This window comes from Pseudochaenichthys georgianus, chromosome 15 (assembly GCF_902827115.2).
Source record: "Pseudochaenichthys georgianus chromosome 15, fPseGeo1.2, whole genome shotgun sequence".
Lineage (NCBI taxonomy): Eukaryota > Metazoa > Chordata > Actinopteri > Perciformes > Channichthyidae > Pseudochaenichthys > Pseudochaenichthys georgianus.
The window spans coordinates 4,705,934-4,778,022 of record NC_047517.1 but is presented as its reverse complement, the minus strand read 5'-3'; positions in this window follow the sequence as shown (position 1 = coordinate 4,778,022).

The following is a 72,089-nucleotide window of genomic DNA, read 5'->3' as shown; positions in this document are numbered from 1 at the left end:
CATCCATCTTCTCCCGCTTATCCGTGGTCGGGTCGCGGGGGTAACAGTTCCAGCAGAGAGCCCCAAACTTTCTTTTCCCTGGCGACATCAACCAGCTCTGACTGGGGAATCCCAAGGCGCTCCCAGGCCAGTGAAGAGATATAATCCCTCCACCTGGTCCTAGGTCTACCCCTTGGTCTCTTCCCAGCTGGACGTGCCTGGAACACCTCCCTAGGGAGGCGGCCAGGTGGCATCCTAACTAGGTGCCCGAACCACCTCAACTGGCTCCTTTCGACGCAAAGGAGGAGCGGCTCAACTCCAAGTCCCTCCCTGATGACCGAACCTTATCCCTAAGGGAGACACCAGCCACCCTGCAGAGAAAACCCATCTCGGCCGCTTGTATCCGCGATCTCGTTCTTTCGGTCATGACATGACTTGTAGTTGCACTGTATGGCAAATTGCTGTTTGTCCAAAATTAGCAGCCTTTGAACTGTGAATAGTTCTGTGAGAGGATACAAAGTAGTAGAGGCTACTGTGAGAGTAAACATACTTTGGTTACTATTGTGATATTGCTTTTTATTCAAAATGAATCTCGGTGAAGCAGATCAAGTGTTAGAACGGGGTACAAAAATACTGGACTCAAATGCGACGGCTCAGATTTTAATGAAAAAATAAAACAAAGTTTTAACAAAAAATCACTCAAGCGAGGGCAAAACAAAACTTCTCGATTTCAAACAAACAAAACTCTTCTCTCTGGTTTTAACGCTGGGTCTCTGGACATGGAAGCACACTGAAACAAGACGAACTGGCACAAGACAAAGGGAGACAAGGACTATTTATACATGAGGGAATAGGGACCAGGTGGAAACAATCAGGGGCGGGGCAGACGCTGACGATGACGGAAAATCACCCAAAGTGAGGAATTAACAGGACCTGAAAGGAAAGACAAGAGGTAAGTACAAAATAAAACAGGAAATGGGAAAACGAGACATGACATGAAATAGACAGACAAGACATGAAGCAACAAGAAAACGTGACTCTACATAGAAACCTTACTAGACTTGGAATTACATACCTGACTAAACATGAAGTGACAGACATAAAACAAACACGACTAACACAATTGACGAGACACCACAGTACCCCCCCCTCTAGGGACTGCTCCGGAAGTCCCAGACCCTCCTGGATGATCCTGATAAAAGTCAGTGATCAAACTCCGATCTACAATGAAGCTTGCAGGGACCCATTGTCTTTATTCGGGACCGTAACCAACCCAGTCCACGAGGAATTGTTTCCCTCGACCACGGTTACGGACTCCAAGCAGTTTCTTAACAGTGTAGACAGGACCACCATCAACCATCCGGGGAGGCGGTGGGGGCTTAGAGGCGGGCACCAGAGGACTGTCTCTTACAGGCTTGACCTTCCCCATATGAAACGTCGGATGGACCTTGAGCGACCTGGGTAGACGTAAGCGCACAGACACTGGGTTAATCACCTTAGACACCTGGAAAGGACCCACGAACCTTGGGGCTAGCTTTCTGGACATGACATGAAGGGGTAAGTCTTTGGTAGCCAGCCAAACGCTTTGTACAGGCCTATAAGATGGAGCAGGTCTGCTATGCCGATCCACCACCTTCTTCATCTGGCTGGCACTGCGCAGGAGAGCACGACGAGCACCTGCCCAGATCCGGCGGCACCGACGGACCATGGCGTGTGCCGACGGGACCGTGACCTCACCTTCATTGGCAGGGAACAAGGGTGGCTGATAACCATAAACACACTGGAAAGGAGTAAGTCTAGTAGCTGCGGTGGGCAGTGTGTTGTGAGCATACTCGACCCACACCAGGTGCTTGCTCCACGATGCCTGGTTCTGGGAAACGAGACACCGCAAACAGGTCTCCAGCTCCTGGTTGATCCGCTCTGATTGGCCATTGGACTGCGGGTGGTAACCCGAAGACAAGCTGACGGTGGCACCCAGGAGATGGCAGAACTCCTTCCAAAAACCTGAGATGAACTGGGGGCCTCGGTCCGATACGATATCCCTGGGAAAACCATGAATGCGGAAAACTTCACGTAACATGACCTCTGCCATTTCTTTGGCAGAGGGGAGCTTGGGTAATGCAATGAAATGTGCCATCTTACTGAATCTGTCCACCACCGTCAGGACGGTGGTGTTTCCCTCGGAAACGGGTAATCCAGTGACGAAGTCCATGTAGAGGTGTGACCATGGACGATGTGGAACAGGAAGAGGCTGCAGCAGACCCATCTGAGCTTGTTTGGAGGTCTTGTTTCTGGCACAAACGGTGCAGGCTGCCACATACTCTGCCACCTGTTTCTCCATAGCCGGCCACCAGAAACGTTGCTTTATCATAAAGATTGTGCGTTTAACCCCCGGATGACAGGTGAGCAAAGACGTGTGAGCCCAGTGAATTACCTGTGAGCGAACTGAAACAGGTACAAACAACCTATTTTGCGGGCAACCACTAGGAGCCGGGCTCTCACCATGTGCTTGCTTCACCACAGATTCTATTTGCCATGAAACTGCCCCAACCACACAATGAAGTGAAAGGATGCTTTCAGGTTTTTTGGCAGCAGGTTCAGGCTCGTACATGCGTGACAAAGCATCTGGTTTCACATTTTGAGAGCCTGGTCTGTATGACAAGGTGAAGTTAAAGCGACTAAAAAACAATGACCATCTAGCCTGGCGTGGGTTTAGTCTTTTGGATTTTCTAATGAATTCCAGGTTCTTGTGATCAGTCCATACTATAAATGGTTGTTCCGCCCCCTCTAACCAATGACGCCAGTCTTCTAAGGCTATCTTTACTGCCAAAAGTTCCTTGTTCCCCACATCGTAATTCCTCTCTGCGTCTGTCAACTTCCGTGACAAGAAAGCACAAGGATGGAGCTTGTTGTCCTGAGCAGACCTTTGGGAGAGCACCGCTCCGACGCCTTCGTTCGAGGCATCCACCTCCACAATGAATTGTCTCTGCGGGTCAGGCACTGTGAGGATTGGAGCGGTTGTGAACAACGTCTTAAGTCTTTGAAAGGCTTTCTCCGCCTCAGTGTTCCACTTAAAAACAACATGAGAAGAGGTTAGTGCATGTAATGGCGCCGCAATGGTGCTAAAGTTTCTTATGAACATTCTGTAGAAATTGGCAAAGCCTAAGAATTGTTGGATCTGTTTCCTGTTTGTGGGAGTTGGCCAATCTTCCACAGCACTAACCTTTACTGGATCCATCTGAACATGGTTAGCGGTGACGATATAACCCAGGAAGGAAACCGTCTTGACATGAAACTCACATTTCTCAGCTTTGCAGTACAGTTGATTCTCCAACAGTTTCTGGAGTACTTGGCGGACATGTTGAATGTGAGTTTCCTCATCCGGTGAGAAAATTAAGATGTCATCAAGGTAGACGAAGACAAACTTGTTGAGAAAGTTCCTCAACACATCATTGATCATACCCTGAATAACACCTGGAGCATTGCATAAACCAAAAGGCATAACAAGATATTCGTAGTGGCCACTCGGAGTGTTGAACCACTCATCCCCCTCCCGAATTCTGACGAGATGATAGGCGTTTCTGAGGTCCAGTTTGGTGAATACTTGGGCATCCTGCAACAGTTCAAACGCTGTAGACATTAGTGGAAGGGGGTATCTATTCTTGACAGTTATTCCATTGAGTGGACTATAGTCTATGCATGGACGGAGGGAACCATCTTTCTTGCCCACAAAGAAAAAGCCTGCAGCCGCAGGTGATGACGACGGTCTAATGAGTCCAGACTTAAGGGAAGAGTCAATATACGTCTTCATGGCCCCTCTTTCTGGTGCAGAGATGGAGTAAAGCCGACCTCTAGGGATCGGAGCTCCAGGCAAAAGGTCAATAGGGCAGTCATAAGGTCGATGAGGTGGTAGCGAAGTAGCCTTAGTCTTGTCAAAAACCTCTTTTAAGTCCAGATAACATGCAGGCACTCTGGACAGGTCAGCATACTCTGACTTGATGTCAGTGGTAACTCTATTGGGGATGTCTGTCTGATTAACAGGCTGTCTGGAGTTGCCAGGGGAGGCTAAGCAGGTTACTTTACAATCAGAGCCCCAGTTCATAATGTTTCCCGACCGCCAGTCAATATTCGGATTGTGCCTGAGGAGCCATGGAAGTCCCAAAACTATAGGGTGAAGTGCAGAGTCAAAAAAGTGGAATCTTAATGTTTCTGTGTGAATGTCATCTATGGTTACTTGAACGGGTACAGTTATATGGGTTACTCTGAATAACAGCTTGCCATCTAAGGCACTGGCATCTACAGGAGAAGTCAAAGGAACAGTAGTAATACCCAGTCTTTTAACAAGACCCCAGTCCATCAGACTTTCGTCCGCGTCTGAATCCACTAGTACCCCCTGAGTCATGGTGTGGTCACGTAACTGTAATTTTACCTTGGTCAATGAACGTGGAGGAAAGTCAGCTGCAGAAAATCGGCTCACCAGCGCCCTCCGTCGCGCCGATGAGCCTGTCCTTTTAACGGGCAGGAAGATGCAGCATGGCCATGTTGTCCACAGTAGAAGCAGCATCCTTCACGGAAACGGCGCTGTCGCTCTTCTGCCGTGATCCTGGCTCCGCCCAGCTGCATTGGTTCCTCGGATGATGTTGTCAGAGGTGTATTGTTTATCCATGGGCGTTGTGGGGCAGATGGGCGCACGCTGGTCCTTAACCTTTCACTGTTCCTTTCATTAAGTCTAATATCAATGCGGGTAGACATTGCAATGATAGAGTTAAGATCTGTTGGTAGCTCCAGGGGTGCTAATTGATCCTTAATAGAATCCTTTAATCCATTCATAAAGGCATCAATAAGGGCTGGGGTGTTCCACCCGCTATCTGCTGCTAAAGTGCGAAATTGTATCGCATAATCTGCCACTCTTCTGGGTCCCTGTTTAATCTGCATTAACACTCGGCTGGCCTCTCTGGCTGGTGAAGAGTGATCAAAAACATGCCTTAGAGTCTCTGAGAACATGTTCACTGACTGGCTCACTGGAGAATTAGAGGACCATTCGGCCGTAGCCCAGGCAGCAGCTCGCCCGGTTAAATGGGACAGCATAAAGGCTACTCTAGCTTGGTCTGAGATAAAGGCTGAGGGGTTATGGGTGAAATGCAGTTCACACTGTACCAGAAAGGGGCGACAGTCCCCAGAGGCCCCGGAAAACTTTTCTGGAGATGCAAGGCGAAGCGACGTTCCAGAAGAGGGAATGTGGTCTGCAGCAGCACCAGCGGATGCAACGGATGGGCTTGGCATAGTAGGAGACCGTGTAGATGATCCAGCCTCGAGCTGGGCAAGAGCTCTGTGCACTTGAACCGCCAGGTGATTAACTTGATTCGTTACAGCCTCCTGGAATTCTGCTTGGCGATCAGTGAGGTTACCAACTCCTCTGTTAATGGAGACCAGCTGTGCAGCATGGTGAGCAAGCTCTGCTCTCTGTTCTTCGACATCCACTTAAATTTTTTCTGAGTCGGCTGAGTCCATGTTGGCCAGTTCGTTCTGTTAGAACGGGGTACAAAAATACTGGACTCAAATGCGACGGCTCAGATTTTAATGAAAAAATAAAACAAAGTTTTAACAAAAAATCACTCAAGCGAGGGCAAAACAAAACTTCTCGATTTCAAACAAACAAAACTCTTCTCTCTGGTTTTAACGCTGGGTCTCTGGACATGGAAGCACACTGAAACAAGACGAACTGGCACAAGACAAAGGGAGACAAGGACTATTTATACATGACGGAATAGGGACCAGGTGGAAACAATCAGGGGTGGGGCAGACGCTGACGAAAAATCACCCAAAGTGAGGAATTAACAGGACCTGAAAGGAAAGACAAGAGGTAAGTACAAAATAAAACAGGAAATGGGAAAACGAGACATGACATGAAATAGACAGACAAGACATGAAGTAACAAGAAAACGTGACTCTACATAGAAACCTTACTAGACTTGGAATTACATACCTGACTAAACATGAAGTGACAGACATAAAACAAACACGACTAACACAATTGACGAGACACCACATCAAGGACATGCTTCTTGAGGTAGGATCGTTATTTAGAGTTGTCATTGAAATGCAAGTTGTTGGCAGTCACCCATTCAGAATATATTCATTTAGGTCATTTCTCTTTTTTTCCTTTTTCAAAAATAGCACAATACAATTGAAGTACGCAGAGAACTATAGCCATCCGCTGCCTTGTCGTGTACCTTGGAGAAGGAAGAGGACATTTTCAAGGAGTTTAGCGACGTAATTCAAAATCTTGAAATTAAATAAAATCCATGGGCCCAGTACACAGGACAAAAGCACTGCTCTGTCAAATCAAATTTTATTTCTAGAGCACATTTAAAAACGATTTTCGGTCGAGCCAAAGTGCTGCACATGCAGATAATAAATAACACATTACTACCGATGTAAACAGAAGACAATAAATTACAACAGCAAATGTAAAAATCAAACACAGGGAAGTGTCATGACTCGTGCTCTGCTATGATTAGAAGGCCAGGGTGAAGAAGTGAGTTTTTAGTTTTCATTTAAAAACCCCTAGGGTCTGGGCCGACCTCACATGGAGGGGCAGAGTGTTCCAGAGCCTGGGGCCAGCCGCCGCGAAGGCTCGGTGCCCTCTGGTTTTTAGCCTGGTTTTAGGCACTACCAGTAGCAGCTGGTCAGCAGACCTTAACGCTCTGGCTGGGGTGTAGCGCTGGAGGAGTTCAGCTATATAGGCCGGAGCCAGCCCATTTAGTGCTTTAAAAACAAATAAAAGGATTTTAAAATCAATTCGGAACCTAATTGGAAGCCAGTGCAATGAGGCCAGAATTGGGGTGATGTGGTCACGCTTTTTGTGGCCAGTGAGGAGACGTGCCGCTGCGTTCTGCACTAGCTGCAGGCGTTTAATTGAAGCCTGGTCCATACCCACGTATAGAGCGTTGCAATAATCGAGTCTCGAGGTCAGAAAGGCGTTGATAACTCTCTCCAGGTCTTTGAAAGATAAAGAAGACTTGGTTTTGGCCAATACTCTTAATTTAAAAAAGCAGGATTTCACTACGCTGCTGACCTGCTTGTCGAATTTAAAAGTGTTAGTAAAAGTCAATCCAAGATTCATGACCGAGGGGAGGATGTTTTTTGAAGCATATTGCACTTTTGGCCACACCTGTTAAGAATGTCACGAGGCTCAGGACCCAAATGCACAACACCAGAAACAGATCAGAATTAACAAGGTCTTTTAATTAAGGTCAAACACAAAACGCTCACTTGGAGGATCAAAAACTCTAAACGAAAAAACATCTACATGACTATCAAAAATATACTTCACACGATCAAGGGATGACTGGCAGGCTTGACGAGACAAGACGAACTGACACAAGACAAAGGGAGACGCAGACTATATATACACACACTAGGTAAGGGGACACAGGTGGCAACAATTAAGGGAGGTGCTGACAATCACACTGGTGGGAAAAACACACCAGGACAGGAATGCTCTGAAACGAGAGGGAAAGGTTACTACAAAATAAAACAGGAAATCACAAGACAAGGCAAAAGACAAAAGGACTGAACTAAATAAATTAACTTAACACAACTGTCTAGACACCACAGTACCCCCTCCTTTACGGACGGCTCCGGACGGCCCAGCGAGTTCAGGATGGCTTTTGTAAAAATCCTTTATCAGGTTCTGGTCCACGATGAAGCTAGACGGGATCCATTCCCGCTCTTCCGGTCCATAACCCTCCCAGTCCACTAAAAACTGCTGACCCCTTCCTCGTTTTCTGACCTTCAGCAGACGCTTGACAGTGTAGACTAGACCTCCATCAATGAGCCTGGGAGGAGGGGGGGGCTTGGAAGCGGGAACCATTTTGCTTTCCTTGACCGGCTTGAGTTTGCTTACGTGGAATGTTGGATGGACTCTGAGTGATCTAGGCAGGCGCAAACGAACAGACACAGGGTTAATACACTTTTCCACAGTGAATGGGCCTACAAATCTTGGTGCCAGCTTCCTAGAGACTACGTTCAGGGGCAAGTCTCTGGTGGATAGCCACACTTTCTGACCCGGTCTGTACACAGGTGCAGGACGGCGATGCCGATCAGCCGCTTTTTTCATGCGGGCCGAAGTCCTAAGGAGGACCCGACGTGCTGAAGCCCAAATGCCATGACAGCGCCTGACCAGTGCGTGTGCCGAGGGAACCATGACTTCTTTCTCTGTCTCTGAGAACATGGGAGGTTGGTAACCGTAGACGCACTGGAACGGGGTCAATCCGGTGGCAGAGGTAGGCAATGAGTTGTGGGCGTATTCTACCCACGTGAGGTGTTTACTCCAAGAAGCTGGGTTTTGGGACACCAGGCACCGGAGGCAGGTTTCCAGTTCTTGATTCAGTCTCTCCGTTTGTCCATTTGATTGGGGATGGTAACCAGAAGAGAGGCTGACAGAGGCCCCGATGAGGCTGCAAAACTCCCTCCAGAAACGGGAGACAAACTGAGGACCCCGGTCTGACACGATGTCCCTGGGAAAACCGTGGAGACAACAAACATGGTGCAACAACACTTCAGCAGTTTCTTTGGCCGATGGCAGTTTAGGCAAAGCAATAAAATGTGTCATTTTAGAGAATCTATCCACCACCGTGAGGACGGTGGTGTTACCTTTGGATTCTGGCAGTCCGGTGACAAAATCCACTGAGATGTCGGACCAGGGCCGACTGGGGATAGGCAGCGGCCTGAGCAGACCCATCTGGGGCCTGGAAGAGGTCTTATTCCTGGCGCAGATGGTGCAGGCGGCCACATACTCCTTGACATCCTTCTCCATAGATGTCCACCAGAACCGTTGCTTGATGACGTACATGTTTTTTTTTACCCCAGGATGGCAGGTGAGCAGCGAGGTGTGAGCCCATTGAATGACCTTAGGACGCACAGTTTGAGGAACAAACAACCTATTTGGGGGGCAACCCCTAGGTGTCGGGCTCTCACCGTTAGCTCGTTTCACCTCTGTTTCTATTGGCCAAGTTACCGCTCCAACCACACAGTTTAGTGGAAGGATGAGCTTTGGTTCCTTTGCCGAGGGTTCAGGATCAAAAACACGAGAGAGTGCATCTGGCTTGACATTTTGTGAACCTGGTCTAAATGACAAGGAAAAGTTAAAACGAGTGAAGAACAAAGCCCATCTTGCCTGACGTGAGTTCAGTCTCTTAGCTTTTCGGATGTACTCAAGATTTTTATGATCCGTCCAGACTATGAATGGTTGCTCTGACCCCTCCAGAAAGTGTCTCCATTCCTCAAGCGCTGTTTTGACTGCCAAAAGTTCTGTTGCCTACATCATAGTTGCGTTCAGCAGGTATTAACTTACGTGACAGAAAAGCACATGGGTGAAGTTTGCTGTCCTTGGCTGAACGTTGTGACAACACAGCCCCAACTCCATCATTGGAAGCATCCACCTCCACCACAAACTGCCGTAGTGAATCAGGAGTGATGAGAACAGGAGCAGAGGTAAACCGTCTTTTCAATTCCTGCAAAGCTTTGTCGGCCTGTAGAGTCCACAAAAACTGAACATGGGTTGAGGTGAGTGAGTGGAGAGGTGCAGCTATGGAGCTAAAATGTCTTATGAAACGTCTGTAGAAGTTAGCAAAACCAAGAAATTGCTGTACCTTCTTCCTGTTGGTGGGTGTGGGCCAATTTGCGACAGCACTGACCTTGCTTGGATCCATCTTGACCTGGTCCGGAGCAATGATGAAGCCCAGGAATGAGACAGTGGTCTTGTGAAATTCACATTTCTCCGCCTTCACGAATAGTTGGTTTTCCAGAAGGCCTTGGAGGACCTGGCGGACATGCTGAACATGGGACTCTTCATCAGGAGAGAATATCAATATATCATCCAGGTAGACAAACACAAAATGATTCAAATATTGTCTGAGCACGTCATTCACAAGAGCCTGAAATACAGCAGGAGCATTAGTTAGCCCAAATGGCATTACTAAGTATTCATAGTGGCCACTGGGGGTATTGAATCCAGTCTTCCATTCGTCCCCCTCCCTTATCCTGACCAAGTGATAGGCATTCCTCAAGTAAAGTTTAGTGAAGATCTTAGCTCCTTTTAACAGTTCAAAAGCAGTGGAAATGAGGGGGAGAGGGTACCTGTTTTTTACCGTTATATCATTCAGGGGAGAGTAGTCTATGCAGGGTCGGAGGGATCCGTCTTTTTTACCCACGAAGAAAAATCCGGCGCCAGCAGGAGATGACGATGGACGAATGAGGCCCGCCTTCAGAGATGAGTCAATGTAATCCGTCATAGATTGTCTTTCAGGACCAGAAATTGAGTATAGACGTCCCTTGGGAATGGGGGCACCTGGTAGTAAGTCAATTGCACAGTCATAAGGTCGATGAGGAGGCAACGTAGAGGCCCGAGTCTTACTGAAAACCTCCCTCAGGTTGTGGTAACAGGAGGGAACATTGGGCAGGTCTGGTAAGTCAGAGGCATGGTCATGAGTTACTTCCTTCGTCTCCACCTCACTACCTGAAGTAACCCTTCCTACAGACAGCCCTTCAACTTCTCCTGGTGAAACCAAACATGTATGATTACATTCTCTTCCCCACCCCTTCACCCTACCAGAACGCCAGTCAATGTGAGGGTTATGTCTTTTCAACCATGGGAAGCCTAAAATCATAGGGTGTTGTGCGGAGTCGAATAAATGGAATGTCATGAATTCTGTGTGGGTGTGATTTATGATAACCTGGACGGGTTCTGTGTGGTGAGTGACTTGAAACAATAATCTTCCATCAAGGGCGCTGGCATTTAAAGGTTGAGCTAAGGGCATGGTGACAATGTTCAAGCTTTTGGCAAAATTCCAGTCCATAAAACTTTCGTCTGCTCCTGAATCAATGAGAACCTTCTGTGTTAAGGTTTTCTTACCTAATTTTACTTGGATAGGAGTCAGCGTACGAGGAGAGTAGTCAGAAGTTAGTCGGCTCACCAGCGCCCTCCTCTTGCCTGGGGAGCCCCGTCTTTTAGTGAGCAAGCGGCCATCAGGTGTCCACGATGCCCGCAGTAGAAACACAGGCCCTGGCGGAGGCGCCGTTCCCGCTCCTCCAGTGAAAGTCTTGCTCGGCCAAGTTGCATGGGTTCCTCTGATGTGGTGGATGGCGTTGTCAAAGGAGGCTTGATCCTGACCCCTGGAAACGAATCCTCCCCCATCCGGATGCCACAAGGAGGCCCCCTGGAGCTTGGTGAACGAACTGCAGGATGTTCTCTTTCTTTTTGTCTATCCCAGAGTCTATTATCTATTCGTATAGCCAGAGCAATCACAGAGTCTAAATCTTCTGGAAGATCTAATGGGACTAAGTGATCTTTGACAAGGCCTGAAAGTCCATTTACAAAGGCGTCCAGCAAGGCCAGATCATTCCAGCCACTGTCTGCTGCTATTGTCCTAAACTCTATGGCATAATCAGACACTCTTTGATTTCTTTGCTTGAGTTGGACTAGAGCTTTAGCCGCTTCTCTCCCTGGTGCTGTACGATCAAAAATCTTTTTAAGGGAATCAGTAAACAGTCCAAGTGATCTGCAAAGGGGAGAGTCTCTAGCCCATTCTGCTGTAGCCCACGCTGCTGCTCTACCAGTCAAGTGTGTTATCATGAAGGCTATACTAGACTGGTCTGTTGGAAAAGCAGAAGGCTGATGTTGATAATGCAGGTCGCATTGGACTAAAAAAGGACGACAGTCACCTGAGTCACCGGAGAATTTCTCTGGAGATGCGAGACGAGAGCATGAAGAAGGAGTAGGTCCTTGGATCACAGCCTCAGGCAGGGGTGCAGCCGCGGAAACAGTTTGAGATCCAGCTTCCAGGTGGGCAAGGACACGAACAAGCTGATCTGCCAGGTGGTTTACTTGGCTGTTCACAGATGTTTGGAAGCTTTCTTGACGACCCCTCAATTCTCTCACTCCCTGGTCAATTGATTTCAGCTGGTTGTCATGCTGAGACAAAAGCGTGCCTTGTGAGCGCAGAGCTGCTCTGAACCTGTCTGGGTCGGCTGGGTCCATTCTTTGGTCAGTTCGTACTGTTAAGAATGTCACGAGGCTCAGGACCCAAATGCACAACACCAGAAACAGATCAGAATTAACAAGGTCTTTTAATTAAGGTCAAACACAAAACGCTCACTTGGAGGATCAAAAACTCTAAACCAAAAAACATCTACATGACTATCAAAAATATACTTCACACGATCAAGGGATGACTGGCAGGCTTGACGAGACAAGACGAACTGACACAAGACAAAGGGAGACGCAGACTATATATACACACTAGGTAAGGGGACACAGGTGGCAACAATTAAGGGAGGGGCTGACAATCACACTGGTGGGAAAAACACACCAGGACAGGAATGCTCTGAAACGAGAGGGAAAGGTTACTACAAAATAAAACAGGAAATCACAAGACAAGGCAAAAGACAAAAGGACTGAACTAAATAAATTAACTTAACACAACTGTCTAGACACCACAACACCCCAATCAATAACATCTTAGCAACGTTCAGCATGGATAGGTGTTGACAGCAATGGCATGGGAAAAGGATTGTGTAACATTTGAAAAGTGGCTTCTGCTCTTCACCTAACCAGTTCAAATATTGTATGGAACCTGCGAAAAAGATGAGAAGATCCACTAAAACTTGCACGGTTGTGATTGACCAAATCTGTCCACATGCATTTAAACCAGGGGTAGCCAACACGGTGCCCGCGGGCACTCAGTCGCCCGCAGGGGCAACGTGAGGCGCCCGCCGGGCACGTTCTAAAAATAGCTCACCAAGAAAATCCAAAATGTATAAAATACACAAAACAAAAAAGGAAATGTAATTAAAAGAATCTACCCTATGCATAAACAAAACCTAAATCATAGCGAACTCTATATACTTACTACAACTCTATATCTATCTAACACCCCTCCTCCCCCCACTCCCACAATGAATATCGACCAATCACGTTCTTGCTTGATTTGCGGGACCAGCGTTGCAGTCGGGAAGAAAAGCAATTTGTCACCTCCCCGCTGATTTTCCTTCTGGCAGAATCGACACTACACATCATCCCCATTGAACACAGCCTAGTCATGCCAGTCTATAGAGAGGCGAAGTCACGCCCATCTACTTCCGGCCCATGGGACCCCGGAAGCGAAAAATTAACATTGAATTCAATGGAGAGAGAAAACGTATCTTTTGATCCCGTTTGAATTGTGCCACGAACTACACATATGATGTTTGTCAATCTTAAACAATAAGTTCCATGTCAAAAAAGTCACATTTTGTCGTAAAACTGTTGAAATATAAGACTATGAAAAATACGCGACTACAAAGACTACAAATCCCAAATCCAATTCTGGCTCGCGTAAGTGATGTCACAGGCGATAATGCTCCAAGTGGTTGCGACTCGTAATTAAAGCGAAGAAGAAGAAGAAGAAGAAGAAGAAGAAGAAGAAGAAGAAGAAGAAGAAGAAGAAGAAGAAGAAGAAGAAGAAGAAGAAGAAGATCTCATAACTGATTTATTCCCTCCAATAAATAAGAGATTGCTAAAAATAAATTCACTTTTACAAGATGCCTGTGTGCTTTGTACCAGGTTGTAATCACATAAGTGATCATACTTATAGATCATAGCTCGTTCTATCGCTTCCCGTCTGATGAAAGGACCAGGAGTCGTTGGACCAAACATATCAGGTAATACACATGTTGTGCATGGAACACAGTCAAGCTAGCTACATAGCTAGTAGCGAGCACGTTAGTTAGCATCACATTACTTAGCCTTGTCATTTGTATTGGCCTTAACATGAAGTGAACCCAAATGTTAAACAGTAAGAGTAGTCATGATGGTAAGTATTTTGTGAAACATTTGAAGAGGAGCCTATCGCCCTCTCCACCAGGTGCTAAGGGGGCGGGAGGTAGGCTAACGGCAGATTAGCATCTGCGATCTTTTCTACTTAATGCTATCTGCTCAAATGGTTAACATTGAACATTAAAAGATCAGGCAGTTCAGGGAGAGTCGAAGGAAGGAAGGCAGGCAGGCAGCTTTGCATGACATGTATTTATTTATAGAAGGACCATGCATACAAAAACATTGATCTCAGCAAAGAGAAGAGATGCAATATGCCAGATTATAGCTAATAGCTAATTTCCATCTGTGGTCCATTCTTCTGGACGTGTTTCATTGTGATGATAGTGAGTCAATCTGTTTGTTGGAAAGACAGTAGTTGAGAGATTACTGATAGAACATTATTAAAAGAGATAATTATTCAAAGTGTTGTTACTGACCTTTTTCTCTTTTATTTTCTTTACCTCACCTGTAACGGCCCGTACACACTACAGGCGTCAGAAAAGCTTGAAGCTGGGCGTGTCTGAGGGTTGGCGCTTTCTCGCGCCCAAGGCGACCAACAACCAATCAGGAATCTCCCGCCCGCCCCCGGCAAACAAAGCAAAAAAAAGCCCGGCTCTTCTTTACTATTGCCAAAATGGATGCCGGTTTTGTAGCAACGGTAGCGTTGGTTTATTCAATGTCTCGCAGGAGGCCACGTATAGTGCGTCGCTGTTGGGTACATCCGATACTCAGAAAACGTCTGCAACGGAGGGAATACCACGTTCTTGTCCAAGAGATCCGCCTGGATGATGTACTGCTTCAGCACATCTGCGACTCGCCATCTGCCTACGGTACGTTTTGTGTATTTCTACTTCTTTAATATGACTCTGTATATAAAGAGAGAGAATGCATGCAATGGATGAATGAAGTCTGTGATTTAGTTCAGATGAATGACATTAATTAAGATAGCTAGGTAAACTCAGTATTGCTCCCCTGTGTGTGTGTGTGTGTGTGTGTGTGTGTGTGTGTGTGTGTGTGTGTGTGTGTGTGTGTGTGTGTGTGTGTGTGTGTGTGTGTGTGTGTGTGTGTGTGTGTGTGTGTGTGTGTGTGTGTGTGTGTGTGTGTGTGTGTGTGTGTGTGTGTGCCTGTGGTGTAATTGTGTGTCTGTGATGTGTCTGTGGTATGTTGGTGTGTCTGTGTCTGCCTGTGGTGTAATTGTGTGTCTGTGGTGTGTGTGTCTGCCTGTGGTGTAATTGTGTGTCTGTGGTATGTTTGTGTGTCTGCGGTGTGTGTGTGTGTGTGTGTGTCTGCCTGTGGTGTAATTGTGTGTCTGTGGTATGTCTGTGTGTGTGTGTCTGTCTGTGATGTGTGTGTGTCTGCCTGTGGTGTAATTGTGTGTCTGTGGTATGTTGGTGTGTCTGTGGTGTGTATGTGTCTGCCTGTGGTGTAATTGTGTGTCTGTGGTATGTTGGTGTGTCTGTGATGTGTGTGTGTGTCTGCCTGTGGTGTAATTGTGTGTCTGTGGTATGTTGGTGTGTGTGTGTGTGTGTGTGTGTGTGTGTGTGTGTGTGTGTGTGTGTGTGTGTGTGTGTGTGTCTGCGGTGTGTGTGTCTGCGGTGTGTGTGTCTGCCTGTGGTGTAATCGTGTGTCTGTGATGTGTGTGTGTGTGTGTCTGTATGTGATGTGTGTGTCTGTGATGTGTCTGTCTGTGTCTGGTGTGTGTCTGCGTGGCGTATAACTTTTTTTCACATCGCTAAAGATATGTGCCCAGTTAGCACTGTTAGCAACCAGGGCTTTAAGCAACTTGTCAACACATTGGACAAGCGTTACGCGATGCCGTCTCGGTATTATTTCAGCAGGTCTGCGCTGCCTGCACTATATGACAAATGCCGTGGGGAAGTTGAGAGAGATGTGGCTTCAGCTGACTGCTTTGCGACCACAACAGACCTATGGTCTAGCCCAGGGGTGCCCAACCAGTCGATCGCGAGATGTGTCTAAAAATAGAACACTATCGTTAATGTCCTGTAACATAATCTTCCTGTGCCAGAATAATGCACTTGAACGCATCAAAGCTTTGTGATTGGCCGGCGTCACCCCATGTGTCGGGGCGTGGCTGAGGGTCTTCAGTACAGGTGGCTTGTCACCTGCCTGCGCTCATCTCTGAAACCAGACCATGTCAACAGGCTGGTGTATCTGGCTAAACATCTTTAAGAGATGACATGAGCAGCCCTACCAGCATTTGCCACGGTGGCCTAAACATTTTTATTTGATCTTAAATTGTAGTTCAACATTTATTTCCTGTTACTTCTGGACCATGACGGTTGGCCAGCTTTCAACGTTTAACTGAGTGGAATATGTTGAATATGTTTTACCAACATGTTGGCTATATGTTAAGGAGTGTTCAGTGGGTTGTGACCGTGCACTGCATCAGATTTGATTTAATTTATTTTGGTCTAATTTATTTTTATTTATCATATTAATAATATATGTTTAGTATGGTTTTGGAAGTGCGCTCAAATATATTTGTTGATCTTGTTTATTGGTAAAATATTATTTGTTTTAAAGTTCAATAAATGGTCAATGAATAATCGTCAAAATAATCGTGATATCAATTATTGACCCAAATAATCGTGATTATGATTTTTGCCATAATCGCACAGCCCTACTGGAGAGCCATCGCTGCTGGGTTCCAGGAGCGCTGGAACTTTCCGAATTGCGTTGGTGCCATTGATGGGAAGCACGTGGTGATCCAGGCTCTGGCAAATTCTGGGTCCCTGTACTTCAACTACAAGTCCAGCCACTCCTTGGTACTGCTGGCTGTCGTGGACGCCCAGTACCTCTTCAGGGTAGTGGATGTCGGAGGTTTTGGAAGGAGCAGCGACGGTGGAATTCTGCATTTGGAGAGGGCCTCCGAGATGGCAGTCTGCAGCTCCCACCTGACACCCTCATCCCAGGAGCAGAGCGGCTCGGCCTTCTCCCCCGTGTCTTCGTTGGAGATGAGGCTTTTCCGCTGCTGGACAACCTGCTGCGTCCGTTCCCTGGACGTCACCTCACAGGAGGCTGTTCAACTACCGCCTCGGCCAGGTTCGTGGTTGAATGTGCGTTTGGCATCCTCTCATCTCAGTGGAGAATGTTCCGGCGTGTCATCACCACCAGCCCGGAGGTAACAGAGTTGTGTGTGAAGGCCACCTGTGTGTTGCACAACGTCCTCCGCAGGAAGACAATAGGAAGGTCATCACGCACACCTGTCGTCGCAGAGTCGAGTGATGAAGCTCCAACCCTGCGCGATGCACCTATGATGGGCTCAAACGACGCCACACGCCGATCCATCCAACTGCGGGAGACCTTCTGCTCCTATTTGAATGAGGAGGGTGTAGTACCATGGCAGCAGAACGTGGTGGAGGGTCACCATGGCTCCTCCAAACCAAAAGCTCTTTTAAGAGCTACCCATTTTCTTTAAAGAGCAAATGTTCCAAATGAGCCATTTTAAAATCAAACATTGCTAATAAACATGTTTCTTGAATTGATATTATTATATTATGATATGACTAACAACCTTTTTCTTTCAGCCCTGTTTTTACTGATAAACCACTCATAATTTCTATAGGTTTTCACTGAACAATTACAGAAGAAAGCACATTATATATACCGACATACATGAAGCTTCTGGTATGTTGCAACTGACAAACCACATGAACAAGTGAAGACACAGTATTGCCATAACATACTTGAAATAATGTTTTATTTGGTGAATTTGAGTGAAGTGTGTGTGATGAGTGTAAAAAAATGTAATGTGGATCAGTATGTGTGAAAAAATTATACATTGTTGTCCTGGTCCACCTCAAAAATGAGCTGGTGTACCCCGAGGCGGACTCTTGCCCTCTGTGCCTTTGTCATCTGCCTCATGGTGGGCAAGAGGCTCTTGAAGAATTGAAAGTCCTCGTCCTCCTCCACCACTGGTGGGGTTGGCTGGGCAATTGGTCACAGCAGACAGCAGACTTCTTTCATCTTTTCTTGCAGACGTTCTCTAATGAAATGAAATGAAATAATAAAGTTAATAAATAATAAAGTGAATTTCTTTAATTTACTAAATTATTCCTCCATTAATGAATGCTATTTTTATGCTACATTCCATGCTGGCTAAATATACTGTCTATGCTTGATAGCTGTGAATCAAATCAAGTTTTATTTATATAGCACATTTATAAATGATTTTTGGTCGAGCCAAGTTATATTATATATTATGCTTATACTTATATTATATATTAATATATATTATATGTTATGCTACATTACTAGCTGGCTAAATATACTGCCTATGCTTGATAGCTGTGCATGTATTATATGTTATGTTATATATTATGCTTATACTTATTATAATATTTTTTTATTAATATGATATTGTAGTGCCGAGAGATATGGGAGTCGGAGGCGATCGAAGGTGGTCACCACAATATGTTATTATGCTACATTACTAGCTGTCTGTTCAATGCTAAAACGAAGTAAACTGGATATAAACTCTCCAAACAGTTGAAAACCTACCAGTTTCACCAACTGTCTCTGCCACCTCCCGCCATGCCTGGTTCCTCCGGTTTAGGTCCCGGTAGGTGAACAGAGTACAGTCATACAAGACTGGGACATTTGCCACGGAAATGATTAATTTGTCCTCCATTTTCTGACATAAGGAAAATAGTCGAGACCTGCATACACGCGGTTTGATTGGCTAGTGCTTGTAATGACGGGAATTCAAAAACGGGATTTGATTGGCTGACGCCAGCTTCGAGCAAGCCTCGAGCCTCAAAAGTTGAACATTGTTGAACTTTTGACGCCGATAGACGCTCGCGAGGCTTGCAACGCCTTGCCATGCTACCCACAATGCAGTTCGGCGAATTTTGAAAATATCCTACGTCACCCCATTCAAATGAATGGGCGAGGCGTTGGAAGCCTTTTTTGACGCCTGTAGTGTGTACGGGCCGTAACTGCTGAGACCCTGAGGAACATGCACACTGGACTGACCTGCTCTGGCAACCTGATTTCCACTGTACGTAATAGTATTTGGTTATGGTATATTATTTATATACATCAAAGGCACAATGCACCCCCCAGAGACACACATGTATTGAGTGTGATATTGTGCATAGGTCAAGTGAAATCATCTTTACATACTAGAAAACTGTAGGAGCGGCAACTTGTTTTGAAATTGAATTTTTAATATCCGATAATGAAGTTGATCTGTTTTCTTTCTTCTTCTCTCTTCCCAGCTCCATCCATCACCGTGCTCTGTTCCTGCAGGTCCTGCTTGCTAATCAATGCTTTATTTTTTTACACAATTACAAATAAAGTCAATGTATTGTATGACATGAAGTTGTGCTTCATTCGGAGTCAATAATAAATGCATTCTGCCTTCAACTGCACAATGATTGTGGACTGCACAGACATCCATGTAGCTGCCCCCCAGTAAGATGAACCAACCAAAGAGGGTCAACATCATGCCCAAGGACATCCCGCTGCATCCGCGAGAGAGGGCTTAGACTGACCTGAGACCAGCACACCCAAACACAACGGCTCTTTTAAGAGCCACCTACAGTTTCAAAGAGTTGCAATCCTACGTTATTATAATGATTAAACTGGTTCATGTATCACTTAGTTTACTGAACCGTGATGAATGAAAGAAATGAGTGAGGTAGTGGTTTAAAGAAGTTACAAAGACATTAAGGAAGAGATTCAACCAATACTTAACTCGATAGCATGTCTGCATGTAGGGGAGGAAACTTATACAAAATGTACACCACCCCAAATTGATCATGTTGTTGATAGTGCTATAGATGCGCTGCGAATAAAATTAGATTCTGTTGCTCCTTTGAAAAAGAAGAAAATAAAACAACATAGATTAGCTCCATGGCATAATGCCGAAACCCGCAAAATAAAGCAAAAGTCTAGACAACTTGAAAGGATATGGCGTTCCACTAAACTTGAAGAATCTCGTTTAATTTGGCATATTACTCTCAATGAATATAAGAAAGCACTGCGTAAAGCGAGAGCAGCCTACTACTCTTCATTAATAGATGAGAATAAGAATAATGCAAGATTTCTTTTCAGCACTGTAGCCAGGCTGACAGAGAGCCACAGCTCGATTGAGCCTTCTATTCCCTTAGCACTCAGTAGTAATGATTTTATGTGCTTTTTTAACGATAAAATTGTTACTCTTAGAAACAAAATTAATGACCTCTTGCCTTCGACCAGTATAGTGTTATCAACAGCTCCCGGAATCGTAAGTTCTAATATTACACTAGATAGTAAACTAGAATGCTTTTCAGCCATTAACCTTGAACAATTACATTCAATGATTCTCTCTTCTAAACCATCAACGTGTATGTTAGACCCAATTCCAACTAAGCTGTTGAAGGAAGTTTTTCCATTAATTAGCACTTCTTTATTAAATATTATGAATATGTCTTTATTATCAGGCTATGTTCCACAATCATTCAAAGTAGCAGTGATAAAACCGCTTCTTAAAAAGCACAACCTCGATCCAGAGGTTTTAGCCAACTATAGACCTATTTCTAATCTTCCGTTCCTCTCAAAAATTCTTGAGAAAGCGGTCGCAAAACAGTTGTGTGATTACTTAAAAAACAATGATTTATTTGAAGATTTTCAGTCTGGCTTTAGAACACATCATAGCACAGAGACAGCTCTGGTTAAAGTCACAAATGATATTCTAATAGCCTCAGACAAGGGACTTGTCTCTATTCTTGTTTTGCTCGATCTTAGTGCTGCATTTGATACTATCGACCATGATATCCTATTGCAAAGACTAGAGCACTTAGTTGGCATACAGGGAACTGCTTTAGGCTGGTTTAGGTCCTATCTATCTGAACGCTCTCAGTTTGTACGTGTTAACGATGAATCTTCCACGCAAACCAAAGTTAGCCATGGAGTGCCACAGGGCTCAGTGCTCGGACCTATTTTGTTCACATTATATATGCTTCCGTTAGGCAATATTATAAGGAATCATTCTGTAAACTTTCATTGTTATGCGGATGATACTCAACTATATTTATCAATCAAGCCTGATGAAATTAATCATCTAAATAAAATTCAAGACTGCCTTAAGGACTTAAAAACGTGGATGACCTTAAACTTTTTGATGTTAAACACGACCAAAACTGAAGTTATTGTACTTGGCCCGAAGAATCTACGAAACAAATTATCTAAAGACATACTAACTATGGATGGCATTAATTTGGCCTCCAGTGAGACTGTAAGGAATCTTGGTGTTATATTTGATCAGGATTTATCCTTTAACGCCCACATAAAATCAATTTCAAGGACCGCCTACTTCCATCTACGTAACATTGCAAAAATCAGGCATATCTTGCCTCAAAACGATGCAGAGAAACTAGTCCATGCATTTGTTACTTCTAGGCTGGATTATTGTAACTCTTTATTATCAGGGAGTACCAAGAAGTCAATCAAGTCGCTTCAGCTGATTCAAAATGCTGCGGCTCGTGTACTAACCAGAGTTAGGAAAAGGGACCACATTACTCCTGTTCTGGCTGCCTTACACTGGCTCCCTATAGAACACAGGATAGAATTTAAAATTCTTCTTCTCGCCTACAAAGCCCTTAATGGGCAGGCGCCATCTTACCTTAAAGAACTCATTATACCCTACTGTCCTACTAGGGCATTGCGTTCCAAGAATGCAGGGTTGTTGGTTGTTCCTAGAATCTTTAAAAGTACAATGGGAGCCAGAGCCTTTTCTTATCAAGCTCCACATTTGTGGAATCAGCTTCCAGTTTGTGTTCGGGCGGCAGACACCCTATCCGTTTTTAAGAGTGCGCTTAAGACCTTCCTTTTTGATAAAGCTTATAGTTAGGGCTGATTAGATTCAGCCCCTAGTTTTGCTGATATAGGCTTAGTTTGTCGGGGGACATCTTACTTCTTCCTTCTCTCTGTCTATACCCGTGTACACTCATGTTCCGATTAACCCAGCTTCCCCAAATGTCTTTCTTTTTGGTGTCTATATACGCTGGGATCCGGAGTCATGGATGATCCTGCGGTCCTGTGTCCTGGATCGCGAGCGCTGGATCTTGAGTCGTGGCTGTGGTCCTGGATCATAGGTCCTGGATGGATATCCTCGTGGATTCATCTTCCTATTATACACACATGCATTTCCAAACATTTGGACTACCTATGTTGCAAATGTATTATCTTTTCAATTTACACACGGCATCTATTGCACGTCTGTCCGTCCTGGGAGAGGGATCCCTCCTCTGTTGTTCTCCCTGAGGTTTCTCCCATTTTTCCCTTTAAAACTGGGTTTTCTTTGGAAGTTTTTCCTTGTACGATGTGAGGGTCTAAGGACAGAGGGTGTCGTATTGTCATACTGATATTCTGTACACACTGTGAAGACCACTGAGACAAATGTAACATTTGTGATATTGGGCTATATAAATAAACATTGATTGATTGATTGATTGATTGATTGATTGATTAATATATGAGTAACAGGTCAGTGTAAACACAAGCTTCTGTCAATTATGGATCATTCAAACTATTTATATAATAATATGTAATAAAGTTCTAAAACAAGTATTAGGTATATTCCTTGATAGCTTTTGGAGAAGGTTGTTTTTAAGTTTACTAAAATCTATCGTTTCAACTGTTTCACTTTATAAAAAGGAACAGGTGAGTAGAGCATCATTGAGTTTCTTATTCTGTCAGTAAATTATCCAAATGAAATGTTTATCATTATTTTATTCAACCCTAAACAAATTGATTGTACCTTTTTAATAATTACCTTACATGGTTAAGTTAAATTAACTTCAGAAAATCATATCTGTTCTGAGAAAAAACTAATACATGTTTAAAGATAGGAACTTGCCATCCCACTGAAAAACAGTCCGTAGAGATTTAAAGGCGTAGTTGTAGTTCAGTCCAACGTTTCATTTGGATTCATTTCTCCAACAGTGAACTATTTTCATAAAGAATATATATATTTTTCAAAGTCAACGTTATTGTCAATCTTACTCAGTTTGTGTTTATAGACAGAGATCAAAAATACTTTTAAATCAAATAAAATTATACAATTTACAGATATGTATACAAATATATATATATATATATCCTATATAATGATGGTGGACACTTCACCTCCAGCAGGGCAGATGGCTGCACAAGTCCATCGGGGGATGCTCCCAAAACACCGACTCACTCACAAAGAGACCAGACTCGAACACTGTCTCCTGATAGGCCTGCACAAAAGCCTTGACCCCTTCGGCCTCGTTTACAACCCCCCAGTTGACAGCCATGACTCCGTCCAAGTTGTACCCCCCGAGCACCCTCTTCATGAGGGACGCGCATGGAGTGGATGAAAGTCCCGACCGCAGCACAGCACCAAACTTGCTGGCTGTCAACCTGCCCCGCCTGTGTAACTGCCACTTTGTCCGCTGTCCTCCGGTGGCTGTCTGGATGGCAGCTTGCTGGTCTCTGCTCAGTCGCATTGAGGCAAGAATTGCCTCAAGCCACCGACCCCCATGCCCCTTCACCAGCTCCGGCACGGTGACAATGGCCTGATGTTGAGGCCGCGGCTCTGGCTCAGGTGACAAAAGCCATGCCATGCCACACTGTGCGCCCCTCAGTGCAGACCTGAACCAGTCTACATCCTGAGTGGCGATGTCTCTGGCCAGTGGGTTGTATGTCTCCTCTCACTGTTGGTAAAGTTGAGACACCGGCTGGACTACTTTGGAAATGCCAGGCTTCCTCCACTGGCACTCAACATCTGTGGAGCTGATCTGCCACATGGCACATATTGCCAATGCTGCAGCGTGGCTGCATTTGTACATCCCCCGTGCACAATCACAGACAGCGCTCTGCATCGCGCCATCGTCTCCCATGCAGATCTGTACAAATAAAGTAAGTACCATGTTTGTTAGCATGCTATAATAGATTGAATGAGCAATAATACAAGGATGGTCCGGATCTGGGGGTGGGAGGGGTTATTTTTCCATAGTTTTGTCTGATTGTTGTTATTGTTTGTTTTTTCTGTATTTTTTGTAATGTGTGTTGTACTGGTTGTGATTGTACATTGTATTTTTCTAAATGTGTATGAATACATTTTTGAAAAACATTTGATCAACAATAAAAAAGGATTTGGTCAGGATCTAGACTCAGTGTGTAGTTTATTAATTAATCAATGCTCTCTACATTAGGAAAACACATACCAGTGTACCGTCACGCACAGCTGTGCCTGGATAACCAAACAAATTGACAAGATAACCAAAACCCTTGAATCTACACACAGCAAATAAACTCAAATGACACAACGAGATGTAAAAGGAGATCACACATACAGTATACTCGATATAAAACTGGCCGCTTCAATCTGAAGAGCAACTAAAACAAAACACGGGAGTTTACCTTGTTCTTGTGAACACTAATGTTATCCACAGCACACACAGACCACGAAGTTCTAAAGGAGAACACTAGTTACTGAAACAAAACACGTTAGTGTACCTTGTTAGCTAATGTTAGCTAGCTGACATTAACGTTACACATTGCACTCATATTACTCACCAACATCTTGTAAAGCCGGTCCCGCTGCTCTTACAGAACCGAATAACTCCCCTTTCGTGTATGTACAGCTCTCAACGTGTCCAGACTTGTAGTCACCTCGTTTTATACTTGTATTCTCATTCTGAAAGAAACAGGTGAAATTGGCTAACGTGACGGCCATGTTTGTGATGGTGACGCGTATTGTGCGAGACCAAGAGACCTGTAGTTCACTCAGCGGTTTCACACAAAAAAATGTGTAACTAAAAATGTGTAAAATGTGTAAAGCACCTCTGTGTGTCTTCAGTACTTCACACCGCAGTACTTTTCCCACTTTAGTTCCGATATAGTTCCGAAATGTTGCGTTCACACCAAAAAGAGCCGGAACTAAAATGAGTTCATGAGAACCTTTTCACCACTTTCGTGGGAGAAAAAGGTTCCTATGTCTGATTGGCTGGGCGGATTGCAAACCACGCCCCGTAAAACTCCCAAAAAGTTTTGTGAAGCCGCCATTTTATTATCCTTGCATTAGCATTATTAGCATTAGCATTAGCCCAACGCAGAAACGCAGAGAGACTAACTTATGGCAACACAAAATAAAACATGCGAGCGGTGGAGATGAGGAGGTGTCGGCGTTCCGGCGATTTATTCTACAGAAGCCAGTCCCCAACTCCAGGGACTTCCGGCCGGGGACTTTGGGCGGCAGTATACGCCGTGAAGTGGTTTGCGGCCTGCCAGTAAACCCAAAGCAGAAGAAGAAGAAGTGACGTCAGCGGATTAATTTGCCTAATCCTCCCCCAGGGACTTATTCCGGTGTGAACGCGATCTGTAACTAAGTTCTCATGAACCTTTGTGGGAAAAGTACTGCGGTGTGAATGCGCCTATTGCCATGACGACACACAGATGCAGAATCAATAGGTGTTTAATGTGCTTCAAAAGGACATGAATATCGCCTTCATCAGTGACCGGTCCACCCAGGGCCGCCCCTGGCCAACTTGGGGCCCCAAGCGACATTGTGAGATGAGGTCCCCCCCCAACCGACAGGAGTGAAACAATTTTTTTTGGAAACAAAGTAGGCTACTTTGCAAATATAATTCCTGTTTATTATTATTATTATTATTATTATTATTATTATTATCAACAGTTACTTTTTTATACAGTGAGGTAAATGGTAAATGTGCATGTATGTCGTTCAGTATGCGTTTACAGGTGAATACGTCTGCATTTCCTGCCAAATACTAGCCTCAAAAAGATTAAAATATAATGAATGCAAATAAACTACTTCTACTAATAATAATAATCATAATCATAATCAATTCAATAATATACATACTATATTATTTTATAATATAGTTGTAATATAGTCAAGACAAAACATGCTTATAACATGCTCAAAAACTGATACTTCTTAAATCTGTATTCAAATGTAGTTCCCTCTGTCAGCAATGTATCAACAACTACACACACATTTCTATCAGTATTTCTCTGTGTTGTGGTTGACATGATGATGACTGTTAGGAGTTAAGGGGAGAGGCTGAGTATCATCATGAAATGTGCAAATTGACATAAAAATGAATAAAAGGGGGAAAAATGCTCCATGTTGTTTAGGCTGTAAACTTGAACTGTTATGTAAGCCAACTAGAAAGACAGTTTATCACTCTTCCTCCAGTACATTAGCAGATAAAAGGCATAACATACTTGAATGAATGTTAAATAAAAAATGCTGGAAATAACATGCATCTTCATTAGCCTATATGCAATGCAGAGACTGCCTTCTTCATGTCGTGAATTGCAGCTGATGTTTTAATATGGCAATTGGCAATTTTTAGACCCTCCAGAAAAACGCGGGCTAAAATCCTTGATTATTCGATCAAACATGCGGGGTTGTATGTGATTTTATGCGGTGAAATTGCGGGAAGTTGCGAAATATGCGGAAAATTGCGAAATAAATAAATATTGGGCTGTCTTATTTATTTATTCTCTCTCACACACAACCTGCCACTAACGTTAAACCCCTTTACTATTCAATTAAACACATTCAATGTTTATTTATTGTAAAAGCAATTGGGCTATTTTAATCACACTCTCTCTCTCACACACACACACACACACACACACTTCTCCGCCTCATTCTGTTTTCATTTACTCGTTCGTTATCTAACCAGCTTCAAACTTGTAGGCTACTCACTTCGTTTCTTGTAGCCCTCGAAAGGGTTTTGGAGGTCGATGCCTCGGTGAACGTGAGTTGTTTGTCCTTCTTGTCCGCAGCAGCAGAAAGCATTTTCGAATGTTTGAATGAATCAAAGTGGGTCGTCACCGTCGATGTTCTCTTATGCTCCAACACAGTTGCACGGGGTGCAGAATAGTTTCCCCCCAGACATCGGGGTACTGCTTTGCCCGGTCTTTAGCAGAAATGTTCGTCGGTAAATGAGATGGATTCGATTTTTTCATCTTGGTGAAGAGAAACTCTCGTGTGAGCTCCACACGTTCACTCTACGGTGTTGTTTACCTTCTGTGATGCGCGAGCTGATGACGTCGCGCATCATCATCACTTCACGTCAAGACGAGTTAACTTTTTTTCCCCTCAACTTTGTGTGGAAAAATGCGGGGATTATGCGGCCTTTTGATAAATATGCGGCTTTTTTAAAAACATGCGCCATTTTGCTGATTATGCGGTAATTTCTGCGATCGCAGAATCGCGTTTTTCTGGAGGGTCTAGCTTATACAACATTCGCAAGTTGTACATTTGACTCATACAATAACCCACCTTTGAGTGATGCTCTAGTTTCTTCATGTTTTGTTTTTTTTCCCTCTAGCTTGTGCCGGACTGAAACTGTCTTTTCACCGACATCTCTTCACCTGCACTAGTGGCCGTATCAAAGCCGTGATTGGTCAGATGTCGATTCATTGCAATGGTGTCGGGTTGCAGACGTGCTCCCCTTGTCACCTCTCACTCTCACTCTCGCGGGGGGTGCGCGGAGAACTAAGCAGAGAACTGCGCACAGCAGCTGAGGCCCTCTGGGCGGGGCCCCCTGCGCAAGGCGGGGCCCCATGCAGCCTGCGTGATTGGCCTGTAGGGAGGGGCGGCCCTGGGTCCACCCCAGGATTTGTCCATACGATGGCAACCATCGTGGTCGAGGGAAACAAATGAATGAGCAAGCATTCTGCGTTAAATGTGTTCATACTGTTTGAGATAATGACTGTCGGCAGTGTAAACATCTTTGTTACATCTTTTGTAAAATGGATGTGTGTGATCTGCAGATTGGTGGCCATTGAGAGTTTGTTTCTGTAGTTTGACAAAAACGTTACAGATTTGACATATTTGGCACTGGTTTTAAATATGCAAAGGCCTCTAACTTCGTTGTGATGACAGCATTTATTTGCTGTGTCCCCATTTCCCATGGTAATATGGCTAATGTGTTTATTTATTATTTGTGGGGCAATTTAAATTTGTGTTATTTATCTTTTTTTTCAAGATTGATATGAAGCTCAGCGCAAGTTCTTTCAGGAAGACTGGGTGTGTATACATTCACTCCGCAGCTGCATATAACCAGCTCATCACAGGCGTTCTCTTTAACCTATTACATCACCTCATTCTCCAGCAGCCAATCAACGTGCTGCAGCCAAACTATAAAATGGTTCTCCTCTCTCCTGCAGTCAGCTGTGATTTCAGGTGTTCATGCACCTTATCATATGGCATGTGTGAATACATGTTCAAACAAAATGAATTCTCTCCTGATTGAAACATCATGTGTTGAAATAAACAACTGCAGTTCAAAATAAAAAGTGAATTGCCTAATATTTTTGTTGTGGAATCAATTCATTTCTTTCTTTAAAGGGAAAAACATGAAAAAGCTAAGAAAAAAAACTATTGAATACAGTATATTTGGAGCAACTTAATTTATAAATGGTTGTCAACTTAAAAACGTGTGTTCACAATAGCCGCGTTCACACTGCGGTACTTTTCCAACAAAGGTTCATGCGAACTTAGTTCATGATCGCGTTCACACCAAAAAGAGCCGGTACTAAAAGTAGTTCATGCAAACCTTTTTACCCCATTAGGAATATAGCTCTTTTTTGAGAAAAGAGCTATATTCCTAATTGGCTGGGCGAATTGCAAACCACGCCCCGTAAAACTCCCAAAAAGTTTTGTGAAGCCGCCATTTTATTATCCTCGCATTAGCATTATTAGCATTAGCATTAGCCCAGCGCAGAAACGCAGAGAGACTAACTTATGGCAACACAAAATAAAACATGGGAGCGGTGGAGATGAGGAGGTGTCGGCGTTCTGGCGATTTACTCGGAAGGCTTCAGTAGAAGCTGCTGGGACTCCCAGCAGCTTCTACTGAAGCCAGTCCCCAACTCCGGGGACTTCCGGCCGGGGACTTTGGGCGGCAGTATACGTCGTGAAGTGGTTTGCGGCCTGCCAGTGTTATGCTGTGTTCGTTATTCTCGCGTCCAGGTAAGAAGCTTAAAAAGGAGACTAAATGGAGTCTCTGAGAAGGTTCAAAATTGGTACTTTAATTAATAAAAAGCGCAGTAATGTTACAAGCAGGATATTGTTCAGTTAGGAGAGAAAGTCTGCAGCTTCGGCCCAATCCCAAACCACTCCCTCGACCCTACCCCTCCGTAATGGAGTGAACTCCGTCTGTAGCCACACTCGCAGCTCAACGAGGCTCCCTCCTGTCAGATGGAGGGAGTAAATACAGCAGCAAGCTTTGGGACGGCCTCCCCTCTCTCCGGCAGAAACAGGAAATGCCGTAACTGTATGTAACAACGGTTTCAAATCAGCATCTCTTAGACAAAAAGTTTAAATGAATAACTCCAATAAAACTGCAAACATCTTTCATTGTGTTTCAAAGCTCTTTTAGTTTTAAACCTGATGTTTATAAGCTTCTTAGTTTTTGCAAAGGTCTGTAAATATACACAACTTTATAATAAAATGCACACATTTACCTTTTTCTAGACTAAACACAGGTATGATCCTAAGTTAAAAACATATGCGGTTATCATGAGGTTGTTAACATCGCAATTTATCAGTGGATGTTTGCTGGAACTACTTGTAAACAGCGTGTTTCCTGACGGACACACACAGCGTGACTCCGGTCAGGTAGAGACCGGTCTCAAGTCAGCACCTCTGCAGACTCGCTATTTGAGGGCTTGATAGCCCACTCCCCCTCCACACTCGTTGCTTTGGAACAGCCCTCAATATGGCGGACTCTCCGCGTGAACGCGCAAACGGAGGGGTAGGGTGTAGGGGTAGGGTGTAGGGGGCGGTTTGGGAATGGGCCTGACTCTCCCTTGGTGGCCGTGCAGAAGAGAGCTTCCAAGCATTCGTCTTTCCCGCTTCTGGCTGTTCGCTCCTCCTCTCTGGGAGCTGTAGTGACGTAGGGGACTTCCCCCCTCGTTCGTGTCCGATATCGCGTTAAACAGAGGATTTCGACATTTTACATTCATTGCTTACTTCCACATGCCTTTTCTCCTCCTTATCTCTTTCATAACTTTATATGTAATACATGTTAACGGCGTCAATAGCCACTTTAATTATACTAATGGGCAGTAGTCCCGGATGTCGTCATGACGGATTTTCAGAATAAAAGCTTGGTATTGAGAACTTCCGGGTTTTTCCAGAATAAAATAGCATACTTTGACTGTGCTCAAACATAAAAGTTTTCCCTTGTGCATAACTTCTAGTGTTAACATTCAATATCATTCTTCAAAATGGCAGCAATGGCTTGGTATTAGAACATTTCTTCCTCCCTCCTTTCACAGAAACCTTTCCCATACCACGCTCAGTGTTAAGGCACTTGTTTTTACAAAGTGAAAAGAAACAAACCATTTTAAAATAGCAATGATTTATAAAACATGAGATCTACCATATTAGAATAGTGAAAAAATAATAAAGAATAAATAAACTATCTTGGAATAAATGGATTCACTCCATTTTAGCATTTTAGTTTGCTCACTTCTTCACATGATTTCATAATTTAAAGTATCACATCAGCTGGACATTCATTGAACAATCTCATCAATATCTGTATATGGGTCGTCTTGTTCTGCTAGCATTTGTAACCGTCTCCTCATGAGAAATGTACCCTCCCTCCTTTCATACCATTTAAGGTATGAAAGTAATATGTTCTCTAGAAGAGGCCGTTGTGATCAATCGGTACGTTAGGACATGGAAATGCAACATCTGGGCCTCTCCTGGGCCCCCTATGCTATCCTTGTGCACTGTGGAGCCTAAACTCCCCCTGGGACTGGTCTCTTAGCCCTACTGGCTTTGGGGGGTTTCGCCATGTTGATTAACTGCATAAAAAACATCACTGGCTGTGCTAGTGCACAGGTCCCAGTCCAATCCTGTGGCAAGACTGAGTACAAGGTTTTAGTTCCATGATACCACCAAACATCTACTCTGGGGTACGGCATTCTAGACAGTCATTTCTGGGAGAAGATTTTGGTCAGTTACAACAGTTGTAGAGTTTCATCACTTGAAAGTTCCCACTTCAGTAGCTTTGGGTGGTCTGTTCTAATGATGTGATAAAATCCCTGAAATGGTGTGAAAACCAGTGGAATATCAATAACGCATTATACTAATTTATCTTCAATTATGGTCTCCTTGAAGAACCATGCTAACCCCTTTAACAGTGTGTGGAACCTTGGGTGCCCGAGCATGTGATAATTACTCCCTCCTTTAACAAGGACTTTAAAAACAGAAGTGGTTTCTTTAATGGTTTGTAGTTCAAGTCAGGAATGTTCACTCATGGCAGATATGTTTCTCCTTTTAAATAACGTCTCTAAATGTCAGGTCATCACTGATTAATGGATGAGCATTAGGAGGTGGTGGCACTTGTCTTTTAAAACTCATACTCTGGTGCCATGCGATTTAAAACATCTGCAGGGTGGGTTGAGCGACCCCTTCTCCCTGAACGATATTTGTTGTCGAAAATATGCACCATTAAAATGAGTGATCCAAGGCCCCGTATGTATTACTCCCAATTATACTAGTTTTTCAAAATTAAAATTTGCAATCGCTCTTTGCCTAGTGTCTTTTTAAAACTCTACATCTGGTTCGACAAACAAATGTTGTTTCCACCTTATCAGTTCTCCTGAGGTAATATCCATGCTACAATGGAGACATCAATACTCTAGATTGGAATACTTTCTTTGGCTTGGTTCTAGCTCGACCTTTAACATTTTCCATTCAAATAAAGATTTGTCTGCTTTCTATATTGTAACAAATTAAATCTTCCCCAAATTCTCACATGAATAAGAATCTCTATAAGAATAATTTGTTTATATGATGAAAAGATTGAATAATATGTTCTACCCTCAGTGTGTTTTTAGGATTATTTTCTAATAAGAGTGTTTATGTGTAAACTCACTCACTCCCGTGTTCCTTCTCTCCCCCCTCTGGTCGTCAAGCCACGACCCCCTCACGTTCTGCTGGCCCGTGCCAACTCCTCTGGTTCTGTCCTCTCCTCCGTCCTGTCTTCTCCTCAGTCCATCCGCTCTTGGATCCTCCCGCTGTAACTCTTTTCAGTGGCCCAACTGCTTTGCATTTCATCTCCTCCTTTTCAGGCTCTACGCTGTTGCATGGAGGGCGTATTCCGCTCATGTCCCACACTCTGCTCTTGTGCCAAATCTCGTGGCTCAGTTTGGTCCTGATTGAGGGACTGATGAGAGTTTGCCTCTTTGTCAGCATGCTGGTTTTGTTCTGGATGCCTCAGGTGGAGCTGGTTCTGGATGCCTCAGGTTGTTGTTGGTTCAGCTCGGGTTCTCTGTCTGTTCGATGGAGGAGGAGTCTCCTGCGGTGAGGTCATTTGTCTGAAGATGGGGTCGTAGCAGTCTGACAGGCAGAGAGAGAGAGAGAGATCTCGGGATGCATTACCAATAGCTAATTCCAACACACTGAGGAAAAATATATCCAATCCTTTCTACTCCATTTTCATAATCTTACTATCTGTCTTAGATGTTAAATGTCATCTAAACCCAATTAATGTCTACTAATGGTTGTGCCATATCCCTAAACGTTGTTTCCACCCACTGTAACATGGCTACTCCAAATAACTCTTTCAGGAAACCATTTTCTTCTATAAATTAAAAATACCTACATGTTTCAAGCACCACATATTTCACACACTATAAAAGAACGTCCCAATATTTTCTCCATTACTTTAAATCTCATTGTTATTTAGAACATAAGTACGTTTTGTGACTGGACATATCTGCAATGTCGCCACAATCTGCAGCTGGGGGGTTTGTAAGTACAAAGCTGTACTTGTGGGCTAGTAGCCTGTTTCTACTGTAATCATTTTCAATAATTGTGCTCAGGTCACCGGTCGGTTGTCCATAAACTTAACAGGGAGTGTTTCTGGTACAGACTAAAACATGGATCCAGTGTATTTGGAGATTCCCCTAATCTGTAAATCCCCATCACTTACATATCCCGATCACTTAAACCCATCTCATCATTTGATACAAGAACTGCATATATGGGGGTGAATCATCTTGATTGTAACCGCCTCACCTTTGGGACCGAGTATTTCTAACTCCTCCTCTTGTGGCTCAGTTGATCTTTTGGCTCTGGGGATAAGTGAAACTCTCTGAAACACAGCTGGAGTTTTGTTAGTGATGTGGGCATTCTCTATGAGTGAACTAATGGATCATGTCTTACTTATTGTACTCCCCATCCAACCAAAAAGGTGCCAAGTGTAATGAGCACAATCAACAATGCTATTCTAACTCTTATCCCTAGGGGACCCCACAATTGGTTTGGCTTTGTTCTTGACATCATCTCTATTTTCTCCATGGTTGTGTCAGTTACAGAATTTAAATAATGAGTACCATAATAACGTATACGAAAATTGGACTCTTTTTCAGATGTAAAACAAAAAAATCTATAGACAATTCGTCTTTTGAGCTGTTTTTATCTTTATCTTATTTTTATTTATTGTTTTGTTGCAGCTCTGCCAAATCAGTCCTAACTCCCAATAATGTTCTGGAAGTTGCCGGTGAAGGGTGACCATGTGTGAGGTGGTGTCAATTTGCTCCTTTTTCTTTACCTTTAAACCGGAGCTCGTGTGAAGTTCATTACAACTTCTCACTGTTCCGTCCACCGGGATCAGCTCACTTTGTGAACTTTCACCCTCACCCAATCACCTGGCGGAACAGGAGTCTCTTCTGGAGTCTCGTCTGATATCTCTGTAGCTTTCCCAGCCTGTGTAGACAAAACTTGGATAATATTACTCAGAGTTCTGACATATTCATCACTTCTATTCGTCTAATATCTAAAACTGGAATACTCCCTCCTTAGCTTCAGCATACCTTTTGTCGTTATGTGACCTATTATTAAATACATGTTATTATTCATTAACTACAACATCACTGAAATCAACATATCTGTATAATCATGACACTCCCTCCTTTGAGCATAACATGCTCAATCAATATTGCAATGATTACCCTATTCTGCACAGGACATGTAAAACCCATAACGTTGCACAAAATAAATATATCATATGATGTATGGCTTTCTGATGGTATACAAACATATTCACTAAAATCTGCCATTAGCACAAAAATGTGTTTACTTGTTTCAGGAATGGCTTTTGTCCTGGCATCATTGTTGCTGCGAAAAACAATACCCCTGGTGTCGCTAATGCGTCTCAATAACTCTAGGATTAGAGGATTGTTTGATACTGCTGAACAAAGATATGATAAAAGAATATTTCTCCAAACTAGAGGGAAAATACGAACTATTCTCACAGAGGGTGACATGCATGGAGGGCTGGTGCCCCTCACTCAAAATGAGATATTGCCTTACGCACTACATTATACATCAGTAAAGTCACTCAAGAATAAATAAATAAAAACTGATTCTTGAAACTGTTGTAAAAACCCTACAACTTCTTCATCCAAGCTCTCAATCAGTGTTATGTTATTTAGTTTGCAGCTCATTGCCTTAAAACCTTTATGAGAATAATGTAATCTGACTCCAAAAATCACACTATTTCACTATATTTTCTGTGTATCTGTTTCATTGTGTTGCACTGTTGGAGGAGCCTGTGACCTAAGGGGGGGGGGGGGGGGGGTAGGACACGTTCGGTTCCTGTTTTGAATAGTATGCCGTGATGGGTTTCATTCCATTTCAAAGTGCTTTTTGACGCTCCGTGTAAACTTCGCGCACTGCCACTCCAACATCCAATCACAGAGCTTGAGGACTGATCACGGGGTTTGTGAAGCTAAGCACATGGTGCAGAGCCATATAATAGAAGAGTTACGGCTCTGACATGGTGTAGTCCCAAACAATAGCTGAGGATTCTGGGTAGTGTAGTGTCTTCTGCCATCCAAAAACTCTGAAAAAAGATTTGTTTCTCCGAATCGTCATACTTACTTCCAAGCAGTGTTGTGCTAGTTACTGAAAACCAGTAACTAGTTACCATTACTAGTTACTTCATTTCAAAAGTAACTCAGTTACTTTACTGATTACTTACACCAAAAAGTAATGCGTTTCTGTGAAAAGTAACTTTTTAGTTACTTAAAAAAAGGGCTCCCATTAATGCCCTTATAGCCTTCATTTCAGTACTGTTATTGCATTGGAGAATAATCAACCTGATCTCACCAGAATGCGTGACTCCACCATGACTCCTTAACACCGCATTGCGTGGTGGACTCACAAACTTTGTTACATTTACGTGTCTGCACCACGCAAACAACCCCAATGTAAAGTGAATGAGGCTCCTTTGTCGTGGTGCACACACTCATTTCTACAACGTCCCGCAGTGAGCTTTTATTCTATAAAACGTTTTTAAAATCTACTTTATAGCTTGTAGTAACTCACGGGTGGCTTCTTTTATTTTATTTGTATTCATAATAATTTGTATTTTTCGTCAGAATGTATTATGGTGCATTAGTTATGAATTTTTTTTCTCAAAAAACAGTGCATTGTGTGTAATACAACTGTGATTTTTATTACATTAGTTTGTTTTTAAGGAAGGCCAGAGCTTCAGCTGTGTCAAATAGATTGTTTCCTTTAGTTAACGTTTTTTAAAAGAACATTATATTCCGATTTGATCATGTCCCCTTTATTGTATTACGGAGAGCAATGTGAGCGTCCATTCCCATTGGATAACGCAGGATTTTACACCCGGAAGTAAGTATTCTCTTTACTGTCGATTGATTTTACAGTGATATCTGCATTACTCATCAACTCAAAAACACCAGAGTATCCTTGTTAATTACACAACATTGGTTGGTTTAAATTGTGTGCAATGCTTTTGTAATTTTCCCCTTCGATTCGGAGAAACAAATATTTGTTCAGTTTAGGATGGCCAAAGACACTACACTACCCAGAATCCTCAGCTACAAATCATACTTTATTCAGCAGTGCTTGCTTTACTCTTTGAAAGTCATCACATGAATGCATTGTAATAAATGGTTTGGCTGCATTAAATATTAAACATCTGTCGTAGTTCTTTATTTGTATTTATCTACAGAGATCGGGCTCAGAATAGACCGGAAACTATTCTTTTGCCGTTCTGTTTTAATTTCACAATAAAGTTAGTAGTAATAATTTGTTTTGATATTATTGTTTCTTATTAACTACTAGACCGCTGGTTCATGTTAAGACCATCTTTTCTGTGTTGCTGTGGGTTTTTTCCATCGCTTTTGTGTTACAAATATCAAAACAATAACTAAATATATCCGTCGTAAACTAAACCAGAAACAGCAGTATATTTTATTTTGTTAACACTGTAAACTTGACAGCTTTTTAACCTGCACCACCTACTGGTTAAAGCACATTATTACACGTTTAGAGTAATATTGAAATCTTGAAAAGTGATGTCCAAAATAGCAATTATATACAGTTTTTAATTAACTATTTGTAGAGAATAACGAGTAATGTTTATACTTTATAGGGATCTGCAGATACATTCAGATACAGTCTTCTCAAGCACCAACAATCATTACATTACATTGCATTTAGCTGATGCTTTTATCCAAAGCGACTTACAATAAGTGCGTTCGACCAACAAAATACAACCTTGAAGAAAACAGAATCATAAAGTACATCAGGTTTCATAGAGCCAAAACATTTCAAGTGCTACTCAACTGGCTTTAGATAAGCCAGTCCTCCAATCAAATATCTCTTCTGATTGTTGGCACTTGACAATCACCTTCCCTGAATTTTACTCAGGTGTAACTAAAGTTTGCTTTAAGGGTTGTTTATATTTCACATCATTAATCAGAATCTGTAAAGTAACTAAAATAAATGTAGTGGAGTAAAAATACCAGGTTAACCTTAAAGAAAGCCCTCAGGATTATAAAAGACCCCCATCACCCCAGCCACAAACTGTTCTGTCTGCTGCCGTCTGGCACAACAGCGGCATTCATGTGTGCAGCAAGATGCTGGAGATCTTCTAGTCTGTTGTGGCCAGTGCACTCTTCTTTGCTGCGGTCTGCTGGAAGGGCAACATAAGAGCCGGTGACACCAGCAGGATCAATAAAGTGATCAGGAAAGCTGGGTCTGTCATCGGCATCAAGCTGGACCCCTTTGAAGCTGTGGTGGAGAGGAGGACACTGAACAGGCTGTTGTCCATGATGGATAACCCCACCCATCCTCTCCACCTGCAGCTGGACAGTCAATGGAGCTCCTTGTCCAACAGACTGCTGCAGCTCCGCTGTCACAAGGACCGATACAGGAACACATTCCTCCCCACTGCAATAACTCAGTACAATAAATCACCTCTGGCTGGAAGAGAACTCTCTGCTCCATAGTTTCTCTAATACAACCTCACTGTACATTTTACACATATATAATCTGTTCAATATTTGATATTCCATATTCCATTGTGTGACGGCCCCTAGGCCTTAGACTCAGGTCCCTGGTTAGCCACTTCCCAAATCAGGAGAGATTGCTGACACCTGATTTGGGTTGACTGCTCAGCTACAAGTATGGGTGCCTGAGCAGTCAGTCTTTCTCTCCTCTTGGGTTGCTAGGCTCTACTGGACCTTGGTTGGTTGGTTGGTTGGTTGGTTGGTTGGTTCTTTCGTTATATACTGATGCATGTTCACACTACACACATTACTGATTAACTGACTTCATAGTTAATTTAGTTTCTTTAAATAAATGCACTTCAATTGGATGAATCATGTGTGGTCTCCTTCCTTTGTCCGTCCTTGAGCCAGGGCGTGACATGGGGGCTCATCTAAAGTCAAAAGTCAAATTCTGACATACATTTTGTCGGTATGAATTTTCTGTACTAATTTAGGTTGGAGTATCACACATGGATGTAGTTGTTTTGGAGAGCTTTATTATAATCTAGTTTGGGCCAGTTTTCTTTGAGGTAAATATGCTAAATGTTTGGTGTGGCATGTGACTGGTGTTCTCCTCTGTGAGGCCAAGCAGCAGGTTCTAATGGAGAGTCTGTTGTCGGGGGTTGGGTTTAGTGTGACAGAGAAAGTGGCTAGAGCAGTTGTCTCGGGATCACGTCCATGGTTTCTTGTGGGGTCGCTGTGTATACAGTTGCTTTCCAGTGCCACTGGGTTTCAGTGAATAAATACCCGCCACAAGTATCTGTACGAAGACTAGGTACGAGTTTAGTCAGATAAGGGACATACTCTAATGAGTTAGTTGAGCATGGGGAGTCACCAGTTGTTGTTGCCACTAGTTGCATAGTGTAAAGGTGCGGTGTATGTTACCTCAATGTGGTTATCTAGGTTGCTAGATTGTTGTGGTTTGATATGGCTAACATTGTGGAAGATTTTGTTCAGTGTCCCTCGGCTGAGTTGTTGGAGCAATGTACAAAGGAGCAGTTGGTGAAGATTGCTCATTATTACTCTGTTGATTTTGATATCAAGCAAACAAAGGAAAACCTGAAAAGTGTTATAAAGGCTCATTTGCTAGACTGTGCGGTACTAATGGACAGGGGAGGTAAGAGCGTGGTCCCTAATTATGTGTCTGGCTTGACATTTGAACAACAGAAAGAATTGTTGATTTTAAGGTTAGAAGAAATGAAACTGGATTTGGAACTGCAAAAATTGGCTTGGATTAGGGCAGGTAAAATGTCTGCATCGGCATTGAATGAGGAACTTGTAAGTTCACGCTTTGATGTTGCAAGTAATTTACTGTTGTTGCCAAAGTTTAATGAAAGTGATATAGACACTTTTTTTTGTCTGTTTGAGCGTGTTGCTGATTCAAGGGGCTGGCCTGATGAGGACAGAACTTTAATGTTGCAGTGTGTGTTTACAGGTAAAGCACAAGAAGCCTACTCCGCTTTATCTTCTGATGCCTGTAAAGATTATGATACGGTGAAATCGTCTGTTTTGAAGGCTTATGAGTTGGTGCCTGAAGCGTACCGCCAACGTTTTAGAGACTGGCGAAAGAGTGGTAACAAAACACATGTGGAATTTACACGGGATTTGATCTTGCATTTCAAGCGCTGGTACTCTGCTTCTGGTGTAAAAACATTGGATCAGTTATGTGATTTAATCATTCTGGAGCAGTTGAAACAGTCGGTCCCTGAGAACATTGCAACCTATATTAATGAACATAAAGTCACATGTCCTAGGGAGGCAGCAGTACTGGCTGATGAGTATGTGTTGACGCACAGGCGCATCTTTGGTGAGCGTTATGAAAGGAATGAATCTCAGAGAGCAGGATCTTGTCCCCAAACTTTGCACAGCATCCTAATGGCACAAGCAATGCAAATGTGTGTAATTATTGCCATCAACAGGGTCATTGGAAAAAAGAATGTCCTTTGCTAGAGGGGAAAAGCAACAATTTTCGTGTGAAGTCAGTTGAGTTGGCTACAACTGTTCATAATCCCAGAGTTGGTGAAACAGAAGTCTTGGCTCCATTGCAAATGCAGGGTAAGGCAATTGATATCTCAGAGGTTGAGTTCGGTTATGCTTCGTTTATGTCTGACGGTTTCGTAACCCTAGTTGGGAGTGACAAGAAAGTTCAAGTCAGGATTTTGAGGGACTCAGGCGCTTTGAATACTTTGGTGAGGGAGGCCATTTTGCTTTTTTCTCCAGATTCAGACACGGGGCGCTGTGTTCCAGTTCGAGGGATTGGTCTGCAATCCATTTCTGTGCCTGAGCATAAACTGTTTCTGTCCTGTGATTTGGTCCAGAGAGAAATGGAGGTTGGTGTTCGTCCAGAGTTGCCCGTGACTGGAGTGGACATCATTTTGGGAAATGACCTGGCAGGTGGTCGTGTTTGGCCAGATCATGCAAAGCCATTCAGGGGTAACAAAATAAACATTGCAGGAAAGAGTTTTCAAGTTAGAGGCGAGGACTGGTTTTGTCCGGATAAGTGTGGAATGATGAACTTTGCTAGAAGAAGCAGTTGTTACAGATGTGGTAGGAAGAAACCCACGAGGGCACAGATGATGAAAGCTGGAGGAACAGATAGTTGGAAAACTCTGGCTGGGAAGAGCAGGGGTCTCTTCAGTGTATATGAATTGGAAGATGTGGCAATGTCAATTGGGCTAGAAGGTCAGAGTGCAACATTTGTAACACACGGAAGTATGTGAAAGAGAGATACAGTAACCTCTTTGGGTAAGATGGGGTAGGCAAGGGGAGCTTCGTCCCATTCTTCTTGAAGTGTTGGCCGTACAGGCATTCCCTGTTTCGTCGACTAAGCAGCAGTAGTTGCTTTTCCTGGGGTTAGGCTGTAATGATTGCGGGTTTTGTGCAAATTTCGGTAGTCACCTCAGGTACTTTTTGGTCATAGTTCCTTCTTTGCCTAGTATCACTTTTGATAGGCTTATAATGCAGTTTGTGTGTGCTCTGAGACGTGTTACTCAGATTTATGAATTGGAAGAAAATGTTGTGTCTAATATTCTTGTTTTGTTTCAGGATCTGAGGTGCTACCTCATTCTTAAGGGGGGAGGTGTGACGGCCCCTAGGCCTTAGACTCAGGTCCCTGGTTAGCCACTCCCCAAATCAGGAGAGATTGCTGACACCTGATTTGGGTTGACTGCTCAGCTACAAGTATGGGTGCCTGAGCAGTCAGTCTTTCTCTCCTCTTGGGTTGCTAGGCTCTACTGGACCTTGGTTGGTTGGTTGGTTGGTTGGTTGGTTGGTTGGTTTGTTTGTTTGTTTGTTCTTTCGTTATATACTGATGCATGTTCACACTACACAATTACTGATTAACTGACTTCATAGTTAATTTAGTTTCTTTAAATAAATGCACCTCAATGAATCATGTGTGGTCTCCTTCCTTTGTCCGTCCTTGAGCCAGGGCGTGACAATTGTCATATATTTTTGAATATGTATATTTGCATATATAATATCTACATGAATGTTTTCTATTTCAACACGTATATTTTCTATTCTTTTCTTTCTATTGTTTATTTGTGGTTTTGTTTTATTGTAAAATGCCTTGTCTTTTATGCGGCTGCAACAAAAACAATGTCCCAAATTGGGATCAATAAAGTACCATCTTATCTTACATCCGGACTAAAACCACCAGACTCGGGGACAGTTTCATCCCACAGGCCATAAGACTATTAAACACCTGAACTTTGAAATAACATCCATAACATTCATCTGGCTGCTACTTAGAAATGATGTGTCTAATATATTCCAATCACTTGTATAGACTCTTATTGCACTATTTCACTTTTTACTATTTTTCTTTTTGTATTGACTTGCACTATTTTTTCTGTTGATCTGTTTTATTGTGTTGCACTGTTGGAGGAGCCTGTGACCTAAGGGGGGGGGGGGGGGTAGGAGACGTTCGATTCCTGTTTTGAATAGTGTGCCGTCGATGGGTTTCATTCCATTTCAAAATGCTGTTTGTCGCTCAGCGTAAACTTTGCACACTGCCACTCCAACATCCAATCACAGAGCTTGAGGACAAACCATGGGGTTTGTCAAGCAAAGCACATAGTGTAGTCCCAAACGATAGCTGAGGATTCTGGGTAGTGTAGTGTCTTCGGCCATCCTAAACTGAACAAATATTTGTTTCTCCGAATCGAAGGTGAAAATTACAAAAGCATTGTACACAATTTAAACCAATCAATGTTGTGTAATCAACAAGGATAATCTGGTGTTTTTAAGTTGATCAGTAATGCAGATATCACTGTAAGATCAATCGACAGTAAAGAGAATACTTACTTCCGGGTGTAAAATCCTCCGTTATCCAATGGGAATGGACGGTCACATTGCTCTCCGTAATACAATAAAGGGGACATGATCAAATCGGAATATTTTTTCTGATTTTTCTTTTAAAAAACGTTAACTAAAGGGAACAATCTATTTGACACAGCTGAAGCTCTGGCCTTCCTTAAAAACAAACTAATGTAATACAAATCACAGTTGTATTACACACAATGCACTGTTTTTTTAGAACAAAAATTCGTAACTAATGCACCATAATACATTCTGACGAAAAATTTAAATTATTATGAATACAAATAAAATAAAAGAAGCCTCCCGTGAGTTACTACAAGCTATAAAGTAGATTTTAAAAACGTTTTATAGAATAAAAGCTCACTGCGGGACGTTGTAGAAATGCGTGTGTGCACCACTACAAAAGAGCCTCATTCACTTTACATTGGGTTGTTTGCGTGGTGCAGACATGTAAATGTAGCAGAATGCGTGACTCCACCACGCAATGCGGTGTTAAGGAGTCGTGGTGGAGTCACGCATGCTGGTGAGATCAGGTTGTTCGAAATTATTGATATTTAACGGAACGGTATCGCTTTTTCTTTGTTAAACTGACTGTTCGAGATTACTAGTAGCCCAATATTTCATTGCACAACAGTTGTTGTGCAGGCTCTTTAAAAACGAACTAATGTAATAAAAATCACAGTTGTATTAAACAATCCACTGTTTTTTGAGAACAAAAATTCATAACTAATGTAATTTTTACATTCTGACGAAAAATAAAAATTATTATGAATACAAATAAAATAAAAGAAGCCTCCTGTGAGTTACTACAAGCTATAAAGTAGATTTTAAAAACGTTTTATAGAATAAAAGTTCACTGCGAGACGTTGTAGAAATGCGTGTGTGCATCACGACAAAGGAGCTTCATTCACTTTACATAGGGGTTGTTTGCGTGGTGCAGACGCGTACATGTAACAAAGTTCGTGACTCCACCACCACGCAATGTGGTGTTAAGGAGTCGTGGTGGAGTCACGCATTCTGGTGAGATCAGTTTGGTCTCAGCTATCTCAATTTATTATCTTATTATTATAACTACATAAAATAGTGTTAGTAGAACGTTGAACAGCTTAACATAGATGTAGTGGATTATACTAACCATTCAGTAGTGATGGCAAAATGAAGCTTTGAATGAAGCATCGAACCACTTGGACAATTGTGTCGGAAATAGGTTCATTTCTCGAAGCTTCAGTTACAGCGACCTCTCCTGGCGAAGTGCAAGGCTGCAGTGGGTTTAACGTATCTTTGCCTTGAAAAATATTCGATGCACACACACACTAAGACTGAATATCATGTTCTATTTGCAATTAAAGATTGATAATTGTGTGTATTGGGTTATTGAGAAGAGACTAGAGAGTGCTGGAAAAATGTTTGGGAGGAGAGGGCCTTTTAACAGTTATTAAAGTATTAGAGTTGAAAAGCAATGATTAAAAGTACATCCATTCCAGGCTTTGAACCAGCTGCGCGGAGGACATCGCCGCCTTCGGGCCGCCGGCTCTACCCACTGGGCTATCTATTCCTAAAAATATTGAACTGTTTTTATATTACTCATAATTGTCTTTTTGTTCACAACTTCTCCACATTTCGAAGTGTTTCCCGAGCCAAAACGACCTATCTCTCTTCCTGGCTTGCTCTATAACAAAGGTGTCAAACTCAATTTCATCACGGGCCACGTAGGAATTATGGTTGCACTCAAAGGGCAGGTTGTAACTTTAAGACTATATTTTGATATAGTAGATATTTGATATACATATATAAATATTTTATATAAAATAATGCATTATATTACATGATAGCCTCTGCAGTGGAATAACTTCAATTACTTGCCTTAGACTTCTGCTTTCAGACGTTGTTATAATTAACAACGTCTGAAAGCAGAAGTCTAAGGCAAGTAATTGCAAGTCTCTTCAGTGAGAATGTCACACAATGATTTAAAAAGAAAAGCCAAATTCTGGACAGAAAAAAGTGACAAAAAAGGGGAAAATTCTAAGAAAAAAGGCATTTTGAAGAAAAAAAGTCAAATTCTGAGAAAAAAGTAAAATTTGAGATGCATTGTGGGACATGTAGTTTATGGGCAACGTGCTTCTGTAAACCACCATGTAACCGTATAATAAACATATTATATTCTTTCAGAGCTCTTGTGGGGCCACAGAAAATGAAGTGGCGGGCCGGATTTGGCCCCCGGGCCTTGAGTTTGACACCCCTGCTCTATAATGATACAACAACTCAACAGCAACAACGCAAACTACGACAACCCACACATTGCGCATTGTTTACAGCGGTCATAAAGTGTTGAAGCACTCAAATTTGAAACTGTTTCAACCTGTCACCTGTCAAAATCGAGACGAGGCAGTACATTGAATCGCCTGATTGGACGGCGAACCAGTGAGTTGATTCATTCAGGAAATGAAGCAGTTGCTGCTTCGGACGTCACATGTCACGTGATTTGAAGCAGTTGCTGTTTCTGACGTCATATGTCAAGTGATTTGAAGCAAGCTTCGAAGCACTGCTTCTATGGAATAGGAAGTCCAGGGTTGAAGCTCCGTTCGAAGCTTCAGTGTCAAACTGCCATCACTACCATTCAGTAAAGAACAGCAGCCGTCACAACCAGTTTCTGGGGTTTCCATGATTATTAAGAATCTTTGATAAAAGCTAAGTTTGGGTTTAGCTAATGCATTTATCATTTTACACGAGGGTTACAAAACGAAAATAAATAAGTTGATGTGAGGTAATGTTCTGTGATTTTGTTGTGTGGACATCTCAAGAACTTTTTAAACAGCGCATCATGTTTGATGGCGCATTTTTTGATGTTGCAAAGGTGGTAAAATTCATTAGAACGGGGATACTACCAGAGTTGTTGGGTAAATGGTTTACTGTGCCACGCTTCTCCCCCACTGCAACCTCTGACAAAACATCTGAGGGACATTAAGAAGCTGACAATAAATAAGCTCACTGGTCTTTTTTTTTGTCTTCATGGTCAGGTTTTTGTTTACCCATTAAGCTTACATATTCATACACTGTGTAGATTGTGCAATAAATAACTGTATCTAATACTTGCAGATGCATTGTAGTATAAGTAGGAGTATTTAAAAAACCTCAAGGAACAAATACTTGGAAAAAGTGATGTTTATTAGTTAAAAACTGGACATTTTAATGTATTAATTGTAAAGATAATAGAGAGAAGATCCAACATACATAGAAAAGGGAATACACAATAAGCATTTTGTTTCATTTAGCTGACTTTTTTATCAAAAGCGACTTACAAATAGTATCTATCTATTCTGTGGGATAGATATTTGACAGTGTTGTGGTGCTTGTAATAGGAGTATGTTTGTGCACGTGCCCTTCAATTCTTTGGCTTCTCTAACATTTCAAAACAGTCAATGATGGAAGTGCAGTTGCTAAAATTATCCCTGAAACACATGGGCAGACTAACCTGAGGCTGAATTCGATCTTTTGAGGGCCAAAATATAAGTGGTGACAGTCTGACATACATGACATCTAAAGTATTGTTGAACATTCTGACAACACTGCTCTTAGACATATGAAAAAGATAAACAAAAATATATAAAGGTAAGTTAAGCCTCATTCTCATCAATGTTAATAAAAAGCTATGAAAGGGAGTCAGTCTTGGACCGGCTTTCACAAACCCAGACAGGAAGCCAAAAACAACCATCATTTTAGCATAGCTTGGTAGGCCTGTTAGTTCATCATTTCCTTTAAAGGCTTTTAAGACAATTAACCTCAGCTCTTAAATCGTGCACACTCGTTTGTCAATGCCTTGACTGTAGCTTGGCAGGCTGCATTTGAGCATGGTTCCACAATACCTGAGCTAAGAATGGCTTGAGAGTAACTGTGGTCATCTTTCACACATTCTACCTGTTCAACTAAGGTGATGTCAAGCCCAGTGGCATCACTGGTGCTGGAAGGTGCCACAGTCTCATGGTCACTATCAGGAACCAAGTCTCAGTCCGTTTCCTGTTCATCTGCTGAGTATAATAATAATAATTCCTTACATTTATTATAGCGCTTTTTCAATTACTCAAAGCGCTTTACATATACACACATTACACATATATCATACATGCAATGGTCAGATACTGTGGACAATACCCACAGGAGCAAGTTCAGGTGAAGTGTCTTGCCCAATAGGCCGCAAGGTGAACCTCGAAAAGTCCTCTAGAAAAGAAATCCCGCTCCACAGAAGTGGAACTACACAATCTTTAGTTAATAAAAAAGAACGAGTCATGCTTATCCACCAAAAAAAAGTTTGTCGCTAGTGACAAACTTTGTCTGAACTAGTCCCTTCAAAGCGTAATAATATCTTGGTCCAAAGTAGTGCCACGGTTCGTCACGTGATCGTGCTACACCAATTGGGTAGCTGCATATTGTCAACAGAAGTGAAAGATGGCCGCCTACATGGTTGCGCTAAACCAGACCAAATGGATTCTAAACATTGCTGTATGCTTGTTTTATGTCATGTTTTGTCATATGTCTTAATACATCACTAAGTCCGAGGTATTTGCGTTATATACGCGGTATTTGTGAGAGGTTTTACTATCTGGGAACAGAGTTGACCATCGAATCAACATTGACTAGCAGCGTTTATCAGCCAACTCCAGCTACAAACAATTTCCCCACGGGAATTAATAAAGTATATCAAACTCAAATTTATCAAACTATCATTCCTGGACTACCATGTTCGCATCGCTAGGTTCATTGGCTGAGCTCGTGGATTATTCCATTAGACTGAGGACTTTTTGTCTGTCTGTTGTTACCCTGTACACGTTAAATGCACTCTTAAAATGACTTGATTTCATAGCTGCGTCCAAGAAGAAGGTTAACTTGTTACGTTAAGTAATTTAGATCAATAAATGCAGTACTTCCAGGCTGAAGACTTTTCTTTTTGTCGCTGCTTTTAATTGAACTATTCATTTCTTAGACTGCACTGTAACTTTTATGCATGTATTTTTTCTTTTAATGTTTATTTTATTAGCTTTTCTTTTTAATGACTGATTTTAAATGCCATTTTCTTAATGTCTTTCATTTTTTGTAAAGCACTTTGAATTGCCTTGTGTTGAAAAGTGCTATATAAATAAACTTGCCTTGCCTTACTTATACCAATGTCCATTGATTCATTTATTTACTCATTCATCCCTCCACAAATGAAAACAACACTGATGAACCATAAAAACGAGATTTATTACAAATATAAAAAGGTATGACGTAGAAAACAGTACAAAACAGAATAAGGACATGTAATGGAGTATAATTGATTGGTGTCAGGTGATCGTGATCCGCAGCCACGGCTGGGCGGAGCGGCTGATTGGTGCTGTGATTGCCTCAGCTGGTTAAAAGAGTCCTGCTGATTATACTCTGTCAGAGATGGGGACTCGAGTCTGCGACTCGGACTCGAGTCGCACTTAAGTCGCACACACAGAGACTTCAGACTTGACTTGGACTCGTGACCAAAATACTTCAGACTCGACTTGGACTCGTGTGTTGGGACTCGTGAACAAACATTGTGTTTTCTATTTTTGGCGTATTAAAGGTGGGGTAGGTAAATTTGAGAGAAACCGGCTCGAGATCGCTAGAATTTGAAAATACACAACCGGAGATAATCTGCTAGAGGCTGCTACTTCCTTATAGAGCCCGCCTCCTCCAACACACACGAACGCGCACATGACCAATGAGGGCACGAGATAAGTTTGTGCCCAGATGGAAGGCTGACAGGCAGGTAGGCCATCCAGTTATTTTAGCCGGGCTCATTACGCAGACGTGCGCGCCTCTGTTACTACCTCGTAGTAACACAATAGCGACCGGCGGCACATCTGCAGCTTATTATACATCCATGACCTGCGGCTGTACCGCTTGTAATTAGGTTCAACTACAAAAACTTCGAACAAAACGCCGGCGGCACCAACAAAAGGAGCGCACACTGCAAAGTCTGCAATATCAAAATCAAGGATGCTGGCGCAACAACGTCGAATTTCATCAGGCACTTGAAAACTCACCCGGAGAGGTCAGTCACATTAACGCATGGATGGTTAGCAAACATGTTTAGCTCAGCATCAGCTATGTAATGTTAACTTAGCTTGCTACTAGCTTTGTATTTGTGATACTGATTTCTGATTCTGAAGTGTTTTGCATTTAGCTAAAGTGTGATGTTTTTCCTCATATTGCATTGCAATAGCCTGTTTAAAGTGATCATATAACAAACAACTAATCAGTACTGATACTGTATGCTAATAGATATAGGAGTGATAATAACATAGTAAATGCTTTGAATTTCTTAGATATAGCGTGCAGTATTCTTATCAGACTGGATAGCAGCAGACAATAGAAGGCTTATTACAACCGGTAAGAGACCGTGGTACATTTGGTTTTATATTGGACGTTGGATATTCGACACATTCGAAAAATCTATTTAACACTGGCTTCGATGGACGATTTTTTGTCAAACCAACTTCGATGTGTTAATACAAGGCCCGCCTATATAACACAAAGCTTTTTTTTTCAAAAAACCCACCTTTTGATTTTATACTATTTTTTGTGTGTTAACATATGCTATAAATCTATTATGCGGCTTGGCCTTTTCACCTACACATGTCAAAACACATCTGATGAACTCAGCTAACTGCCCTACACTTAACACAAAGCTTTTTTTTCAAAAAACCCACCTTTTGATTTTATATTATTTTTTTTGTGTTAAAAAATGCTATAAATCTATTATGCGGCTTGGCCTTTTCACCTACCCATGTCAAAACACATCTGATGAACTCAGCTAACTGCCCTACACTTAACACAAAGCTTTTTTTTTTCAAAAAACCCACCTTTTGATTTTATACTATTTTTTTAATGTTAAAAAATGCTATAAATCTATTATGCGGCTTGGCCTTTTCATCTTAACATTTTTTAAGGTGATTAGGCTACATGGAATTCTTTAAATGACTTACAATAGCTAAATATACATCTTCACATAAAACAACCAAAGGTTGACACAGGCAATAGTAATGAAAGTTACTTTTTTAAATTATTATGTAAGCATTTTCAAGGATATGCCAACAGAAAGGCACCTCAGGACGACAATAATTCGGATATTACTAAATCGCTTCCATATAATATAAGGACTTCAGAAATAGTAGGCAAGAGGATATTTTTAACTGACAGTTGAAAACACTGTATACGTCCTATATTGCAACATGGTCAAAAAGACAAAAACAAAGAACTGTTATCAATTTTGATGATAAGGAACATTTTAACAATCAGAGTGTTTGCTTTTTCTCATGCAGAGGGTACTTTTCTTTGTTCATCGGATGTGTTATGACATGTGTAGGTGAAAAGGCCAAGCCGCATAATAGATTTATAGCATTTTTTAACATTAAAAAAATAGTATAAAATCAAAAGGTGGGTTTTTTGAAAAAAAAAGCTTTGTGTTAAGTGTAGGGCAGTTAGCTGAGTTCATCAGATGTGTTTTGACATGGGTAGGTGAAAAGGCCAAGCCGCATAATAGATTTATAGCATGTTTTAACATTAAAAAAATAGTATAAAATCAAAAGGTGGGTTTTTTGAAAAAAAAAGCTTTGTGTTAAGTGTAGGGCAGTTAGCTGAGTTCATCAGATGTGTTTTGACATGTGTAGGTGAAAAGGCCAAGCCGCATAATAGATTTATAGCATTTTTTAACACAAAAAAAATAATATAAAATCAAAAGGTGGGTTTTTTGAAAAAAAAGCTTTGTGTTAAGTGTAGGGCAGTTAGCTGAGTTCATCAGATGTGTTTTGACATGTGTAGGTGAAAAGGCCAAGCCGCATAATAGATTTATAGCATTTTTTAACATTAAAAAAAATAGTATAAAATCAAAAGGTGGGTTTTTTGAAAAAAAAAGCTTTGTGTTAAGTGTAGGGCAGTTAGCTGAGTTAATCAGATGTATTTTGACATGTGTAGGTGAAAAGGCCAAGCCGCATAATAGATTTATAGCATATTTTAACACAAAAAAAATAGTATAAAATCAAAAGGTGGGTTTTTTGAGAAAAAGAGCTTTGTGTTAAGTGTAGGGCAGTTAGCTGAGTTCATCAGATGTGTTTTGACATGTGTAGGTGAAAAGGCCAAGCCGCATAATAGATTTATAGCATTTTTTAACACAAAAAAAATAGTATAAAATCAAAAGGTGGGTTTTTTGAAAAAAAAAGCTTTGTGTTAAGTGTAGGGCAGTTAGCTGAGTTCATCAGATGTGTTTTGACATGGGTAGGTGAAAAGGCCAAGCCGCATAATAGATTTATAGCATTTTTTAACACAAAAAAAATAGTATAAAATCAAAAGGTGGGTTTTTTGAAAAAAAAAGCTTTGTGTTAAGTGTAGGGCAGTTAGCTGAGTTCATCAGATGTGTTTTGACATGTATAGGTGAAAAGGCCAAGCCGCATAATAGATTTATAGCATTTTTTAACATTAAAAAAATAGTACAAAATCAAAAGGTGGGTTTTTTGAAAAAAAAGCTTTGTGTTAAGTGTAGGGCAGTTAGCTGAGTTCATCAGATGTGTTTTGACATGTGTAGGTGAAAAGGCCAAGCCGCATAATAGATTTATAGCAATTTTTAACACAAAAAAAATAGTATAAAATCAAAAGGTGGGTTTTTTGAAAAAAAGAGCTTTGTGTTAAGTGTAGGGCAGTTAGCTGAGTTCATCAGATGTGTTTTGACATGTGTAGGTGAAAAGGCCAAGCCGCATAATAGATTTATAGCATTTTTTAACACAACAAAAAAAGTATAAAATCAAAAGGTGGGTTTTTTGAAAAAAAAGCTTTGTGTTAAGTGTAGGGCAGTTAGCTGAGTTCATCAGATGTGTTTTGACATGTATAGGTGAAAAGGCCAAGCCGCATAATAGATTTATAGCATTTTTTAACATTAAAAAAATAGTACAAAATCAAAAGGTGGGTTTTTTGAAAAAAAAGCTTTGTGTTAAGTGTAGGGCAGTTAGCTGAGTTCATCAGATGTGTTTTGACATGTGTAGGTGAAAAGGCCAAGCCGCATAATAGATTTATAGCATTTTTTAACATTAAAAAAATAGTATAAAATCAAAAGGTGGGTTTTTTGAAAAAAAAAGCTTTGTGTTAAGTGTAGGGCAGTTAGCTGAGTTCATCAGATGTGTTTTGACATGTGTAGGTGAAAAGGCCAAGCCGCATAATAGATTTATAGCATTTTTTAACACAAAAAAAATAGTATAAAATCAAAAGGTGGGTTTTTTGAAAAAAAGAGCTTTGTGTTAAATGTAGGGCAGTTAGCTGAGTTCATCAGATGTGTTTTGACATGTGTAGGTGAAAAGGCCAAGCCGCATAATAGATTTATAGCATTTTTTAACACAACAAAAAAAGTATAAAATCAAAAGGTGGGTTTTTTGAAAAAAAAGCTTTGTGTTAAGTGTAGGGCAGTTAGCTGAGTTCATCAGATGTGTTTTGACATGTGTAGGTGAAAAGGCCAAGCCGCATAATAGATTTATAGCATTTTTTAACACAAAAAAAATAGTATAAAATCAAAAGGTGGGTTTTTTGAAAAAAAGAGCTTTGTGTTAAGTGTAGGGCAGTTAGCTGAGTTCATCAGATGTGTTTTGACATGTGTAGGTGAAAAGGCCAAGCCGCATAATAGATGTATAGCATTTTTTAACACAAAAAAAATAGTATAAAATCAAAAGGTGGGTTTTTTGAAAAAAAAAGCTTTGTGTTAAGTGTAGGGCAGTTAGCTGAGTTCATCAGATGTGTTTTGACATGTGTAGGTGAAAATGCCAAGCCGCATAATAGATTTATAGCATTTTTTAACACAAAAAAAATAGTATAAAATCAAAAGGTGGGTTTTTGGAAAAAAAAAGCTTTGTGTTATATAGGCGGGCCTTGTATTAACACATCGAAGTTGGTTTGACAAAAAATCGTCCATCGAAGCCAGTGTTAAATAGATTTTTCGAATGTGTCGAATATCCAACGTCCAATATAAAACCAAATTTACCACGGTCCAGAACCGACATGAGACTTTTATTTTTTAGAGACTTGAGACTTGACTTGGACTCGTGACCAAAGACTTGAGACTTGATCAAGTCTCACCCCACAAAGACTTGAGACTTGACTTGGACTCGTGACCAAAGACTTGAGACTTGACTTGGACTTGCAAAAAAAGACTTGTGAACATCTCTGTACTCTGTGTTCTAGTTTGGTTGTGAAGCCACACGGTGTTTTGACCGCTGCATTGCACTGCAGAGAAGAGACTATTTGTTTATTTAAAGGACGAACACTGTTTCAACCTCGTCTGGTAAGATACGATAACTTGGAAATAAATGTACCAAAAACAAACGTATCTCTGAGTGATGTGTGAGCACGTGTTTCATTGTGGTGATAGTGAGGGTAGGCAATCGCTTTGTTGGCAAGACAGTAGTGACGGCCATCTTGGTGACGTGTGAGACCAGAGATGTAGTTCATTGAGCGTTTCACACAAACAAACGTGTAACTTGATTTTTTTTACTTACAAAATTATCTTTTAAATTGACAAACATCAATTGTGTAATTTGTGGCACAAGTCAAACGGGATCGAAAGATAATCTTTCTCTCTGCATTGACTTCAATACATAATTGTTCCGTAATAAGGTCCCATGCAGGTCCACCGGGAGGGACTTCGCCACTCTATAGATACTACCCCAGTTCCTAAACTGTAAAGTATGGGATTAGTTTTGTATCATAAAGATAAAGCAACACTTTCTCAGAATAAAGCAAAACTATGAGTTTAAAAGAAAAAAAAAACTGAGTCAAGCAAAATAAAAATAAATTTCAAAAATAAAACTATAAGTTGCAAAACTATAAGTATGTTTTCTTTGTTTTAACATAGGTTTTTGTTTGCAGTTCTTGTTTCTTCTTTTTCAATTATCAGACTTTTGCTCTCGCTGCAGCACTCTCATTTGCGCTCCTTCACTTTTTGTTTGAGATTCTGACACAAACCTTCCAGGTGGGCGGGACTTTCAGGGGTGCGTCCCCATTGGCTACTCCGTTTTTGAGTGACAGCCCAGTCCTCCAGCGATTGTACAGTGCAGGCAGCTGCGGTGCGGGAGCTCAGTGTTGCCAACTTGGCGATTTTCTCATTAAATTTGGCGGCTTTCCAAACCCTCCGGCTACTTATTTGTGTCAAAAGCGACTAACGACTAATCTAACGATTTATAATGGTGTTATTAGGGACTTTTCTGGTGTTTGGAGACTCACGTATTGTTCTGCAGTTAACGAGCCGCGGGTGCTGCCGTGAGCCCCGCCTCCCTCCCATAGTACTCACAGGCGCTCAGACTGACAGTTGCCTGGCCGCAGCAGAGCTGCTGCTGCAGTCAGAGCAGAGAGGAGACAACCACACTCCCCCGGGTCGAGACTGCAAATGAATTGCGCATGCGCCAACTGCCAAGCCGTCCTGGTTTTGAGCGGGATTTAAATATAAAATGTAAATGTTTCTTCACTCACTTTCACACTATAATAAATAACTGCCTTTGCTTTGCTTTGACTCACACAGCCTCAGTCACTCAATCACCTCGTCCACTGTGTGTGTGCCTCTCTGTGACAAGCTAAACGTCATGGCACAGTCTAAATTGTATTCTCAAAAATACAGAAAGGAGTGGGAATCAAACCCTGAGTATAAAGGATGGTTGAAGCCATTTATTGGAGATGACACACGGGCATACTGCCTTTATTGTAAGGGGGATTTCTATGCCAAACTGTCTGACATCAAGAAGCATGTTAAAACCCAAAAACATACTCAAAAGGCAAAGCCTTATGACAGTGCCACTCAAAGCAAGCTGCCATTATTTAAAACTAAAACAATTGACCCTGCAAAAAAGGCTGAAGCCATCATGGCTTAAAGCTGCTTTCTCGGACTCCACTGCTAAGCACTTCAAAATGCATCGGACAAAGTGCACCGAGATGATAAATGGTGTTCTAGCACCATACTTCCTGAAAAAGTTGGTCGCAGATGTGGGTGACCAGCGTTTCAGCCTCCTCCTTGATGAGTCCACTGATCTCAGTGTTTCTAAGTACCTGGGGGTTGTGATAAGGTACTTTAGTAATGCAAAACAAACAATTGTCTCAACATTTCTGGGGCTTGTTCAGTTGGAGGGAGGAGATGCCAGATCTATAGCCCAAGCTCTTGTGGCTTTCCTGGAGAAGTGTTGTCTCAAAAAAGAGGAACTCCTGGGCAGAGATGGGGTCGTTACTAAAAAAAAGTAATATATTACATATTACTTTAAAAAAAAAGTAATATATTACACTACTTCGTTACTATCTACATAAAGTAATTCGTTACCTGCTAAAGTTTCAAATGTTCTCTTTAGTTCAGTTTCCATTGTCGCATAAGACTGATCCAGATCCTGAATGTTTTCCTATCTGACCATGGCTGTCCTCTGTCTCCTGCTATCTGACCGTGGCTGTCCTCTGTCTCCTGCTATCTGTATATTTTGCGCAGTCTATCTCTGCTCACGCTGTTGCGTCAGCGTGTTCTCCTGCGTGTTGGCCATGTGTTGCACTGGAGCCAGACTTCAGCCGAGCACGTACGAACTGCGCATGCGTGAGTGGCAATAACTCTCCTTACCAGCAGGCAGCGGTAGTGTGTATTCGTCATTCAAAACAAGCAACAACCGGAAAACAGAGAAGAAGAACTACGTGTGTGTGATATAAATAAACAACAGCTATGTGCGTCAGCTTCACCTAGCATGTGTTCTTTGCAGGTGTTTGTTGAGGTTTGATTATGACTGATTTTAGAAAGTAACGAAGTAACGCGTGTCGGGGCAATGTTAGTAACTGTAGTGTGATTACTGGATTATAAAAGTAGCGCGTTACACTACTCCGTTACCGACAAAGTAATATTATTACAGTAACGCGTTACAAAGTAACGCGTTACACCCAACTCTGCTCCTGGGGATAGGGACTGACAATGCCTCAGTTATGACGGGGAATAAGAATGGGGTCCATAAAGTGCTGAAGGACGTGTATGGCATCAAAGATCTGGTTCTTATTCGCTGTGTGAATCATTCTCTGCAACTTGCAGTAACTCATGCTTCCAATGACACCCTCCCCAGTAGTGTGGAGTACTTGGTACTTGGTACTTGGTTTTCAGTGTCTCCAAAGCGCAGGGACGCCTATAAGGCCATATATGAGACCATCAACTGTGGGGAGCAGCCCTTACAAATAACCAAGGTGTGTGCGACACGTTGGCTCTCCATTGAACCAGCGGTTACACACATTTTGGACCAGTGGGAGGCGCTTAAACTGCATTTTGCAGTCACCAAGTCCAATGAACACTGTTACATGGCTGAGGTTTTACACTCCATGTACAGTGATCCTCAGAACATTTTGTACCTCACTTTTTTGAAGTCAGTGCAGGGTGAGGTGCAGTTGGCAATCAAGGCTTTTGAGGGAGAGCAGGTGGATCCTTTGAAGCTACTTGACAGCTTGGTTAGCCTGATCAAGTCTGTGAGTAGCAGGGTGCTGGATCCACTTGCCAATATTGATGTTCTCAAAGAGCCAATTGATGGATACATCAGTCCCTAACTGTACCTTGGTTACCTTTTTGAGTCCAAGGCAGCTGAGCTCCTTCTTGCACCTGAGGAGAAGGACCAGGTCCGAAAGCGGTGTGTAGCCTTCACCATCTCCCTCACTCACGAGTTGAGGTTGAGACTGCCAGACAATATTGAGGCATTGCAGTACATGTCCGTTTTCAATGTAGAGAAAACTCTAAACCACAGTAAGAGCCTGGGAGAAATTGAAAAAATAGCCAAGCTCCTTGGCTACTCTCCTGCAGATATAGACAAGATTGTCCAGCAGTGGCGTTCCATCCATCTGAGAAAGTGGAATGAAACAAAGAACACAGTGGGCTTCTGGGTTGAGGTTTGGAAGTTCAGGGATACAGCTGATAACAATCCATTTCATGAACTTACCATGGCTGCTGTGTCTGTGCTGTCCTTGCCACACGCGAATGCTGAAGTCGAGAGACTATTCAGCCAGATGAGTGTGGTAAAAAGCAAACTCAGAAACCGGATGTCCTTGCAGACCCTGAACTCCATCCTTTATGTCCGATATGGTCTGAAGCTGTCTGGTGATGCTTGCTATCAGCACAAGCTGCCTGATGACGTTTTGCAGCTTTTTGGCACATCATCTGCTTACTCATTTAAGTCAGCTCCCTCAGTTGCTGAACCTGCCATAGAAAGCCTTGACCAAAATGATGACATGATCTTTCTGTGAGCCAGCACAGTGTGAGTGGAGGGGGTCTGAAAAAAACCAACAACAAATGTTCAAGTTTTAGTGTGTTGTAGGCTCCTAAGTGGAGAATATGGTTTGTAAACCCCAAAGAAAACTCTTCAAAAAAATGTCTTTCTCTGACTTGATTTATGCTCTTAAGTGGAGCATATGGTTAGAAAGTAAACCAAACTTAAGAAAACCCACACAAAAAAAACTATAAAAGAAAACAAAATGAAAAAAACTTAAGCAACTCTGCCAGAGTGTCTCTTTTGGGTCACTTTGCCGGTCCCAAGCCCGGATAAAAGAGGAGGGTTGGATGTATAGCTAGCAATTCCACCATTGAATATTCTAGCATTTAACATTGGAACAAATGTGATTTATGTAATGCGGGTCAAGACAAACCATTAAAGTCATTAAATAATTGTTGAGATTAGGCGTATTTCAATGGCAAAAAAAAAAAAAAGATATAAAAAGAATCAACAGAAGAAAGGTAATTTGTAGTCCTAAACATGTTTTAAAAAAATAAAAGAGTACTAGCAAGAGTTCTGAGTTATGTTCTGCTTAAGACGGGGAAGCAAAAAAGTAATTTTACCTGGCAGAATAGAGACATTTCTGATCTACTGTCGTCTGGATTCAACCCTGTCTCTTAAAAATTACGTTCCCACAGAACTAAACTGCATTCTCAATTACGTTTAACTAGAAACGTATTTACTCCCACGTTACGTTTGTTATGAACGTATCTCAAATACGTTTATTTTCTACATATCTTCTAGAAACATGTTTTCTCCCAGGTTACGTTCCTTATGTATGGAAGCCCATTTCCGCCACTTGAAAAAAATAAAATCCCCATGAAAAGTCATAATTATGAGATAAAAAAGTCGAAATAATGAGATAAAAAGTCATAATTATGAGATAAAAAGTCATAATTATGAGATAAAAAAGTCGAAATAATGAGATAAAAAGTCATAATAATGAGATAAGAAAGTCGAAATAATGAGATAAAAAGTCATAATTATGAGATAAAAAGTCATAATAATGAGATAAGAAAGTCGAAATAATGAGATAAAAAGTCATAATTATGAGATAAGAAAGTCGAAATAATGAGATAAAAAGTCATAATTATGAGATAAAAAGTCATAATAATGAGATAAAAAGTCCTAATTATGAGATAAGAAGTGCGCATGCGCTGCAGTGGCGCTGTCTTCAAAGGTCCCTTCATCACCTTGCTGCTCTCCACCATGCAAACGGCATCTAGTAGAGATGTTAAGATTCACCGATTCGCATCGGCATAAACGTTCAAGATGCGAGTGCACCGGTTGAAAGAGTGCACATCGGCTACAGTTTGGGTTGAACCGGGTTGAACTCGCGATGCATCGATTGCGTAGCGTCTTTGCATCGGTAAAAAACCGATTCATTCATATAAAATCCCCTCATCCTGTCAACGCTCAGCAGAGACGATCTTTGATTTGGATATTTGCTTCGCCCGAGGCCGAGAGTCTCAGTTATCAACACACACGGAAGTTGAGGAGAAAGAGAAACACAGCGCACCGAAAAATACCTACAAATCAAACGTTTGGCAACACTTCGGATTGTTCAAGAAAGACGGTGTAATAGTCCTTTTATGCTATATAGCTGACCGCAGGTCATGGAGAGTAATAAGGTATCCGTAGACCTTTGTATGAGGTATCTTTATTACTCAACAGGTCTACAGCCATGATACATAGATCCGTCCTAGATGCGGGCTTGCATACACACAGTATCACTCCGCAGCCGCACCCCATCAGTAACGTCCTGATGGTATATGTGCGCGGCACTATATACTACAGTCAACTTGAAAAATCGCTCGCAAATTGTAAACGATGCCGAGCCGCTTTAAAGTACACACGTAGTACGAGGAACTTAGCGACGCACATAAAGAGGCGACATGGGGTCTGCGGCTGAAAAGAGAAACCTGAAAGTTAGACATATGAGTTAAATCACTCAGTGAGGTGTTCGGTCAGAGAGAGTGGTGTTTAGTTTACAGCAGCCTGTGACGGTCAATAATAATTTAAATGTCTTCCTTACTGTAAGCAGTTATGAAATACCTGTTTGTGAAAGGTTATTTGTATTCTTTATTGTTCATATAGAACCCACTGCTTTCTGCTCACTGGTGAGTCAGCCTATGAGTGTTAAGCACATCAGGCTGGCAGCTGTATGGGCATTGCACTATGGTAGCTGTTATTTGCACATTGTTAATCATGAGCAATGCATCCTTACATTGTTTAACTGTGAGGTGTTATACAATTGTACTGTAGCCTACTCTGGAGAGCTTTTAAAGTTAAAAAAATAAACGGCATGATGGGATGTGCAGTACCAAATATGTAAAGCACTTTTTTGTTAATGTATGATTTGCTGCATATAAGGAATAAAACAAAAATCCTCTGTCGTACCAAATTGAAGTATCATTATTTTTGCATTGTGTTGAATCGCATCGTATCGCATAATATTGAATCAAATCGTATCGAACTGTATCGCAACAGGGGTGAATCGTATCGTATCGTATCACCTGGTGTTTCAAATGTATCGTTAATGTATCGTATCGTGGCAACGTATCGAGATGCGCATCGCATCGGCCTCAGTGATGGAGATGCACATCCCTAGCATCTAGTCCTAAATAAGGTAACTATTACAGGTGACTTTTGTAAATGTTAGATGTTAAATATAGCCTATATTGCAGCTACACTACAACAATGCAGTTCATAGCTTTGACATTACCTGTTATGAATATAATATATATGCCTATAGTTTTGTGGTAACGTTCACGGGTTAGAGTTAGAGCAACTCACAGCAGCAGTATGCCTACACTATTGTCATTAGTGGCGTGAACGTTACCACAAAACTATAGGCATATATATTATAGTTCATAACAGGTAATGTCAAAGCTATGAACTGCATTGTTGTAGTTTAGCTGCAATATAGACTATATGTAACATCTAACATTTACAAAAGTCACCTGTAATAGTTACCTTATTTAGGACTAGATAGATGCTGTTTGCATGGTGGAGAGCAGCAAGGTGATGAAGGGACCTTTAAAGATAGCGCCACTGCAGCGCATGCGCACTTCTTATCTCATAATTATGACTTTTTATCTCATTATTTCGACTTTCTTATCTCATTATTATGACTTTCTATCTCATTATTTCGACTTTCTTATCTCATAATTATGACTTTTTATCTCATAATTATGACTTTTTATCTCATTATTATGACTTTTTATCTCATTATTTCGACTTTCTTATCTCATAATTATGACTTTTTATCTCATAATTTCGACTTTCTTATCTCATAATTATGACTTTTTATCTCATAATTTCGACTTTTTTATCTCATAATTATGACTTTTCATGGGGATTTTATTTTTTTCAAGTGGCGGAAATGGGCTTCCATACTTATGAACGTATCTGAAATACGTTTATTTTCTACATATCTTTGCCATTTATTGTCTTGCTTATAATAATGATAATAGTCATTTATAAATATCATTTTAGAGCACACCTTTGAAATCGACAATCGGGCTCGATATATGGTTAAATTAAAATCAGTAGGCGAGGCTGTAATTTCGCCAGCTGTTACTCTCATGTGCGAGGCAGAACATAATAGTTTTAACATGCCAAAAAGCTGCTGTGTCGTTCATTGCACCTCAAACATTAAAACAAATCCAGAGTTACGTGTTTCTGTACTTCCTCTAAGAAGAAAGGACAGTAACAGAAGAGCTCTGTGGCTTCAGGCTTGATCGCCGTTCAAATGACAGCGTTGGTTTCCCCAAAAGTGGGCGGGGCTGTAAAGTGAAGTAGATTTTACTGTCATCTATTATTCAAAACCATTCTATTTATTCTAACGTATTACATGCCAGTGTTTTATCTTTTTATTTATTTGTTTTTATTTTAAATCGTATAATGTCGGACTTTTTTTGTCGTCTTTGAGGAAAAGAAATGGGGTTTAGAGATTCAAAATACTGAAATCTGTATTTTTTTAAAATCTCTTCCTTCTAATTTGTTATTCTTTTCTAAATAACACACTGTTATTTACTCAACAATAGCACACAATTATCCTTGTTTTTATTTATTCGTTTAATTCTATAATCTTGGGCATTTTAGCATGCTTTTTAGCCGTAAATAAAGTCACCAGAAACAGACGGGACATTTCGAGATTTAGGATGGCCCAAGACACTACACTACCCATAATCCCCAGCTATCGTTTGGGACTACAGTCCCGTTGACAAACCCCGTGATGTTGCGCCAAGGTTACGCCGAGCGTCAAGCTCTTTGAAATGGAACGAAACCACGGCAGACTATTCAAAACTGGACTCGAACGCCCCACCAGAACTACACATGCTGGCTATTGTGTTTCGCAACATGTTCTCTATGGCACGTCTCTACTGGGAATTGTAGTTTTAAAAGACGTTTTTCCCAAATATGACAGTATTAAACTGTGTACAGCCCTGGAGGTTTAGGCGTTAGGAAACACATTGGTGTGTACACATTTAAAACATGTAATTACTAAATGGGTGAAAATCGCTTGTATCCATAATGGGCAGCATTAATATATACCCACACGACAGCTCATTGTTACTTTGTTATTCTACTCCACTACAATTCAGAGGTTAACCTGGTATTTTGACTCCACTACATTTAGTTTAGTTACTTTGCAGATTCTGATTAATGATGTGGAATATAAACAACCCTTAAAGCAGACTTTAGTTACACCTGAATACAATTCAGGGAAGGTGATTGTCAAGTGCCAACAATCAGGAGAGATATTTGATAGTTGGTGCTTGAGAAGACTAAACATTTATCTGCAGATCTTTATAAAGTATATTCATTACTCGTTATTCTCTACTAATAGTTAATTAAAAACTGTATAATGGCTATTTTGCATATCCCTTTCAAGATTTCAAGGTTTTCTAAGGTGTATTGATCTTATACACAACTTGGGTCGCAGGTTCCTCAACAGACATCTATCAATATGTGTGTACTGTATACCTCCACCATTAAACTGTCATATTCTGCACATTTCTTATTCTATCTACATACATAAGAGTATAATTAATGTGTATAATATCATTTAAAATAAGTGTTTCAACATAGTTAACATTGCAGGAAAGCAATATTTTAGACGTTAAGTACTTTGTCAGGCTTAATATTCATCTGTAGATAGATACCCCCAGAGCTTTTTTCTTGTTTAAAAGAAGACCTTAACCTAAAGTATTTTTTAATGTGTTAATAAAGGTTAATTCGTTTTTCTGTTTTGCACATCCTCATGAAGCTTAGCGCAAGTTCAGACAGGAAGACCTAACACTCCGTATTGCGCGTCATGGCAATACTTGCTCCCTGCATCTAAATGACAGGGAGCGCCTCTCCTCAGCTAAACCTATCACGCCCCTTCATTACAGGGCTAATCATCGCACCTGTTAACCCCTCTATATATGCTCTCCCCTGTTCTATCAGCTGTCTTCCAGGTGTCAACGCGCAAAGCTGGTAGTTTATACTCCTCTTACGCCTTTAAACACTGGATACAAAAAACAAAACAAACGCTCAAACATGCCTAATTCAGACTCTTCAGAGGACTTACCTTTTTCGAAGGATCTCGATCCCATCTCCGATACCCTTTCAGAGGCAGCATCCAACTCTGTAACTCATCGTCGCTCCAGCTCCCGTCTGAGCGCCCGCAGCGGCTCTCGCTCAGCAGAAGCAGAATTCCTCATCGCCCACCTCCAGAAGCAGGGCATCACCCCAGCCCCAGATCTCCTGCTGTCTCAGCTCCGTGATCTGGCGGACCAAGCCTCCGGCGCGGTCTCTCAACCCAGGCCAGCAGCCCCAGCCAGCCCCCCCGGAAGAGGGCGAGGGCGCGCTCGCGGCCGCGGGGGCAAAAGGCTTAAAAAAGCGAGTCCTCCAGGAGCTCGCCCGGCCAAAAAATCCCACACTCTCCAGGTTCACTCCAGCGGGGCTCAGCAGCCCAGCACCGCTCAGCCCGGGAGCTCCGGCACTCAGCCCCCGTTCGACAGTAGACTAGCCAATACGCTGCAATCTTTGGCAAGCTCCATGCTATTAATAGACGCTCGCCTCCAGTCCATGGAGAAAAATCAGGCCTGAGCTTCAACCTCTCTGGCGGCCCCGCCGGGCCAGGATTTTACAACCGGCGCGATAGCTCCCGTTTACACCCTGACTTCCGCCCTCCCGGCTCCTCTCTCAGGTAGGCCCTATATCCCCCAAGCCGCTAACATCTCCTCACGGCTCAGGGCAAAAATCCTTGACGGGAAAGACATCAATTTGGTCAGCCTCATCCTGCCTTCCCCGGAGTGCGACAAAGCCATCGCCACGGGAGGAAGCATTACTGCGGTATTTAAATCCGCAGACCCCCGGCTCCTCAAAGACCTTTCGATAGGACAATTTCTGGTAGCATTCAGCATTTTCCGCGATGTTCTCTGCACAGTTTACCCTGGAAGGAGAGCGGAATTAGACGCCTATTTGGCCATGATCGGAGATCTTCACTTAAAATATGGGAAACTAGTTTTCTATCAATACCACAAAAGCTTCTCCAGCAAAGCAGCGCTACACTTAGCTCATAGCAACATCCGCCTGGACTGGTCCGTGCTGGATACCGAGCTGCTCGTTATGGCTACCGGCAGGCAACAGGTAGTTTCATGCATTAGCTGTGGAGCGCAGGGCCACACCTCTCCGCTCTGCCCTTCAGTACCTCTCTCCGGGTCTAGCGTTTTCCCCACGCAGTATCCTGGGAACATCAAAACAAACCGTCAGTACGTGCAGGGAGGCCCACCCGAGGTCAGTCTGCCCCAGGCGCCGGCTCATTTTCCCGCGCCAGAATCAACGTGGTGGAAAAACCTTTTAAAACATCACCCATCGACTCCCATTAACACCACACATTTAGCAGCTGCACTTTCGACTCACCCAAATCCCGTGTTCGTTGACTATCTGCTGTCAGGGCTCTCTCAAGGGTTCAGGGTAGGGGTTCTCTCTCCCCCCTCAGTGACTCTAGTGGCAAAAAACATGCAGTCAGCCGCCAAAGAACCCACTATAGTCTCTCAGCTCATAAAAAAAGAGCTCAACAAAGGATATTTAATCGGTCCTTTCCAGTCCTCTCCGTTCCCGGTGTTCCGAACAAGCCCAATAGGGGTCGCTACACGCAAATATTCCGAGAAGAAAAGGCTCATCTTCGATCTGTCCGCTCCTCGCGCTGGGCCGTTCTGCAGCATCAATAGCCTTATTCCCCCCGAGTATTTTTCACTTCACTACGCTTCAGTCGATAATGCCATTAAGCTTATCAAATTTGCAGGGCAAGGAGCGTGGCTCTCCAAAGCGGATATCACGGACGCATTCAAAATAATTCCCATTCACCCATCTCAGTGGCACATGTTCGGTATCAGGTGGGAATCAAAATTCTACTTTGCTGTCCGCCTAACCTTCGGGTGCAGAAGTAGCCCCTGTATCTTTAATTCTTTTTCCGAAGCCCTCTGCTGGATCCTCCTGAACGTCGTTAGAATCCCCTCCGTTCTTCACTTATTGGACGACTTCCTCCTCATAGATCCCCCTCGGGACAACTCAGGCGACTCTTTAGCAAAACTCCAAACATGCTTTCAGGAGTTAGGTGTTCCCCTCTCAGTAGAGAAAACGCTAGGCCCCAACACACGCCTGGGCTTTTTAGGCATTACACTCGACTCCGTAGACATGGAAGCATCTCTCCCCACGGACAAACTGCAGCGCATTCGCGACATCTCAAAAGCCTTCTGCGAGCAACAAGTTATCACCAAGCAGCAGCTTCTCTCCTTGCTCGGGCACCTCAATTTCGCCATGCGTATCATCCCTCAGGGGCGCTCTTTTATCTCCCGGCTCCTGGATACAGCGTCGGCTGCAGAAAACCTCCATGACCACGTCTTCCTAGACGAAGGCTGCCGCTCTGACCTACGATTTTGGTCCCTCCTGCTCGCACACTGGAATGGCGTCACCTTCTTCTACGACGACCTCATGTACTCCTCCGACTCCATGAGATTCTTCACGGACGCTGCCCCATCCGTGGGTTTTGGGGGGTTTTTTCAGGGAGAGTGGTTCGCAGGCTCGTGGCCTCCGACATTTCCCAGCCATGCCTCTTCCTCCGCTCTGCATGAGATCTTTCCGATCGCTGTTGCCTGCCACGTGTGGGGGCACCTCTGGCCCCGGAAGCGGATCTCAGTACTCTGCGACAACCAATCAGTGGTCGGGATTATTAACAAAGCACGCTCCCCGTGCCGTGACATCATGCCGTTCATGAGAAGCATCACGTGGTCTTCCATCACCCACAATTTCCTCATCTCCGCACGTCACGTTCCCGGCCACCTTAACCCAGTGGCTGATTCCCTCTCTCGCTTCCAATTTCAGAAGTTCCGGAATCTCTGCCCAGGAGCCAGCGCTCAACCCGTCAAGATTCCTCCCCTGCACCTCCTCTCTCTCTCCTAGATAGTAGCCCCCTAGAAAGGCACCTCGAATCAGCCAGATTCTTCATGAGGAAAGGCTTAGCCACTTCCACCCTTAAAACATACGATTTCGCTTGGAGAACGTTTGCGATGTTTTGCTTTTCCTTAGGCATCACTCTTAAACCCGTTCTCATCTCCACCGTGTGTGCCTTCATGTGCTACTGCGCCACTGATCGCCACCTCAAACCTCAATACATCCGGGGCCTCTTAGCGGGAATCCAGTTTAACGTTCGCTGCTCCGATCTCGGCTTTCCCAGCCTGTTCACAAACCAGTCTGTCAAACTCGTCCTCAAAGGTCTCATTAAAACGTACCCCCCCGTTTCAGACCGGAGACGCCCTATTACACTCTCCACTTTACACCTCATGCTCTCCAAGCTTAGAAGCGGGGTATTCTCCCCTTACATCGATGCACTACTCGACGCTCTATTTCTCCTAGCTTTTTATGCCTTTCTTAGACCAGGCGAATTTACCACCGCTTCCCTCACTTTCAATTCCAATAGAGACGTCAGCTTTTCTGACTTATCCTTTCACGCCAGCCATCTTAGTTTATATCTTAAACACTCCAAATGCGGCGGCGCCTGCTCCGTCATCGCCGCCCGCATCGATTCTCAATTCTGCCCTTATAAAGCCATGATCAAGTTTCTACGGCTTAGACCTACCTCGAACCCCCTCTCGCCATTATTCCTCATCTCAGGGAATTTTCCTTTAACACAAAGACAGTTCAACATCTATTTAAAACAAGTCCTCATTAAATCCGGGTTATCACCCCTTCTACACACGGGGCACTCCTTCAGAATAGGCGCAGCTACTTCCGCTGCCAATCAAGGCGTCTCGTCCTCATCCCTGCAACAACTCGGACGGTGGTCCTCCTCCGCTTTCTCATCCTACATCCGCCCTGACCTCAATGCCGTGCTGGCTATCCAAAGGTCTCTCCAACCTTAAACAAATTGGTACGTATGCATATAACTGGTGGTGGTTCTTAGCATGTCAGCACGTATGTTGCCCTACGGCTCATGTTCAATTCTGTTATTTAAACCTGCATGTCCAGGCTGTAAAACCTTCGGGTTGTATAATGTGTCCCTGCTAAAGCAGGTTGCCCCGCAAAAAATGTTCGGGAAGCCTCGCACGTTCCGGGCACCCGGGGCACTGGTCGGGTCGCTCGGTGCGTCCGGGTAGTCCCCGCTCACCCGGGATGCCCCGTACGTCCGGGACGCCCTGTACGGCCAGGATGCCCCCTCCGGGATGCCCCGTACGTCCGGGAAGCCCTGTGTGGATGCCCTGTACGATCCAGGATGCCCTGTACGGCCAGGAAGCCCCGTATGTCCGGGTTGCCCTGTATGTCCAGGATGCCCCGTTCTTCCGGGAAGCCCCGTATGTCCGGGTCGTGAAACCTCCGGTCCGTATTATGTTTCCCTGCTAAAGTCAGGTTACCCCGCACATTCGGGAAGCCTCGCACGTTCCGGGCACCCGGGGCACTGGTCGGGTCGCTCGGTGCGTCCGGGTAGTCCCCGCTCACCCGGGATGCCCCGTACGTCCGGGACGCCCTGTACGGCCAGGATGCCCCCTCCGGGATGCCCCGTACTTCCGGGACGCCCTGTATGTCCAGGAAGCCCCATCCGGGTTGCCCCGTCTGTCCGGGATGCCCCGTACGGCCGGGAAGCCCTGTACGTCCAGGAAGGATGCCCGGGAGGCATCAGTCGCTTATATCCTCACATGTATTAACCTCCTTTTCATCCATAGATTTCCGCCGCATCCCGCAAGGTAAGATTCACATTCAGTACTTCATCCTGCATTCTTTTGGGGGTTCATCGGAAATGGTTCTTCCCTTCCCGATTGATATCCTACTAAAACTTGGGCCTAATCGCCAAAACAACATTCATTCATTTGTGATGAACTGTCATCATTATGTTCCATTGATATAATGTGACCGATAATAAATATGTATTCCATACATCATGTCTCTCCTGATTGAAATGAAGCTTAGCGCAAGTTCAGACAGGAAGACCTAACACTCCGTATTGCGCGTCATGGCAATACTTGCTCCCTGCATCTAAATGACAGGGAGCGCCTCTCCTCAGCTAAACCTATCACGCCCCTTCATTACAGGGCTAATCATCGCACCTGTTAACCCCTCTATATATGCTCTCCCCTGTTCTATCAGCTGTCTTCCAGGTGTCAACGCGCAACCCTCCTCCACCCCTTCGCCTCCTGCTTCCAACTCAGGGCCAAGCTTAACCTTCTCCCTTCCAACCGGACCTAACCACTTATAACCACCACCAGTGTCTAGACCCAGGGGGGTTCATCGGAAATGGTTCTTCCCTTCCCGATTGATATCCTACTAAAACTTGGGCCTAATCGCCAAAACAACATTCATTCATTTGTGATGAACTGTCATCATTATGTTCCATTGATATAATGTGACCGATAATAAATATGTATTCCATACATCATGTCTCTCCTGATTGAACTATTAATATCTTTGTACATCCAGCACTAAACTGTTTTATTGTAGAGATCACTTAGTATCTTCTTGACTTTTTATATTCTATATTTCTATCATTGACCTTCTACTTTCCCCCTATGAAAGTATGTACTCTTAATATTGTTTTGATCAAATAAGATTATTCAACAAAAATAATTCAATAACATGCTTTAACCACTAGGCGGTGCACACAAGGTACACACAGCATACTAATAATAACTTTGTATTATTAGTGTAGACACTTATGTATAACATCTGAAGATGTGTAGTTTTATTCATGTTTTTACATAATTTTACAGGATATTGCTATACTATTTCTCTTGTTTTACTTCTACACATTAATATCTGATTTGTAAAACATCACAGACAGAAAGGCATAGGCTATCCGTCATTTAATAGTAAGCTATTGAAATTGTGATTCCATAGATGTGTCTCCCATCACCCAAATCCCCTGACTATTCTCTCAACTCAGTATTTAGATTCTTATATTCAAAGAAAATCAGTAATATCTTTAAAAACTACAAGTCCTTTTCTATCAGCTGTGCACCGTTATGGTGTAAATATAACCTATATACCAATTGGATCAAATATAAAAGTCAGCCGAATTACTATTGATACTGCAAGGAGACGTATTTTGTGAAAAGAAATTGAAGATGTTGTTTAATTGTTGATATATTTATGATCCACGTCAAGTATTCAGTTTTGGCAGCAGTTCTCCTGTTTGTCTCTCTCTATAAATAAAGAATTACGGCAGATGTGTAATATTTAATGCAGCCGAACCGTGTATTACAATGCCGTTATGTGATGACTTCCAAAGAGAAAAGCAAGCACACTCTGAATTAGGTATTATTTTATTTTTCATTGTCGGATATCATATCTCCATATCATATCAACACCATATCCCAGCGTGCATTGCGGCTAAAACATCCAATCAAAAAGCTTCAAGCTGAGGATCTTGGGTAATCAGTTTAGTGGGTTTGTGGTGTGTATCGCTCAAAATGTCCCGTCTGTTTCCGGTGACTTTATTTACGGCTAAAAAGCCCAAGATTATAGAATTAAATGAATAAATAAAAACAAGGATAATTGTGTGTTATTGTTGAGTAAATAACAGTGTGTTATATAGAAAAGAATAATAAATTAGAAGGAAAAGATTTGAAAAAATACAGATTTCAGTATTTTGAGGCTCTGAGCCCCATTTCTTTTCCTCACAGACGGAAAAAAAGTCAGACATTATACGATTTAAAATAAAAACAAATAAATAAAAGATAAAACACTGGCATGTAATTTACGTTAGAATAAATAGAATGGTTTTGAATAATAGATGAGAGTAAATCTACTTCACTTTACAGCCCCGCCCACTTTTGGGGAAACCAGCGCTGTCATTTGAACGGCGATCAAGCCTGAAGTCACAGAGCTCTTCTGATACTGTCCTTTCTTCTTAGAGGAAGTACAGAAACACGTAACTCTGGATTTGTTTTAATGTTTGAGGTGCAATAAACGACACAGCAGCTTTTTGGCATGTTAAAACTATTATGTTCTGCCTCGCTCATGAGAGTAACAGCTGGCGAAATTACAGCCTCGCCTACTGATTTTAATTTAACCATATATCGAGCCCGATTGTCGATTTCAAAGGTGTGCTCTAAAATGATATTTATAAATAACTAATTATCATTATTATAAGCAAGACAATAAATGGCAAAGATATGTAGAAAATAAACGTATTTAAGTTACATTCATAACTAACGTAACGTGGAAGAAAATATGCTTCTAGAAGATATGTAGAAAATAAACTTATTTGAGATACGTTCATAACAAATGTAACGTGGGAGAAAATACGTTTCTAGAAGATATGTAGAAAATAAACGTATTTGAGATACGTTCATAACTAACGTAACGTGGGAGAAAATACGTTTCTAGCTAAATGTAATTGAGAATGCAGTTTAGTTCTGTGGGAACGTAATTTTTAGGAGACAGGGTTGCTGGATTTAACTCCGGTGGTTTCAAGTTTTGATCCTTGAAGAGGTTGGGAACGTTTTTTGTATTCCCCTCTCCCATGCTCTCTCCTAGAGCCGCCATTACATGATATGCAAATTAGGCGACGACGTCATTTAGCGACCTCTGGCAACTTTTCGGACAGCCAATAGCTACTTTCCTTACTATGGAGTTGGCAACACTGCGGTTGCTGCCTGCGTGTGGATCATAGACTGTATATATAAATGGACGTAGTGTCCTTGACGTCACCCATAGGATTCTACAGAGTTGCAGAGAAGTCCTTAGTAGGCGGAGTAGGCCACTAACGGCTCGACTTAGCGGAGGTCGACCGGCTGGTCCAAGTCCAGGTGAGCAGCCTTCACCCGGTCCACCGAGACGTGCTCGGCTCTGCCACCCAGGTCGACCACCAAGTGCTTGTCCCGTGTTCCAAGACCCGGAAAGGCCCATCGTAAGGGGGCTGCAGGGGGCCGCAGGGGGCCTCTGCGTCGTGTCGGATGAACACATGCCCCACTGAGCGGAGCTCCACGGGAACCCGGGACACCTGAATTCCGTGCCGAGCAGTGGGGATCGGAGCAAAGGCCTCAGCGGCGTCCTGCAGTAAAGCCCGCTGGGCCGTCGCCGACCAGGGAGCCGATGCATTGGGGAGGAAATCCCCTGGAACCTTCAGCGACTGACCGTAAACCATCTCGGCCGTGGAGCACTGCAGATCCTCCTTAGGCGCGGTCCTCAGGCCCAGCATCACCCAAGGCAGCTTGTCGACCCAATTACCAGGCCGGCCTTGAGTGCCGCCTTCATGGAGCGCTGGAACCGTTCACATAGGCCGTAAGCCGCGCCGTAAGGGTGGTAAGCTGTAGTCCTGTGAAGCTTAACCACCAAACCACTCGCCACAGCGATCCAGAGCACGGACGTGAACTGTGAACCCTGGTCCGAGGAAATGTCTGAAGGGGTGCCAAACCGACACACCCACATCACAATGAAAGCCCGAGCTATGTCAGCCGCCGAAGTTGACACGACAGGGACCACCTCTGGCCAACGGGTCGTCCTGTCCACCATGGTGAAGAGGTAGAAAAAGCCCTGAGAGGAGGGTAATGGGCCAACCAGGTCGATGTTGACGTGGTCAAACCTCCTCTCAGGCACCAGGAAACGCTCGAAAGCGGCCTTCGTGTGGACTCATGAACGGGAGTCAGAGGCGGTGTATTCAGAATGGACTTCCACGCTTTATTATTCATTAATAAAGAAGACGTGAGTACATGTGCTGCTCTGTGTAACCAGCTAGCATGAACAACACACCCCGGAACCCTCACTAACAGGTTGCAACCATAGACTGTATATATAAATGGACGTAGGGTCCGTGACGTCACCCATAGGATTCCGCAGAGTTGCCGTGAAGCCCTTAGTAGGCGGAGTCGGCCACTAACGGCTCCACAGTGACGTCAGAGTCTAACTCCCGCCTTCTCCCGCCTGCTCCAAATAAGGGCAAAGAGGCGGTGCTGAGGCGGTGCCGAGGCGGGACAGGGCGGGACCTGCTGCCACCGAGCGGGACGTTCCAGACCTAGCTCAGGCTAAGAAGCTAAGCTAACATGCTCTCAGTATTAAGCTAACAACCTATGCTAACAACACAACCTATGCTAACAACCCAGCTTGCGGTCACTGCTCCTCGTTCCCGGCATATTCTGAAGGTAAGATACCCTGTAACTTTACAAAACTTGTCCTTTTGATTTAAATGTTCTTGAACCTACACTATACAATTGTTTTTTAAGTGCTTCACCGTTTTTCAAATATAAATGTCATTTGTAACTAAACTTTGTAAACTAGCAGAGATATGGCCAGTTAATTAAATGTAATTAATGAAATATGACTGTAGAAAAAGAAAGGTGCTTTTATATTGATTAAACCATTTTTATTTCTTTCAGCATGAAGAAAAAAGAAGATGGCAACCTCCTCCACGCCAAACTGCACAACCTGTAAGTTGATGGTCCTGGCTTCAGATGGTTGACATTACACACCAACCCAGTCTCACGGCATTTCGTGTTCACCAACACGATTTTTAATCTATTGATTAGTGTTCACCAACACGATTTGCCCCTTTTTTTTCCGTGTTGCACAGCACGATTTTAAAAGCAATGTATTTCTACTGGTAATGTGTTTCGTGCCTGCAGGCTGCAGCACGTCTTTTTCTCCGGTCGGGTCGTGGAAGACCGGAAGCTGTGTGGTTCATAAAAACATGTTCTTACTCAAGCCACAGTTATTGCTTTTATTTTAAATCGTATCATTTCTGACTTTTGTTGCCGTCTGTGAGGAAAATAAATGGGGCTCAGAGCCTCAGGATACTGAAATCTGTATTTTTTAAATCTTTTTTTCCTTCTAATTTGTTATTCTTTTCAAAATAACACACTGTTATTTACTCACCAATAACACTCAATTATCCTTGCTTTTATTTATTGGTTTGATTCCATAATCTCGGGCTTTTTTGGCGTCCGTCAGGAACTGAATTTTTAAATAAAAATAACCGGAAACAGACGTAGCATTTCGAGCGATTACCCAAGATTCTCAGCTACGCTGATTGGATGTGTTTAGCTGCAATGCATGCTGGGATTTGGTGTTTATATTATATGAAATCCGGAAAACATTTTAAAAGAATAAAATAATACTTAATTCCGAGTGCTCTTGCTTTTCTCTTTGAAAGTCATCAAATAACGGCATTGTAATACACGGTTCGGCTGCATTACATATTACAGATCTGCCGTAGTTCTTTATTTAGAGAGCCCTGATGAGAAGACCTTTGGAAAAACTGGAAGAAATGTCGCCGAAACTGAATACTTGACGTGGATCATAAATATATCAACAATTAAACAACATCTTCAATTTCTCTTCACACAATACGTCTCCTTGCAGTATCAACACTAATTCGGCTGACTTTTACATTTGATCTAATTCATAGATAGGTTATATTTACACCATAACGGTGCACAGCTGATATAAAAGGACTGTAGTTTAGATATTACTGATATTAAGATATTACTGATTTTCTTTGAATGTAAGAATGTAAATACTGAGTCTAAAATAGTATAGCAATATGCTGTAAAATGATGTGAAAGCATGCATAAAACTATACATCTTCAGATGTTGTACATACACACTAATAATACAAAAGTTATTATGGCTGTGTGTACCTTGTGTGCACCTCCTAGTGGTTAAAGCATGTTATTGAATTATTGTTTTCATGTGTTATATTTGAGTAAGAAAATATTAAAGTACATACTTTCATAGGGGGAAAGTATAAATATAGAAATATAGAATATAAAAAATCAAGAAGATACTATATG